The sequence below is a fragment of the Polypterus senegalus genome, chromosome 14 (genome assembly GCF_016835505.1).
Source record: "Polypterus senegalus isolate Bchr_013 chromosome 14, ASM1683550v1, whole genome shotgun sequence".
Taxonomy (NCBI): domain Eukaryota; kingdom Metazoa; phylum Chordata; class Cladistia; order Polypteriformes; family Polypteridae; genus Polypterus; species Polypterus senegalus.
This window is the reverse complement of record NC_053167.1, coordinates 60143011-60215099: the sequence shown is the minus strand read 5'-3', so window position 1 is coordinate 60215099 and position 72089 is coordinate 60143011. Positions and strand designations below refer to the sequence as shown.

General features: G+C 41.1%; 1 long non-coding RNA gene across 1 annotated transcript; it reads left to right on the top strand.

Annotated features, from left to right (window-relative positions):
• The first annotated feature begins 37088 nt into the window (after window positions 1-37088).
• Window positions 37089-65769, top strand: LOC120514830. Its single transcript, XR_005630526.1, has 3 exons — window positions 37089-37195; window positions 63054-63123; window positions 65618-65769. It is a non-coding gene; the product is annotated as an uncharacterized LOC120514830 (long non-coding RNA).
• Window positions 65770-72089: the final 6320 nt, after the last annotated feature.

Here is a 72089-nt window from a genome sequence, read left to right as displayed (position 1 = left end):
AGGGCACAAGGCAGGAACCAATCCTGGGCAGGGTGCCAACCCACCGCAGTACTTGTGACCCATTGATAAAAAAAACAACTCTTATCCAATGTTGGAACTACCAATATAATGTTTTTTGTTTTGTTTTTTTTACCTGTGCTAGTTACTATCAGTTCATGGCAACAAGGGCACTAATTATAGGATTCAGTACAGACGCAAGATGGAGTCAGCAGGAAGAAGGGCGGGCGATAAGTTCCCACAATGTGCATATCAGTCTTTACCATTTTGTAAGAGTGACCCAATCTAAATAGTGTAAATATCCATTTTCAGTATAATTTATTTTCTTAAAATTACACAAGTGAAAGCTAAAATCATGTTGAACCTGCAACAGGCACATATAGCTGTTATAATTTCCTATTGCAATTGTTAACTAAAAAACTTTTATGCAATACGATAGTCATTAAATGTATTTATTTGGTAAACAGAATATCTGAAAGCTGTAGAACTGTAAAATATTAATAAAGTAATAATGTTGCAAGTATTTTCCAGCTTTATGTCTTCAAAAGTTTAATATAACCATTAAAGAGAAAAATGTGTTTATGTGTCGCTTACAGGAGAAGGAGAAAAATGAAGTTTTGAGCCTGTTTGCTTATAGTTTGTAATTCTTTTAGCAAGCAGATTCAATTCTCAAATGAGCAGCCTAAGAGTATACAGTGTTACTTTGCCAAACTCTCCTGAGGGGTACAATGTTGTTGAGGGCTTACTTTGTCTCTTGAAAAGCGTATAATGTGACTTAGTCCAAAATGCATTTTCTCCCTGGAAGGGTATCTTGGATTGGATTTTTCCAATGAAGCACAACATAGAATTTTATGCTAATGTTCATGATCATCTACATTGAGTCCAGATGCATTGTTCATGTTTGGCATTGTGTAATACGTACATTGAATTGAGATGAGTTGAAAGTAACTGTTTGATATGTCTTTTTTTGCTGGAGGACGTGTTTATGCTGAACAAGACAGGACTGATCACTGACAAATTACATGTTGTCTGATGCCAATGTGAAACATTACTTTAGAACCCTATATCTGTGTTACTATAAAATATAGCAAGGAAGCCCGACATTTAGCTTCAGCTTCTCCATGCTCTTAGGTACTTAATCATTTAACAGAAGTTCATTTGGTTTACTTATAAATTAGAGTTCTCTTGAGATATGTTCAAATATGTGAATAGAATGAGAATCTTGCAGGTTGTGAATGTCAGCTTTTACATGGAATTGTACAATAAAATCTTCAGAATGTTTCTGTCTAAAGATTGTTCCTCTGTGGTGGTGGAGACGGATTGGCCTCTAAACTGCACTCTTTTTATCAATTTAGAAAATATGGTGTAGACTGAAAGTCTAGAGGATAGCTGAACATTCACAATGCATAGGAGGAACTTTAATGTCAAAGCATACTGTCATCACATGGCTCAGAACATTCATTATTTAAATATTTTAATGCCAATACTTGTAATACAATTCAAACAAGCATTCCTTGAACGGTATCAGAACCTAATAAAGGCCACTAAAGTACATATTTACAGTATATCTACTTTCTGGAAAAAATGTTTTTTACCATATTTGTATCTGGAATAGTCTGATTATTGTTATTAGCAAGAGTGAAAAAGAAGAAAAAACAGACAATGCTCTCTATTTTCATATAAAAGCACTTGTTACACCATTTGCATTGGTTTTGGAAAGGAGTAGGCACAAGGAATAGCCTGAGTTTTAAGAAAAGGGGTACATTTCACTTAGTTATTTTTGTATTGCTGACTAGTGTTTGATGTCAGTTGGATGATCGTACCGTACACTTGATCACACATTTTAAAGTCATAAAATGAGACAAATACAGCTTTAGAATGCTATTTTATATATCAAAAATATTGTACATCATTTTAATTACCTGGTGTACTAGTAAAATGTAATATGCTGTACAATGAGTCTACTTTATATTAGCTACATTATGGCTGCTTTTACACTGCAGGAGTTAGCCTCCTTTAATAATAATCTGTATCTCCATTATTTTTCACCAATCATTGTTCATTTTAGGCACAAGTTGATATTGACACAGAGGCATAAACATGAAAAAATCTGATTTGCGCATCCACACCCATTTCATATTTAGCATTTTTATGTCACAATATATTTTACAAAATTTTGCATTATGATTGGCTATTTTTTATTATGCTTGGCTATTACACACACATATACATATATACATGTATGTTGAGGGGTGTGTGTGTATGTGTTTGTGTATTCAGATCCTTTCACTTATTTCACATTTTATTATGTTGTAGCCTTATGGTAAAATAATTTACATTTTTTCCATTATCAAACAACATTCAATACCCCAGAATAACAAAGCGAAAGCTGGATTTTAGGAATTTTTGCAAATTTATTAAAAATAAAAAACTGAAATGTCATATTGTCACAAATATTCAGATCCTTTGCTGTGACACTTGTAACTTGCCCTAAGTGTATCCCATTCTACTGATTATCTTTGAAATGTTTCTACATCTTGTTTGAAGTCCACCTGTGGTCAATCAATTGATGGCACATAATTGGGAAAGGCAAACACTTGCCTATATAAGGTATCACAGTTGACAACGTGCATCAGAGCAAAAACCAAACCATGATGTCAAAGGAATTTCCCGGACAGTTTAGAGACAGGATAATGTCAAGGCCTAAAAAAATAAATCTTTCTTCCTCATTGAAGATTCCCAAGAACAGAATCGTTTCCAAAATTCTTAAACAGACTCTGGTCTGATGAAACCAAGATTAAACTGTTTGGCCACAATTCTAAGTGTTATGTCTGGGGGAAACTAGACATAGCTCAACACCTGCGCAATAGATGGATAGATGATACAAAAAACAATATTAAATTAAAGAGTAATAAAAATGCAATAGCATTCCAACAGTGAAGCATGGTGGTGAAAGCATCATGCTTTGGGGTTGTTTTCAGCAGCAGGGACTGAAAGACTAGTATGTTTTGAGGGGAAACTCAATGAAGCAAAGTACAGAGATACAGTTAATGAAAACCTACTCCAGACTGCTCTAGACTTTAGATTGGGTTAAAAGTTCACCTTCCAACAGGACAATGACTTTAAGCACAAAGCAAAGACAACACAGAAATGGGTTAGGGTCAGCTCTGTTAATAATCCAGAGTCCAGAACTAAATTAAACATCTCTGGAGAAACCTGAAGATAGCCATCCACTGATGGCCTCAATCCAACCTGGCAGAGCTTGCAGAAAAGATCAAATCTAGGTGTGTGAAGCTGGTCCCATTATACCCAAGAAGACTGTGCACTATTACATTAGTATACACTATTTTATACACTAGCCACAGTACCTGTCAAAGACAGAATATAGAATCATTTTTAAATGTTTGTTATCAATTGCCATAGGTGTACTTTCAGCATCTTTCCTTTGGGTATGTCTGAACCTTTCTTCACTGATGTTCCCATAAAGCCAGCATCTCAGACTCTTGAAGCAAATTTCTTGCCTCATGTCCGGTTTTATATTTCCCATCTTTGAAGGCGACTCCCTCAGCATGCCTCTTATGTTGTTTCTGCTCTTCTTCATGTTTCTCAAACTGGCACTCCTTATTTCTATCACGTCACCAAAACCAAACTGACTTCAGATTGCACTGAGGGACAGGACACGCACACCTTAGTGTTTTACTATATAGCAGATATATATTTGTATATTGTTGTATATGTATGTTGAATGCTATATACAGTAATCCCTCCTCGATCGCGGGGGTTGCGTTCCAGAAACCCCCGCGATAGGTGAAAATCCGGGAAGTTATAACCATATGTTTGTATGGTTATTTTTATATATTTTAAGCCCCACACTCTCCCACACTGTTAACATTATTAGAGCCCTCTAGACATGAAATACAGTAACACCCTTTAGTCAAAAGTTTAAACTGTGCTCCATGACAAGACAGAGATGGCAGTTCTTTCTCACAATTAAAAGAATGCAAACATATCTTCTCTTCAAAGGAGCGCCGTCAGGAGCAGAGAATGTCAGAGAGAGCGTGACAGAAAAGCAAACAATCAAAAAATCAATACATGCTGTTGGGCTTTTAAATATGCGCACCGCGATAAAGCAGCCGCAAAGAAGGGAGCAATGTGAAGGTAGTCTTTCAGCATTTTTTAGAGTAGCGTCTGTATCTTCTAGGCAAGCAGCCTCTGTGCAAACATAAACATAAAGGTGTCCACTACTGAAATCGTCACCTGTGGACATAAGATGTTTAAGAGGCATTGGCGGTTGTCGAAAGATGTAAAATATCTGGCCATTTCAGTACACCTGAAAGCAACAACCGAACAATTCAGCAGCAGCCATCAACTCACATGCAGAACAATAGGTGAAGGGCTTAAACATTTCACTCTTCTAGTGCTCCTGTGTAGTATAATTATCTCCTGTACCGTCATCAGTCCACACCTTGAACCTGTCCCAGTCATTCAATACAAAAGACACAATGTTCCTCCGAATATCAAGAGTGAGCCTGATATGGCCGTACAATATGTAACAAAGACAATGGAAAAGGCAGGTGCCATCTCTGGGCATGGAAACCACTTGGTAAGTGACAGTTCTCTGATTGATGGTGATCACCTCGACAGACATGTTAATGGGGGTACGGTTGGAATGATAAAGGAAATGGGCACCTGAACAATGTAAAGTAAGTCTAAAATACCTACACAATAACTATAATCGTAATAAACGAACAATAAAACAGCGGAGAAGCCGTGGATTAAATAAAAAGGCTGCAGTTATCAGAGATGTGAATCCGGTGGCGAAGCAAGGAAGGGAATGTAGAGACTGGAGCGACGGACGGCCTTATATAAGCAGGCAGCCAACAAAGTGGGAGGCGTTGGGATGGGGGACCCAACGCCCCCTCACACCGTGACCGAGCTGCAAGCTATGGAAGTATATATGTACGTAAGTAGGATTCAGTTAGCGTTGGGAACCTGCGTACCAAATTTCTTGAAGATGGGCCCATAAGTAACAAAGACCGTTGGAAAGTTCAATATGGCGGCCGACAGTGGTATCATACCACCGAAATAAGTACGTACATTGGTTTCGGTTAGCGCAGGGAAACCGCCTACCAAATTTCGTGAAGATGTGGCCATAAATAAGAAAGTTCAACATGGTGGACGTTGTTGACCGTTATGACCGTTACGCGCAGAATTTCAAAATGAAACCTGCTTAACTTTTGTAAGTAAGCTGTAAGGAATAAGGCTGCCAAATTTAAGCCTTCTACCTACACGGGAAGTTGGAGAATTAGTGATGAGTGAATCAGTGAGGGCTTTGCCTTTTATTAGTATAGATAGATTTATAACAGTATACAAATCAGGAAGTGGTTGGGGGGAGGGGATGATGGTAGATTTTACCTGAAAGGACTTATGAACCTCTTAGTAGATTTAAGTCTGCTGTCTTTTATAAAACATAATTTAAAATGTATGTGGGAGAAAGTAATGCAAGCATACCATATGGTATCATCAGTAGGAAATTCCCTACCAGTCATATGATGCCACAGAACCTCCAACTAGATCCCCTACCCCAGTTTACTGTAAAGGGGGAAGAGCAAAGAGTACATTAAAGGCATTGATACCTTAGTGTATAAGGCTTAAGCAAACAAAATATTTCTTTGGAGCCTGTTTGTGGAGATTGGTTACTTGTGTGGTCTACAAAGACCTAGTAGGTAGATTTTTTTTATTTGTTCATTTTACCCCTGGAACTTTTGTATGTGCATTAATTTTACATTTATTTGAGTCAAAGTGAAGAAGCTTTATATATAGAAAATCTGAAGACTTCAAAACACTTAAAGGAAATGAAATAAAGAAAAATTGTATCTTGCATCCATTATAAATGATTTTACTTAGTTTTCTCATGAACTATGCCACCGATTCCAGAGCTGCTGGTATACTGTCATTTATTATAAGAAGATAAATTAAGTGCATTATTTTTTAACCGTACAAAATATTAAAACATTAATCTGGTTTATTTCATTTTCAATAATGCAGAAAATAGTAAACACGTTGGTATCGCACTTGCTTTTACCTAGAGATGCTGCTCTTTCCACCGAAAGGTTATAGATTCAGAGAAAAGCAAATAATAAAAGTAGTGAAACTGTGGTCTGTTGAGGAAGAGGAAAAAGCACCAATCATTGTAACGGGGCATCTGACATACAAAATAAAATTGCTTTTGCTGGGCAAACAAGATCAAGATAACCTATTGTACTACTTGGCAAAGGTAAAGAGGACCTGTGTCAATTGTGTGCTCTATTTGTTGACTCACGAAGGCCTCAGGTCCTTATACATCTACTAATAAACTGTGGTCAAGGAAGGTTACCATACGAACCTGCTTGTAAAACAAAACTATTATTGGTATATTACTGCTTACAGCAATGTGAGTTATCAGGGACCTAATATGTGTTACTAGAATTAAGAAAAAGTCTGAATGCAATTTCAGTAAATGTTCGAATTGCATAACAGTGCACAAAAGATAATGATTTCTGTTAGATAGCTATGATCCATATCTTTCACAAAGTTCATAGTAAACACTGAAGTAGTATTTCAGTTAATACACAAAATTAGCTTGGCTTGCTTAACTCTTTTCACCAGTTGCCTCCATAAAAATTAGACTGACCTCTGTCCTACTCTCTCTAATGGCTCCTAAGTCTTTTTAAAATTGGTTTAGTATTCTACATGTTTCCCAAACAAATACTTACAAAAGTGAATGCTAAATTAGTTTTACAATGCAAGCAAAAAAAAAGTTTCAAATTTGTATCATATATGTTCTAATTACTATTTATTTCACTTGTTAATGGCATTTTATAATGTTAACCGATAAATCTTAGAAATTGTAAAAATTAAAGGAATAATAAATGCTTTATAGTGGTATAAGTAGGTGCTATAGCCATTTTGAAAAAAGAAAGACCTAAGTTGGGAGCCTTACAGTCAAACCCAAAGGACTTGCTTTGCTCACACTGATTCTATAAAGTCTGATAAGTTCAAGCTACAGCATACAAACAAAATCAGTCTTCAAAACCCAAAAGACAAACCAAAAAGTATGCAGCAAAGTTCCCGAATCTTCTTTTTTTTACCCCTAACTAACATTATTGCTTTTAGAAATCCACCAAATGCACTGCCCCACCATCTTATAAATGTTGGTAATCCCAATATGTCATGTTACTTGCAGCAGATACAGGGACAATAAACAATAATGTTGGCACGAGCAAAAAAAAAACAAAACATCATTGTGATGCCAGTGTCATAAAAATAAAAATAACTCACTCTGCTGTTTATGCTTTCAGAATTAAAAGTAACCAATGCTGGGGCTTCATTTTCTCATTCTTTGTGTGTTTTTTGACTGAATGACAGAATTTGCTTACTACTTGATAAATACTAGTTTACCTATCTATGATGCTTCTGGGAAGCAAAATCGCATCAGACCAGACCTATATCTGTCACCATTTAGGAATGATAATGGTAGGTTTTACAGAGAGACTATGACATAACATTAAAAATATCTCACAAAAAACATAAAGTTAACTTAGCAGAAATAAGTATAATATAGAAGTGAGCACTTATGGTGAAACATTTGATCAAACATATTACACTTTAAAATTAAGCCCCATTTAGGCTTCCTAATTATTGATAAAAGTGATAGCTGTTCACCCCATGATTTAAACCTGTGGATGTTAATTACAGTTGAACTTATTAAAGATTAATAACAGTTGGAATGAAGGAGTTAGTTTTTATCCTAGGAACCCTGAGCCAGTGACTTGATGACAAGAACTGAAATTGAAGATGTAGCGGGTGAGTCCTGTCTGACAAAATACACTCTGCTTTGTATAACTCTTGCTTGTTAAATAAACAGACATTATTTTTTTCTCCATTTTACAATTTGATTTATTCTGTTTTTGCTGCTGTCATTAACATTTCCAAACCAAGCCAGCAGAACATAAGTAAAGACGGACTCAATACAAGATCTATAAAAGACTGAGATAATGGTAAGACTCTCAATAAAAATTACCCCGTTTCCTTAAACAGAAGATGCTCTGCTGTCCCTTTTTGCAGGTGGCTCCTGTATTTTCATTAAAAGTCAGTTTTGAGTCTATGATTGTCCCCAGATACAGTTGTTTAAGTGTACAAAAGACTCATCAAAACAGTTAACAAAATCATCTACCGCTGATCGTGACTGATTTCATTCTCTTTCTGTTGGTTTGCAATTAATTAGTCATCAGCACATTTTAAAATGAACCAGTTTTCAAATGTACAACAACAACCATTATTGCAGAGAATGTACAAAAGATGTGAAAGAACACAGCACTGAGGCGACACTGAGGATGAGGACAACATGTCAGACAGACAACGATTGCCTTTCAATCTTTGAGTCCTGTCTGTTAAAACATCAATCAGCCACCCTACCAATTAGAAGTCCAAATTAAAATCTTCTATAAGTTTCTCTGCAAGAAGGTGGGGCTGGATGGTATTTAAAGCTGATGAGAAGTCTACAAACAGGAGCCTCATTGGATCTCCAAGTGGTTATATAACAGATTTCACACACGTACACATGGGAGGCAGCTAAAGGGCTTGAGTAAGGACAGTTCCGAGACATACCGGGATGTGGCACTGACTCTTTTTCTTTCTTGCCTGCAGACCATTCCCAGGAGATTCCACCTGGTCCTCTTGACGTCACTTCTGGGACTGAGCCAATGGAAGGAGACCTTGCCGGTTCCGGCCCCTGTGATGTCACGTCCGAGCTCGCACCAATAGCAGAAGACCTACAAGAGCCCGACCCCTTTGACTTCACTTCTTGTCTTCCCCTTTAAAAGCCTCCACCTTTTCCCTAATCCCTCAGTTCTGTTTTGGACTCGGTTTTGTGCACATCAGTGCTGTATCTATCAAAAGCTACTTTGCAGCCAGGAAACCAGATTATATGGGTGGCTGCCCCAAAAGTTTATATGACTCTGTCTCGTGTTTGTGACACAGATAAAGCAAAGTGACAATGGTGTCCTCTAGACCTGTATTAGAGTGATAGGCAAACTAAAAGGGATCTAATAAACCCTGAGATCTTTCTGTGAGCTTTCTCTTTTTTTTCAAATGATTTCATAACCAGTGCACATTACAAGCACTCATTTTAAAATTTCAGATATCTGATGCAACTATTTTTGTTTATTATGCACTTCTATCTTATGATGCAAATCATTAAATTTCTTATGAACACTCTGAATTAGAAATTAGGGCTTCTGAATTTTTTCCTCTTTCTTCACTTCCCTTAAAGAACATCATCTTGAAAATTATCACACTACACACAATACCACACTGCACACAGTTCAGAACCATAGTTTGACATTCCAAGAAGAACTGAAGCTGTTGTGAATGCAAAGAGTCATCTAACTCCTAATAGATTCCTTAATATTAATGCATTGTTAGGGGTTTGCATTATTTTGTCCACTCCCTGTATCTACCCAAACACTGTTTTCAATGTTGGAATAACTAAACAAAAATGTAATTGGTAGCAGAAAATAAATATTTAGTGCTCTGATCTTTACAGATGTGTTTAAGTTTGAACAGGCTGCAAGTAAACAGCAGCATGTTGATTGATAGTGATTTGGCATGGATTAAATAAAGACATGGATTAGTGGAAAAGCAGAGATGCATTTCAGGGATGCAATTATAATAGGCTTCAGAGAAATGCCTGTGTGTTCTTCTACAAGAAAGATATCAATCTGCCTTCTTTATAAAAAGTTAATATAAGATTTGAGGCTATAGGTCCATTGCTTTAGCTTACTGTGATAGGTGAATAAGTGCAGCCAATTTTCAAACTTGGAATTCTTTTTTAATGCACAGTGGATAATGATCATAGTGGATAATATATAGACCAACAAACTACTTTATAATAAGTCAAAAATATTTTTGAGTTTGCCCTTCTGAAAATGGGGAGAAAACTGAAAAAGTTAATTTTTCCAATGAGAAAATACACATTTTCTTTTGCAAAAGATTATATAGTTTTGCAGACAATTTTCAAGAGTTCACCAACATTTGACCCATCCTTAATTAATCTTCATAACTCACAAATGTTTAGAAAATAAATGAGGCATGCAATATACTGTATTTAGTTATTCAGGGTCCCAGTGCTTAGCATTATGGATTTTTAAATGTTTGCCATATGTTATGGACACCATGGTAACCGCTAGATAATAGTGGGTGGTGCAAAAGCAACATTCATTACTGAGTAATTGGTGACATTCCATGTTCGTTCTCATATAACTGATGATTAAATGCCATACTCATAAATTGTACAGTACATTTTTACATGAACATCTACATTTTGCAATCAGCATATATAATTTGTAGCTCTAGCTAAAGTAAAAATATACAGCTTTCAATAAACTACATTTTTAGCAGCAGTTAAACATCTTGCATAATAATAAACTCCAATGTGGTACTTTTTTGATTTACCCTTTGTTCCTTAGAAAAAAAATCAGTTCACCTATAGAATTGTGTATATCAATTAGGAAGAGCTTGTCAATGAGTAAGACTGCTGTGTTTATTTATTTATTTGGCTAATAAAAATATATTTGCAAAAGAATGAATGATGTGAAGGAAACCTGGGCATCAGCAAACCCCAAATCTCCAGCACAAACACACACAGAGTTCCGGGTTCAAATAAAGGTGTGTTTATTCAACACAGGACACAATACCTCCACAAATTAACACAAAAGCACAGGTTTCTCTCTGTCCACAATCCAATTCTTCTCCACAATTCTTTTCATCATTGCAGTACCCTCCACCAGTTGAGTGTTGCCCTACATCCTCCCAGCTCTGACTTGCCTAGATAATGGAGTGCAGTCCCTTTTATTATAGACCCAGGAGTACTTCCGGCGCCCAGGCAATTGCCCGGGTCACATGGAAGCCCATTATAACAGCGAGCTTGTCTTCCTGCAGCACCCTCTTACGGCACCCAGTGACCCCAGCAGGGGTGCCTTGCTGGACTACATTTCCCGGCATCCCCTGCTGGCTAACCACTGAGTACGAATATCCAGGGCTGCTGCCATCTAGTGTGCTGAGGGAGAAAAAAGCCACCAGTGGTATCTTTCCTTTTCAGTAGGCTGTCCATCCATCTCTTCCTGTCCTTCCTTCTGGGTCTGATCCCTTTCTTCTTCCTAACCGGGATGCCCATTTGCCTGTTAGAAGGGTCCCGTCCGGGTAAGGGACCATACCCTAATCTGGCTGGGATGGTCATCTAGCCCCTGTAGAATATACAATGGATATATCAAGACAGAACCCCAAAGGAAAAAAAATATATATATATACTGTATATATATATATATATATATATATACTAATAAAAGGCAAAGCCCTCACTCACTCACTCACTCACTCACTGACTCATCACTAATTCTCCAACTTCCCGTGTGGGTGTAAGGCTGAAATTTGGCAGGTTCATTCCTTACAGCTTCCTTACAAAAGTTGGGCAGGTTTTATATCGAAATTCTATGCGTAATGGTCATAACTGGAAGCAGTTTTTCTCTATTTACCGTAATGGAGATGAGCTTCAACGCCGTGGGGGCGGAGTTTCGTGTGACATCATCACGCCTCCCACGTAATCACGCAGTACATAGAAAACCAGGAAGACCTCAAAAAGCGCTTAAGAAAACATGCATTATATAATTGAGAAGGCAGCGAAACAATAAGAAGCGGCGAGTGACATATACAACCATATTCATGAGTTCTGCTACTTGGAAACAAAGCACGATGTAAACCTACACTTTAAATTAAGTTCATAGACAGGCTGCCGCTGGCGTTTGTAATTTAGTGCCCACCCATATAAGGCCGTCCGTCAGCGGCAATCCAATAGCAAACTGCCACGGGTAAATATTCACGGGTGAAGGACTGTGCTTATGGACAGGAAGATGAGATGGTCAGGGTGGTGTTTGACACAAACTCAGCGAAACTGCGAGAGAAAGTTTTAAGTGCCAGGACTAAGGTAACATTAAATACAGCCATGGACATAGCGAGATGGCACCAGCACAGCTGGGAACCTTCGATGCATGTACACCGAGTGGCTCACGTGAACTGGCGCAGTGCACAGATAAAAGCAACAGTTCCAAAGAGCTGAACAAAACCGAATTACACAATTGAAAAGGCAGCAAAAATATGAAGCGTCTGATAAGCATATTCATAAATCCAGCTACTGCGGAAACAAAGCACACGGTGGAAAAGTCAATGTCCCGCTAAAGGAAGACAGTGTAAAAACCCGTGCATGCAGTGTGTCAGGTCTCAGATAAAGAAGAAGACGAGCTGTTTATTGATGCAGTAAGAAACGAATCGATGAATGAAACCTGTCATCTTTACAACGATTGACAAACACGGAATGTAACTTGAACACAACACATCCTACAAATACGAACCTGATTGAAAGAAATAATGATAATCAAATCCTTGATGACAGCAACACTCAGTAACACTCACAAAACAAATACTGTATATTGACAGTCATGTTACGTTATTTTTAAAATGTTCCCTTTTCTTTTTCTACCTTTTTTAACACACTACTTCTCGCTGCGATGCGGGTATATATATATGTATATATATATACCGATCTACATACTTGAATAATGGATACTTTATTAGCCATCAATGATGATACTCAGTGTATTCATTAGATGAGCGGTAAAAAGTAAGAGCGAGGGAGGATGACTCATTGAGGCATGCAGGCTGTAGTCGCGTCAACTCTATCTGAATTGCGATCACATTTGAAAAAATATATCTTTTCAAGTTCTATTTAGTCCATATGTGTCAAACTCAAGGGGCGGGCCACATCCGCCCGGCGTGTGATTATATCCGCCCGAGATCATTTTATATACTGTATTATTGTTATTAATGGCCGGGTATATGAAGCGCTGGTAACACAATAAACTACAGATCCCATAATGCAGCGCTTCAGCTGCCTTGCCAACACTTACGCGTTAATCAAGTCTACCTTATGATGCTGCAAGTTATTGCAAAGCTAGAGTTATTGTGCACTGAGTTTGCACGGCGCTTTGGTGACTTTGAAGAACAAAAAAAGTCTGTCTACATGCGGCTCGAACCTTGTGCATGTTTGGTAGCACATATCTGTGTGAGAAGCTCTTCTCAGTGATAAAGACTAACAAAACAGCACACAGGAGTCGCCTCACTGATGAGCACCTGCAATCCATCCTGAGAATCTCCACAACACAGAACCTCACACCAAACAGAAGCGAACTTGTGGCCAAAAAGATACCAGGCGTCCAGCTCTAAAATGACATATGAGCAAAGACAACTGAATGATTTGATTTGTTATTGCACGTAAGAGCGGAGTCAACGTTTTAACAAACAGCGTATTGCACTGATACGAAATAGCTGTGTGTGTATATATGTAGATATGTATGTATATGTATATATATATGTTTATATATGTGTGTGTATGTATGTATATATATATATGTATTTGTGTGTATATATGTGTGTGTATGTATGTATGTGTGTGTATATATGTAGATATATATATGTATGTATATATGTGTATATGTATAGATATGTATATATATATATGTTTATGTGTGTGTGTAAATATAAATATATATATATATATATATATATATATATATATATGACAACAACACTCATCACTCACAACAGTGACTAAACAATTACATTGACAATCAGGTTACGTTATTTTCAAAATGTTTCCTTTTCTTTTCATTGCTTCTTTAACACACTACTTCTCCGCTGCGAAGCGCGGGTATTTTGCTAGTATATATATATACACAGTGGAACCTTGGTTCACGAACGTCTCGGAACACGTATAAATCGGTTTACGACCAAAAATTCCACCAAACTTTTGCATCTGTTCACAACCACAGACTCGGTATACGAACAAGCCAGTTTTCCTTTCGGTTTGTGCACACCCATGATTTCCGTACGTGTTCAGTCTCTCCCTGTGCATTCCCTGTGCAGCACGAGAGAGAGAGAGAGACACACACACACACACGAGAGACGCACACACACAGACATGTGTGCGCGTGAGAGAGAGAGAGAAAGAGAGAGACACACACACACACACGAGCGCGAGAGAGACGGCTGGATTCATAAGGTTTGTTTTTAAAGAGACAGATCCGAGCATTGTTTTAACCTCGTATTTAATTAAGACTTTTTTATATTGGATTTTAACCTCCACTTCACTTCTGTTTACAGTGATCGATTCGTAGCGTGCATTGTTGCAATGTTACTTTTCTTGGTGGTTTATTAAATTATGGATTTTTCAAATGTTAATTTTTTCCCTGTGCTTAAAACTCATTAAAAAAAGATGTTTTTAGCGAGCAGTTCGTAGCGCTACAGTGCAAACACTTGCAGTGTTAGTTTTCTCTGTTGTTCAAGGTTTTCTCAGTGTTATTCAGTGTTTTTACATTTAGTTTACTATTACATTGTGCATTCTATGGTATAATTAACTATATTTGTGCTTAAAAATCTTTAAAAAATATATTTACATATAGTTTGTGCGGTCTGGAACGGATTAATTGTATTTACATACAATCCTATGGGGGAAATTACTTCGGTTCACGACCAAATCGGTTTACAACCAGAGTTTTGAGTCATGAACCAAGGTTCCACTGTATATATATATACAGTGCATCTGGAAAGTATTTACAACGCATCACTTTTTCCACATTTTGTTATGTTACAGCCTTATTCCAAAATGGATTAAATTCATTTTTTTCCTCAGAATTCTACACACAACACCCCATAATGACAATGTGAAAAAAGTTTACTTGAGGTTTTTGCAAATTTATTATAAACAAAAAAAAAACCAGAGAAATCACATGCACATAAGTATTCACAGCCTTTGCTCAATACTTTGTCGATGCACCTTTGGCAGCAATTACAGCCTCGTCTTTTTGAATATGATGCCACAAGCTTGGCACACCTATCCTTGACCAGTTTTGCCCATTCCTTTTTGCAGCACCTCTTAAGCTCCATCAGGTTGGATGGGAAGCGTCGGTGCACAGCCATTTTAAGATTTCTCCAGAGATGTTCAATTGGATTCAAGTCTGGGCTCTGGCTGGGCCACTCAAGGACATTCACAGAGTTGTCCTGAAGCCACTCCTTTGATATCTTGGCTGTGTGCTTAGGGTTGTTGTCCTGCTGAAAGATGAACCGTCGCCCCAGTCTGAGGTCAAGAGTGCTCTGGAGCAAGTTTTCATCCAGGATGTCTCTGTACATTGCTGCAGTCATCTTTCCCTTTATCCTGACTAGTCTCCCATTTCCTGCTGCTGAAAAACATCCCCACAGCATGATGCTGCCACCACCATGCTTCACTGTAGGAATGGTATTGGCCTGGTGATGAGCGGTGCCTGGTTTCCTCCAAATGTGACGCCTGGCATTCACAGCAAAGAGTTCAATCTTTGTCTCATCAGACCAGAGAATTTTGTTTCTCATGGTCTGAGAGTCCTTCAGGTGCCTTTTGGCAAACTCAAGGTGGGCTGCCATGTGCCTTTTACTAAGGAGTGGCTTGCATCTGGCCACTCTACCATACAGGCCTGATTGCTGCCTCCCCAGCACACCACTGCGTAGAAGAGGGCGCAGGCCACAACCGTCTGATAGAACATGTGCAGCATCTTATTGCAGATGTTGAAAGACGCCAGCCTTCTCAGGAAGTATAGTCGGCTCTGTCCTTTCTTACACAGACCATCAGTATTGGTAGTCCAGTCCAATTTATCATCCAGCTGCACTCCCAGGCATTTATAGGTCTGTACTCTCTGTCACCTCTGATGATCACAGGGTCCATGAGGGGCCTGGTCCTTCTAAAATCCACCACCAACTCCTTGGTTTTGCTGGTGTTCAGTTGTAGGTGGTTTGAGTCGCACCATTTAACAAAGTCCTTGATTAGATTCCTATACTCCTCCTCCTGCCCACTCCTGATGCAGCCCACGATAGCAGTGTCATCAGTGAACTTTTGCACGTGGCAGGACTCCAAGTTGTACTGGAAGTCCGATGTATATAGGCTGAACAGGACCAGAGAAAGTACAGTCACCTGCGGTGCTCCTGTGTTGCTGACCACAATGTCAGACCTGCAGTTCCAGAGATGCACATACTGAGGTCTGTCTGTAAGATAGTCCACGATCCATGCCACCAGGTATGAATCTACTCCCATCTCTGTCAGCTTGTCCCTAAGGAGCACAGGTTGGATGGTGTTGAAGGCGCTAGAGAAGTCCAGAAACATAATTCTTACAACACCACTGTCCAAGTGGGAGAGGGATCGGTGTAGCATATAGATGATGGCATCCTGTGCTCCCACCTTCTCCAGGTATGCGAACTGCAGAGGGTCGAGGCTGTGGCGGACCTGTGGCCTCAGGTGGTGAAGCAGCAGCCGCTCCATGGTCTTCATCACATGTGGTGTCAGAGCGACAGGCCGGAAGTCATTCAGCTCACTAGGACGTGATACCTTTGGGACTGGGGAGATGCAAGATGTTTTCCAAAGCCTCGGGACTCTCCCCTGTTCCAGGCTCAGTGCACCTTTTGTTAATTTAATTAACACCAAAGCAGCTGAAACTGATTAATAACCCCTTTATGCTAATTAACTGACCAGATCAATATCCCATAAGTTTCATTGACTTGATGCTATACTCTGATTAAAATGTATTCCTTTAATTTTTTTGAGCAGTTTATATACTGTACACACACATATATATATATGATGTCCAAGTATCATTTTTCTGTTTTAGGGATGGATGTACTCAATTGATAGGAGATACTATACAAAAAAGTAGGTCTAACATTCTAGATACGTTCTAAATTTCACTGTCTTAGAATAACAGCACCAAGGTTGTTCTAGGAACAATAGAAGCTTGACACTATCGGGTTGTCCTGACACCACCAGCTTTTTGTACATATACTGTATCTAAAATCTGATAAATCTAAATTGGTTGATATTGTCACGCTTGGGTCACAGATTTGTACAGAGACACAGGAGGTCGTAGAAACAAGAAGGATTTTTATTCAAACACTGCAAACACATGAGCTTAAACGTGCTCCATGACATGTCAGAGATGACAGTTCCGCTAGGAGCATAGACAGAGATAAAAGCAAACAATCAATTCCAAATCTGACAGGTGCTGCACACGGCTTTTAAGTCAGCGGAGTACCGTGCAAGGGTTGTATTACGCGTTATAGTGCAAGGATAAGGAGCAATGTGAGGGTAGTCTGTGTTTCAGGCTTTGTGGTTTTCCCAGGGGCGTTTGTCTCTATTTGGGGTGCAATCAGCCCTCCAGCTCACACCCTCCCCGTCAGCTTTATTTACATTTGTGTGAATCAAGCGACTCTCTGTACCAAGTTCATGTTCATGTAGTCGTGATAATACGTCTGCGTTGACGTGTTCAGAACCTGGTCGGTGCTTTACTGTGAAACTATAAGGTTGTAAACCCAGAAACCATCTCATTAGACGAGAGTTTGTATCTTTCTGTCGGTACAAACACTGGAGTGGAGCATGATCAGTTACCAAAGTGAAGTTTCGTCCCCACAAGTAATATCGAAGTGCTTCCACAGTCCACCTGATTGCCAAGCATTCTTTCTCAATTGTAGAATAATTACACTCCCTAGGTAATAATTACCTACTTAAATATGTAATTGGATGTTCTTCTCCATCAAAAACACTGCGCCCACACCAAACGGGCTTGCGTCTGTTTGCAAGATAAAATCTTTTGTGAAATCCGGGTTTCTTAGAACCGGATAAGAAGAATATGCTTTTTTTAAATTGCTGAAAGAACATTTGCAATTTTCTGTCCACAAGATAGGTCAGTTTTTCTTGCCTCTAGTAAGTTCTGTAAGGGGAGCAGCTCTATGTGCAAAATTTGGGATGAATCTTCTGTAGTAACCAGGAAGCCCCAGAAAAGTGCGCACCTGCTTCTGTGTCCCAGGTCTCAGATAAGCAAGCATTTCTTCTATTTTCCTTAAGTGTGGCCTAAGTAAACCCTTGCCCATAGAATAGCCTAAGTAATGTGTCTCGACATGCCCAGTTTACATTTTTTTGGGTTAGCAGTAAGGCCAGCCTGTTTCAAGCTTCCTAGAACGGCTTGAAGCCGCTCTAAGTGTGTTCGCCAATCATTGATGAAAATCATGACATCGTCAAGATATGCCCCAGCATATTCAGAGTGAGGACGCAGGATCTGATCCATCATGCTGAAAAGTTAGAGGTGCCCGTGAAGACCAAACGGGAGTCTTGTAAATTCATAGAGTCCGTCAGGAGTCGCAAATGCCGTTTTCTCACAACTGCTAGCCTCTAAAGGCACCTGCCAATAGATCTAGCGTGGAGATATAGCTCGCCTGACCCAGTTTTACCAACAGTTCATTGACACGGGGCATGGGATAAGCATCGAATTTAGAGACCTTATTCAAGCGTCTGAAATCGTTACAGAACCAAACCGAACCGTCTTGCTTTGGGACTAATACGACTGGGCTGCACCAGTCACTTCTACTTTCACGAATTACACCCAGTGTCAGCATTTTTTTTTACCTCTTCGTGCACAATATTTTGCCACGCTTCCTGTATCCGGAAACGGCCGCATCTGTACGCGAACATCAGGTTCAGTGGTAATTTTATGTTTTGTAATGTTAGTCTTGCCTGGTAAATCTGAAAAGACATCAGTGTTCCGTTCTATCAAAGATAACAGTTCTGTCTTTTGCATGTCAGTAAGATCGTTACCAATGGTAACATCGGTCTGAGAAACAGCAGCCAAGGAAGTGTTAACCCCTTTTGTCGGTCGTGCCATTCCTTCAAGAGGTTAATGTGTAAAATCTGGAATGGTTTGCGCGCCTGGTATTCTAACCTTGTAATTTACGGACTCATACGCTCCTCAATAATGGCGGGCCCTGCCATTTAGCTAAGAATTTGTGTGGATCCGAGGGAACCAGTACCAAAACACGATCGCCAGGTTTGAACTCACGGAGCTTACTGCGCCTATCGTAAAGACGCTTCTGAGTTTCCTGTTCTCGTTGTTGGTGTTCCACAGCAATAGAGGAAAGCATAGAAATTCTGTCTTGCAACGAAATTAGTCGATCTGCAAAGCTTGGACCTTAGCTGCTCTCTCGTTTCCTATCCATTCCTCACGCGTACCACATCCAGGATGCCTCGTGGCCGCCTGCCAAATAACAACTTCGAAGGGACTCAAGCCAGTGGACGCCTGTGGTGATTCTCGCACCGTGTACAAAATAAATGGTAGGACAGTGTTCCATGTTGTGGGATCATTATGAGCAACTCGCCTGATCATCTGTTTCAATGTTTTGTTAAATCGCCGGTTAAACCATTCGTTTGAGGATGGTAAACAGTAGTACTCAGTTTCTTAATAGCAAAGCTGTCACACAATTGTTTCATCACGCGAGAAGTGAAAGGTGTGCCTTGATCAGTTAAGATTTCTCTAGGGATACCAATACGAGTAAAAGTATCACATAGTGCTTTGGCTACAGTCGAAGAGTTGGCCTTTTTCAGCGCAATCATTTCTGGATATCGTGTCGCATAATCAACCAACACCAGCAAATATTGGTACCCATCCTTAGTCTTAGGTAAAGGTCCCACAATATCTAATCCCACACGCTGAAAGGGAACTTCCAATATGGGCATAGGACAAAGGGGAGCCGAGGAGGCTTATAAGCAGAGACGATCTGGCAGTCTGGACATGAAGTACAAAACCGTTCAACATCTTTTCCCATATTAAGCCAATAAAATCGTTTTGATAACCGGTCTCTAGTTTTGTCGGCACCAAGGTGCCCCAAGATGTGTGAATGTGCCAGATGCAAAACAGTTTCCCTATGTGCTTCAGGTACCACCAGTTGTTCAATAAATTCCCCCTCCAAATGATCTGAGATCACTCTGAAAAGGCAACCGTCCTTTTCTATAAAGTGTGGGGTTTTCACACCCTCGGAATTACGCTCTTGGTAATAAGAGTCATTAGCAGGGCGAGCCTGTTTAAATGCATATTCTAATGAGCTATCAGTATGCTGCAAACGCACAAAATCTGATTGTTCGTTAACACTCGGTTTGTGTTCGGGCGTTTGCAATCTGGGAAGATGTAGAAGGACCAGCCCATTCTGGAAGATTGTCGGGGGTGACCTCCTCCGTCTCGCTGGAGAGATCGGGTTCAATATCTAAGTTGGGCTCTAGATTTTCCCCGGGCCTTGCCAGTTCTTCGTCTTGGTTTTCTTCTTCTTCTCCCCCCACACTAAGTTCATTAGTGGACTGGACTACTGGTCCCTTACATTTATTAATCAGTTTCGGAAAAAGGGCATTTCTCCGTCCTATGAGTAATGGCCAAGGACACGAGTCTGAAATGGCAGACCAAACCTTAAAGTGGCGACCCCTATAAGTTAAAGGAAGAAGTAAAGTCTGATAATCTTTAACATCACCATGTACACAGCGTATTTTTACAGTCTCACAGTCTCTAAGGCATTGTTCATTAAGACAGTCTCGTCTCACAATACAAAGGTCACTTACCGAGTCTAACAATGCTGAGATTTCTCTGCCCCCCAATTTCACCGGGATCAACAAGCCATCTTTTCCATCTGAAGGATATGTAATAGTTGAGCAACAAACCTCGGCCAGTCCAATCTCCATTGAATGAGCTGGAGACAAGCGACATTCTCTTGCCAAATGGCCGAGTTGATCACACCGGAAACATCTACGGTCGGCTCTGCTTCCGAAATATCCTCCTATGCGACGCCCACGTCGACGTGCACTGTAGTGTCCACGGTTTCCTCGGCCCGCTGTTGCCGCTGTCTCCCCAGAAACAGGCGTCTCATCTAGGACTGGATTTCCCGGGGTCCTACCTGACCCCATTCGATTTTCAGGTCCTGCAGCTTGTCAATCAAAGCGACGAGAATGTCCTGGACGTTCGTTCACAGGTTGCGAAGCAGCACGAAATCCACCGCTCTTTCTCCAATCGGACTGTGAACCCTCTAATCGTCTGGACATAATCAATGATTTAATATCATGACGTAGAAATTTATCTCGAAGAACTGCAGGTATGCCAGCCAGTAATATATTCACGACAACTGTTTCCATCACGTCTCCTTCAAACCAGCAGTGCACTTTATGTATCAAATCTTGAATTTGAAATAAGTCTTCGGCGGCGTCCATCTGTGCAACCACTTCTGGTACCACTTGTCACACTTGGGTCACAGATTAGCACAGAGACACAGGAAGTTGTAGAAACAAGAAGGATTTTTATTCAAACACTGCAAACACATGAGCTTAAACATGCTCCATGACAAGTCAGAGATGACAGTTCTGCTAGGAGCAGAGAGAGAGATAAAAGCAAACAATCAATTCCAAATCTGACAGGTGCTGCACACGGCTTTTAAGTCAGCGGAGTACCGTGCAAGGGTTGTATTACGCGCTATAGTGCAAGGATAAGGAGCAATGTGAGGGTAGTCTGTGTTTCAGGCTTTGTGGTTTTCCCAGGGGCATTTGTCTCTATTTTGGGTGCGATCAGCCCTCCAGCTCGCAATATGAATACATTTGGACTGACAGTATGGCACAATGAAAGGTGCTGCTGCCTCACATAGTCCTGGGGTAAAATCAAAGCCTGGACTCTGTCTTGTAGAGTGTCAGTGTTCTCCTAAATTCTATGTGCAATATTCACAGATTATTCTGGTTTTCCAAACATTTCCTAATGATGTGCAGGTACCTCTATTTGGTGCTGTTACTGGTATGAATGAGTATGGATTTGTACCTGAGAGTGTCCTGTAAGCAACTAATGTGACATTCAGGGCTGGTTCCTTTCTAGCATCCATCAAGGCTCCTATATTGGATTAACTTGAATGTCTACTTTATTTTGCACTGATATTACAGTGCAAAATGTGTTGTCACATCCTCACAAGCAGTGAGAGTGCTTTGTCTTCATGAGGTTAAGAAAAATATTTGCATCATTCATGTTTCAGTTTGAACATCATTGCATTCCTGTACCACAGTGTGTGGTACTCCTGCTTGTCCCACCAGATTTCAGAAAGACAAATTTTTTATTTATTTATTTTTTGTGATGCAGCACAACACAGGGCAGAACAAACCACTGGCCCTCATATTATTGCCTTAGTTTGTTGCCCTCCTCCATTCAAATGGCTCCCAAAGCAAAAGTAAAAAAGAAGGTTTCTAGTACTATACTACTAGAACAACTGTAACTCTAAATAAATATGGCCAAAATCAATTATTTAAAATAATTTTCTATATAAACAGAAAATTATACACATTTTCTGCATAAGGTCTTGTCAGCAAGCAACATTTTTGCAAAGATGCTACTGAAAAAATAATTTTAGTATGTTGTATGAAGGATCATGTTTCAAAAACATAAAATGCCTGGAATTTCAAACTGTCTTGTGTTATTAAGAAGCCTTGAATCATATTCTTACAGTGATGCATATCAGGTAATGGCAGACTAGTCCCCCTGATATTGTGCAATTGAAAATGTGAACAGCATATAAAGGTTTATCAGGCAGCAATTCCTTTAGATTACCATTACACTTCTTCTTCTTTTGGCTGCTCCCGTTAGTAGTTGCCACAGCGAATCATCTTTTTCCATTCGTTCCTGTTCTCTGCATCTAGCCCTCTTACACCTAACACCTTCATGTCCTCTCTCACCAGGCTTTCCTCTTTTCCTGTTACCTGAAACCTCTATCCTTAACATCCTTCTCCCAATATACCCAGCATCTCCCCTCTGCACTTGCCAAACCAACACAATCTTGCCTCTCTGACTTCCAACTGTCCAGTCTGAGCTGACCCTCTAATATACTAATTTTAATCCTGTCTATCCTTATCACACCCAATGAAATAACTTTAACATCTTTAACTCTGCCACCACCAGCTCTTCTGTTTTTTGGTCAGTGCCACAGTCTCTATTCCATTTAACATGGCTGGTCACACTATCATCTTGTAGACCTTCCCTTTCACTCTTGCTTGTACTCATCTGTCACAAATCACCCCTGACACTCTTCTCCACCCACTCCACCCTCCCTGCACTCTCCTTTTCACAATCCCTGTTACTCTGTACTGTTGATCCCAGGTATTTAAACTCATCCATCTTCACCTACTCTACTCCCTGCATCCTCACCATTCCACTGATCTTCCTCTCATTCACACACATGTATTCTGTCTTGTTCCTACTCACTTTCATTCCTCTCCTCTCTAGAGCATATCTCGACCTCTCCAGGGTTTCCTCGAACTACTCCCTACTCTTGCTACAGTTCACAATTTCATCCGCAAACAGATTACAATACCATTTGTTGATTACCATTACACTGCATCCACTAAAGGAAAGGTGTTTTGTTTTGGGGTGGCATGGTGGCCCAGTGGTAGAGCTGCTGCCTCGCAGTTAGGAGACCCAGGTTCACTACCAGGGTCCTTCCTGCGTGCAGTCTGCATGTTCTCCCCGTGTCTGCGTGGGTTTCCTCTTGTGCTCCAGTTTCCTCCCACAGTCCAAAGACATGCAGGTTAGGTGCATTGGCGATCCTAAATTGTCCTTGGTGTGTGTGTGTGCCCTGTGCTGGGCTGACACCCTGTCCAGGGTTTTGTTCCTGTTTTGCACAATGTGTTGGCTGGGATTGGCTCCAGCAGAGCCCTGTAACCCTGTGTTAGGATATAGCGGGTTGGATAATGAATGGCTGTTTCGTCTTTTTCTCTATTGACAGAGCTAAAGGCATAATTCCATTGAGAAGAACATGTTAGCATTTCCTAAAAGGTTAAATCATGTGCTGAACATAAGGTAATTGTTATTGGGGTGCCTAAAATACAAACTCTGTTCAAACATAAAACTTGCCTTAATGTCATTATTCAAACAGTGTATTGTCTCTTTGGAAAAAGACAATTTGGGATTTCTCCCACATACCAAATTTGTAATTTGATTTTATATTCCATTATTGAATAGGTGACAACACTGTACTTCTGACATGTTCATATGTAATTAATGTCATCTTTGATTATGTAGACTTTCTATAAATGTTTCTATAAATTTTTATTCCACTATTATTACTCATGTGATTCTTGTGAGAGATTTTTCTTATTTGTCCCTACACAAATATCCAAATATCTTACTTACTGCAGCTAGATATAAGAAGCAATTTTCTGTATAGAAGGTCAGAAGGTTTAACAGGTTTATGTAGCAATGACAATAGCAAGAAATATCAAGAAAATCATAGCAGAAATGAAAAATTGTATTGCTGAAGAAATGTAAACTGCTGGAAAATACATAATTATCTAAATCGCTTTCCAAAGATGAACACTGAAATAAGTATTGTTTACTACCACACTACAGATTAAGTCTTTAATGGTGAAACATGTGCCATCGTTACTCTTTCCTGGTCACTACAGGCCCATCTCCAATGCGGCATGCCTTTGATATTCTGAAATACTTGCTACAGTATACTCCTTACTTCTGAGAAAGTGCTGCTTTTCTAGGAAGAATACTTGGATTGTAACAATTACACATTTTATACAGGTACATGCTGTCACACACGTGCGAATTGGAGGCAGTCAAAGAGTCTATACGTTAGTGGAATCTCGTGAGACAAGGGACTATCACGTGGTACTTACCTGAATCTCTTTCTACCTGCAGAAAACTGGAAGAAAAATAAACCTCTTCATTTCTGGCTCCAAAATGGCCGCAATGACGTTGGTTCCATGTTCCCACCTCCAATTGTCACTTCCAGCCAACCATTTCCACTCCCATCATACATTCTGTTATAATAACGCCATCTTGTCTACAGTAAATCATTCATTCTGTATTGAAAAGTCATTTTGAAGCGCTTTCTTTATTTCAATTTATCTGGACGACAATATATGGGAACGATCCCCAAAACTTTTTCTATATTTGAAAACTATTTTCACAATTGACTTACTCAGCAGGATCTTTGTTCAACATGTCAGAAGAACAAGACCTCAACACCATATTGAATATGATCATGGGCAATCTCCAGACCCTCAAGAGCCAGATGGGAGAAACCAGGACCCAACTAGCAGAAGCCGAGACTTGTTCCCGTGCTGGTGTACGAACGGAGGTGTTGCGGTCACAGCCGATTCAGTTGACCATCTTAACTGAATCAGATGATATTGAAACGTACTTTTTGATTTCCGAACGTACCGCAAAGTGGAAGGCTTGGCCGAGGTCGGAATGGGCATACCAACTGGCTCCCTATTTGAAGGGGACAGCACAGAGAGCCTATTACGACTTAACTGAGGAGCAGGCTGCCGATTACGACGCTCTAAAGTTAGAGTTGTTTAAGTGCTACGACGTGTCACCGGAACAACAGGCGAGAGAGTGGAGGGAGTGGCAATTTGATCCCAAAAGGCCATTGAGAACTCAGGACTTTGCAGCCTGGGGAAAGGTGTGTCGCTAGCTACGGCCCGACATCAACACCTCACACAAGATGGCTGAGCTCCTTGCGTGCGAAACATTCATACATGCCCTTCCTGACCACATCGCCCAGCAAGTCCGTAAGCACAACTTCGAGGACATGGACACCATAATTAAAATAGCGGAGCATCATTGGGCGGCCTGTAAATCGGGGCGGTCGGAACATACCTCTCGCCGAACCCAACAGATAGCTGGGGCATTCCCTGAGCCCCCCCGACAAACTCCCGAACCTGCCGTTCGTAGAAGGGACAGACTAGCTGGTCTTCCTCGCTGTTACAAGTGTGGGGAGATTGGACATCTGTCCCTGAACTGTGCTTACAAGTCTATGGATTGCTCAGTAATAAAGGGAGAAAGGTATTGTGCCACAGTGACTAACCCTCTGTCTCTTCCATATACAGGTGCAGTTATTATAAATGGCAGGAAGGTAAGGGCAATGTTTGACTCCGGGAGTAACATTTCCATTGTTGCTACCCGTTACGTATTACCGCAATAGTGGACTAAAATAAAAACTAGTCTAAAATGTATCCATGGGGACATCAGATGTTACAAAACAGCCAGATGTGTGGTATCGGTGAATCATAAAATAACTAGTATGGCCATGGCTGTATTACCCGATCCCCCTTTTCCAGTCATATTAGGAAGAGATTGGAATAAAATTAACAGCGGTAGTAACATAACTGCACCTAATAAGAATTTGGGCTTAGTAATGGAGAATACTGCTCTGACTGCCTCCACGCCATGTCCCACAGTAGCACAGACCCACACGGGTACCCAATGCAAAAATTTCGAAGTCCCATCCTCCTCTGCGGGAGCTGATACAGTTGGCGTAGAAGACGTGGAGACAGTAACCCCTCCTATTGAACTCAAAAGAGATCCTATACAAGACTTAACGGAACAATTTCTATTAACACCATCATCATTCAAAAGAGAACAGTGGAATGATGATTCTTTAAAAAATGCTAGAAATGCGGTTGTATCAACCGAGGGTTATACAACCCTATATCCCATGCCACCGATGCTGTTCTTTGTAATTCAAAATGATTTATTATATAGAGTGGCAGAACACAGGGGTGAAGTGCGAGCTTTGTTGTTGATCCCATGTGCTTTTTGGCGAAAGGTGTGTGAGTTGGCACATGCTCAGCTTCTAGGAGCCCATTTAGGCTCCGACAAAACTTTGGAGAGAATAAAACTCCGATTTTATTGGCCGGGAGTTAATGAGGAGGTCCGGTGATTTTGCACTTCATGTCCTGAGTGTCAACTTTGCCAGATTCCAAGAAGGACTAAAGCTCCTCTCGTTCCCCTTCCCCTTATTGACATTAGCATCTGTTTTAAAGTCTGATTAAAACGGAAGTGGAGTTGGAAATTAGACGAATGCTGGATTTAGGGGTTATTGAAGAAAGCTATAGCCCTTGGTCTAGTCCAATTGTCCTAGTTTCTAAACCCGATGGGTCATGGAGGTTCTGTAATGACTTTCGACGACTCAATCAGGTCTCTAAATTTGATGCGTATCCGATGCCGCGACTAGAAAACACTCAATTCCTAACTACCCTTGACATGACAAACAGGTATTGGCAAATTCCCTTAATGGATTCTGCTAAAGAAAAAAACGCATTTAGTACATATATATATTGTGGTGATCCCATTACACATTATCCCTTGGTGTATGTAAGTCTTGAATCTTGATTTTAGAGTTAGCTGGCTTTTTGAACCAAGAAACATCATGCAATATACACAAAATATATATATAGAGTACAGTATGGTTTTAATTTCTTGGATTATTCTGTAGCCAAATGATAATAGTTTCATTTGTATAGAAATACATATATATGTAATGGTGCATCCAATCCAAGCAGACCAAGTGCTGCCAAATTCACTTAGAAGAGAATAAAAATGCAAAACACATGGTAATACAAAAAAAAACACAAACAAAAAGATTATTGCAGTGTCATGTATCTATTTAACGTAACCAGAAAGGAGTAATGGACCTTAACTGATTTTTTTATTATCAGTCAGAATTTCATCTTGAACGTATGACAAAGCCTTCAGCATTTTTTCTTAAATTAATGTGGCAATGACAGTGATCAATGGCTTTGCACCTCAATTTTTCAGATTCTGTAAATACAGTATTTCACCTACTAGCAACCTAACTGCTTGTAATTAAATCCAGCAACACTAATTAAAATTAAAATTTGAGATCAACTTTGTATCCTCTGCATTTTCCGCTACCCCAGTTCTCCGGTCTTCTTGTATTTATTCAGTTCTTTCATTATACACATTCTCATCTTCCCACTTCACTCTGGTTCAGTTGCTGCTGACCTCAGGTTCACAAAATTGATACATATACTGAACTGCCCTTGAGCAATCCATGCTGTTTAACTTTGTTTCTTTTCAACAAAACTAAATTCTATGTAATAACCATGGGCTCAAGTCCTTGTATTTTCATTTCTGACAATTGCAATGAACCAAATCTCTTGACAATGGGAATGATTCACATCTTAATTCATACTCTGAATAACTACTGTGGCTTGTTTGCTTTTACTGGTGCTTTTGGCACACCTACTCTCCATATCCTGATAAACTAATTTTGTCCTGAAAAAAACCCAGTGCGCATAAATTTGTTTCTGTTTATATCATGAATTTTATATGAAGGAAACCTTTTTGCAAGATCCTATGCTTGCAAAACATGCACAACATATATGTTAACATGAACTTAACTGTGCACCATTTATAAATACCTATCTTATATAAATAACAGTAGCGGTATTAATTACTATAATGCTATTGTCTCACATTTTTGAATTGTATTGAAGTTAAAATATAAAAATGTTATATTTTGGGCAATGAGTAATAAAATCCAGTAGGTTTACATATACGCGTGGTTGTGTTAATTGGTGCAATTCTCAATAATTTATAGTATACATCCACTCATTGTCCTATTTAATCTAAGCCTCAATTATCCAATTAGACTATTTTAAAGTTTCTTGTTATAGGCCTGATCCCATCATTACCATGAACAATGGCTGGAATTAATTAAGTTAATAGTTTGAATAGCGTAATGTGAAAAAATGCGGATTAATCAAATACGTGAACATTGTTTATTTGTACAGTTAAACACAGGCATTAATATTATTCTAAATAATCATATTGTTGAATTTGGATCCAATTCATCTAGAAATCACCTACTTTAAATCACTTACAAATTACCCCCATTGTTTGAATTTGTTTAAAAATGTGAAAGTTGGCAGCACTGTACAATACATTGTAATACTTTTTTTCTTAGTTGCTAATGAATTCAAGGTTTTAGGTCAAAACACTCAACATATTTTAGTAATATAAGAGTTATTTGACAATGTATAATTTTATGTACTAACACATTTAAAGAAATGTGCATCTCCAAGTGATCCTTCAGTGTCAATGTGTTATGGTATGTGTGTTGCACATATTGAAGAAAACGCAAACAAACAAATCCACCTGGCATACCATGCTAATGAGGTGGAATCACAAAAATATTAACATTTGTGTTGTAATAGTTGACATTAAAAAAAATACATGTTTTTTGTATTTCTGAGTTACCAATAAATATATATCTTTTGAATAATGAGTCCTGTATTTTCTGCAGATGTGCTGTATTTTTCCATTTTTTGTGCTGTTTGCTTATTTAAGCTCAATGTGATTCAGACATAGGAAAAAGGTTTCATTTTCTTTTTCTTTTTTTTATAAAATGATCAAATGAGGCAAGATAGACACTTTAATATACTGGAGATAAAAGAATTTGTATAACTGCAGGAATAGATAGCATTTCAGTTGCTTTGTATTCAATCTAGGATTTTCCAAATGAACAAAGACAACAACATTTCAACATCATGAAACCGAGAACTTAGTTTTTGTTCCAATATTTTCTTTGAAGTTAGGACCCTTATTAATGTTAGCGTTCATATGTGAAAATGATTTTTTTCCTCTTTCAAGAGTTTCTCTTTATGAAAGGATACAAACTTAAAGGAATGCTTTAACCTTAGTTGTACCTCTCCTTGTGTTCTAAGTGGAGCAGGTAGACTGTGAGATCTGTGTCATAGGGCTTTATGCTGTCTGTACCTATTTCTTGAATCAGTTGTTCAAAGCAGGGAGTCTAATTATCTGCAACAGATGGGAAACATAAAGGGAAAGGAGTCCTTTCAAGCATATAGTATATATCTTACACAACATTTTTCGACAAGAAATAAATCACATTTTAAGAAATGTGTAATAATCTGTGCCTTAAAGGTGAAGTCTGTCTGTAGAAAATAACTACAAAGATGAAGGTGTTTCCTGAAACCATTAAGTACTTTGGAAAAAGAAAAGCGACTTTGTGCACTAATAAGAACCAGAGGAGTCAAGGACAAATGAGTATTACTGCTCTAGAGAAGACAAGATTATTATGCTGCCTTGATTGAGGAATCATGCCTAAATATTTTCATAGAACAATCCGAGCTCTATAAAGCCTTGAAATATTCCTTGCAATGGACTGGTGCTGTGATATTAAGCTAAAAAAACACATTTGACTGCCAGAAGCATATTTTAGACCCTGTAACAAGTTATTAAATTTAAATAAAAGGCAACAAACATTGGAGGATGATAAGAAAGAAAAATCTGACCATGTTGGAAGAAGAGATTTTTAATATTGCAGAAAAATCTGTAATCTTTCTATGGTGAGTTAATTTATTTTTTTAAACTATACAACTTTCATTGTTATTAATACAAATGTTCATTAGTTTGGGAGCATCTGCTGAAAGTGAAAAAGAGGGCATAATCTAATTTTCTGAGTAAAACAGACACAGCAGACAGTTATCTATTAGGAATAATTAATTTTGCTCCGTTAACATGTTAACATTCTGCAAATACTTTTGGGTAAGACAACTTTAAATGCTATGTTGTCTGCTTTTAAGAGACAAAAATAATTCTAGAGCCTTTCTATATTACTGGTTTATTTTAAAATTTTATAGAATGGGTTCTATTGGACTACTAATACTATGAAAATGGTCTTGCAAATGAATATTTATTTATTTTTAAAATGAAAGTTATTTTAAATAATGTCAAAAATTCTATGCATTAAATCTGAATTTTCCTTTATACTGTAAATATACAGTATATATATGGGGGACGGAGTCAAACCTTTGACTTCTGAGTTTTTAACAGAGTTACACGTTTTAAACATTTCTAAACATTTCCAAACAAAGTGGCAATTGTGTGGCTGCATCAGAATGAGAGTGTGAGTATGATAAAGTTAAACCACTCAAAACAAGTGAAACTTGACATGTTTAAAATGCTTGGAGCCTTTTAATTTTGATCAGCTTCATTTCAGTAGATTTTGCTTTACACAGATAACTGCATATACAGTACTGTAGATGTATATAGGAAAAGTATTGTGATGGGTGTAAAATGTCATTATCTGAAAATTCCCCAAATATCAAGCTGATGAATTCCAATTTTTATGTTTAACCCCCGTCTGTAAACTATTTAGATGCTCTTTCTTCAAAGCAAAGAACAATTACAGCGTCTAAGGTGAACCAGAGAACATTGATATTTTAAATGACATTATGCACAGATCCTTTAAGTGTAAACATCTAAGCAAGGAAGAGGGTCTTTTCTTTATACACAGTGACAATGGTCATCAAATTAAAAAAAAAACAGAACACATTAGTGACAGCAGGTCATTTTAAAGCATGGTACATTTAAAACATTTCCTACTTATATAAAAGAAAAAGCATGTCATGAAAGATCTATATGCTCAGAAGTTTTTTTTTCTTCTTCCTTTTTAATTAACCTAGCTGAGCCTTAATAGACACCCTTTTTATACTCCATGGGTGCATTCGTGGATAGAACCTCCTGTAATTGATTTTAACAGCTTGACACTCACATGTCAGCGGTCTGAATAACTTGCTTTTATTCATTCTCTTCCATCCTTTGTTTTGAATGACTAGAGGACATGGCCACCGAGGAAAGCAGTCCTTATTATCTATATTTACAGAAAATAAAAGCTAGCTAAAGCAGTGGGAGGTCAAAGTGCAGCAGCCATTATGTCTCCCAATCTCATCGACTGCATTTCGCTCAAAGCATCTAATCTTATGTGCAATCTCAAAATATCTTTCTCTGTTGGTTATAGAGAAGTGTTTAGTAAAGAGGAAATGCATGTGTTCAAATATCAGGTCTAAATATATCTATTTGTGGCTAGCCGTTCAGCATGAACATTATGTAATTGTTACATGATGATGCGCAGTTTAGTTTTGGATTGGTGCCTTTGACTAAACTGTTGTTTGGTGTGATAATGGGCTTATTTTTAATATTGCATCTGCTTTGTTAATGTCTCAGTTTTAAAATATATGTACACTGAATTGGGGTTACATGAGGTTTGCACATAAAATCAAATGGTGTCTCTTTTACAGGAAAGGGTATAAAAATCTCTGTACTGTAATATGAGGTACTGATATTCATAATGAAAAATAATATATAGCAAAAGAATACAATGTATTTTTTTTTTTTTTTTATCTTTTTTAATTGCTGAAAGGATATTATTTCAGGTAGAAAAGAACAAACATTCAACTGCAAACATCCATCTCTTGGACTATATATTGTACTGTACATTTCTGTTTCTGAAATATTTGTATGTATGTCAGTTTTATCTTTTGGTTTATATATGTTGCATATGTACATTTTTCTCTCACTAAATAATTAGTAACTGTAATAGTTCTCTGCTGTTAACCTAGACCTTATCTAGCACAAATCTTTAAAACTTCACAGATCATTGGAGTATCCTGAAGCCACCTGAAATGGCATGCAAAATAAAATTCTAAGAATTAATAAGTACTGGGGAACACTAATGGTTTGATTTAGATCAATTTCAATTAATCAGTGAAGAAAATTTGGGGAAAAAGCACAGTATTTAAAAAGAAAAACTTCAAGACAATCTACAGGGTAATTTCCAGAAATGTTAGTAACTGAGCAGGTGCTGAAGAATTCCGATTGCTGTAAATAGCACAGAGTGTTGATGTTCATATTAGTTCCTTTTAAAAGTCCCTGCAGCTCACTCTGAAAGGGTTGCGATCATATTTTCTTATAAATGTCTGCTCAGTTGATTTGTGTGTAGTAATTTTTGGTGATCAATTTCAGAGAGAGTGATGTGAGTGGTTGCCAATAGTATTATATGTGTGTAATAACCTATTGCACAGCAACTGTTAAAGCTACTTTTTCTTTTTTTCCAAGTACTATGCTCTTATGGCAGCAGTAATGATGAATAAAACATGTTAATAGTCAATATCTGACTATTCCCTTCTATAGGAGTTGTAGCTGGACTTAAAGGTATTAGCCAACACTAATCTGCCATAATATAAAGAGTAGAATATTGAAAAATACATCTGTGCCACACCTAATGTGATCATTTATAAATATAGTTCTTTAATAGTATAATAGTATAAATATAGTTCTTAGGTTTCTGGCATATCTTTCATGATTAAAAAAAAATCATAAAAATTCTAGTTAGAAATTTATTTTTAAACGCAGTTAAATCATTTTTACACACAACATAGTCAAAAATGGCGATATACAATGCATATTTATTTTGTGTAACAAAATATGGAAGGAAAGCTAAAATGCACTTTTGGTTAGATCCTGGGAGCCCATTATCCTGAATTGACAGGGCAGATACAGTAAATAAGTGGTCGGGTCTTTGGATGAATGACGGAACTTGTTCACTAACATATTCATTGATTTTATTCTTACCTTTGTAATTAAGGTTTATGATCTTATTAGATGTAACAGTATATGTCGATTTGAGGCTTCCCATCAAAGGTTCAATGGTATGTCATTTTTTATTATATTTTTCAGCTACTTTTCCAGCAGAGTCCATCTGGGAGTTGAAGTACGTAATTTTTGGAAGAACACATAAATATCTGAAAGTGCAGCAATGTATTTCTGTTATGATCAGAAAGAGAGTGCCAGAATACAGACATGGGAAAGTGTGATAAAAGCAGAATAGGCAATAGGCATAGCCAAAAGAATAAATATGGGGTCTATTACAGTGAGAACTGATTAAGAGCAATTCAGCTAAACCAGAAATGATAATCAAACATAAATTTAAAAGAACATTGCGAAACAATCTTCGCACTGCCTTTTTTGCCCAAATAGGCCTAAAGAAAGTTTTCTGTGAAGTGAAATTGATATGTGAATATTCATTATTACCACTCCTTCTTCTTAAAGGTCAAATCAAGTTGGGGAGCATGCACTGGTACAATGCATTGCCGCACCAACTACATGACAAAACAACCCAGGATCCCGGTTTGCAACCCCCCAGGCGCAGTCCAGACACACCCTCCGGAAATGATCTTCTATCTGCCGCTGCCAGGTGTTACATGGGCGACCCCTTGGCCTGGTCCAGCCATTTGGGTCCCCAACAATGAGGATCTTATGAGCCGGATCACCCTCAGGGGAACACTCACATGGCTGTAGTGCCAGAACTGACGCTCCCTCACAATGCAGGTAATATCCATCATTCAGGACTCCATGAGCAACCGCTCATTCGATACAAAGTCAAACCAACAGTACCCAAGGATTTTTCAGAGAGACACAGTACCAAAGGAGTCCAGTCTTCGTCTCAGGTCACTGGATAGCGTCCATGTCTCGCAACCATATAGCAAGACAAGAAGCACCAGGACTCTAAGGATTTGGACATTCGTCCTTTTGCATAGATATCGGGAGCGCCACACACCCCTTTCCAGTGACCTCATGACCCCCCCATGCTCTCCCAATTCGTCTACTGACTTCATAGGAAAAGTCACCAGAGCCATGAATGTCATTGCCAAGGTAAGTAAACATCTCAACAAGGTTGACACTCTCTCCGCAGACAGACACACTGCTGATGGCTGTGTCGAAGAGGCATTAAAGGCCTGGATCTTGGTTTTTATCCAGGACACTCACAAGCCCAGACACTCAGACTCCTCACGCCCCGATCAGAGCCTCTGTTGACTCCACGAAGATCACAGCATTGTCAGCAAAGTCAAGATCTGTGAATCTTTCTTCACCAACAGATGCCCCACAGCCGCTGGACCCCATGACTTTACCCAACACCCAGTCCATACAAGCATTGAACAGAGTAGGAGCAAGAACACACCCTGATTAACCCCAGAATCAACTGGAAAAAACGCAGAGCTTCTGCCTTCACTCTGCACAGCACTCACAGTACCAGTGTACAGGCTGGCCATGATATCCAGCAACCTCAAGGGGATCCTGCAAACCCACAGGATGTCCCAAATGGCAGCTCAAACAACTGAGTTGAACGCTTTATGAAAATCGACAAAGGCTGCAAAGAAACACTGCCGATATTCGCATTTGTGCTCCATGAGCAACCCTCAGTGCCAGGATGCAGTCGATGGTAGACATCTTAGGCATTAAACCAGACTGTTCCGGTCGCTGGTAGGTGAGCAAGTGATCATGGATCCTATTGAGGATGACCCTAGCAAGGACTCAATAGGATCCGTCCTTCTTAAAGGGATTCCACGAAAATTTAATATTTTGAGGTGTTTGTGTACCTTCTGCATGATTTTTCATATGTTTAATTATGTTTATGATATGTTATTTTTTTCTAGTGATTCAGGAAAAGACAAATGACATACAAAATTTTGGCTCTAATTTTTGCTTCAACATTATGGTTTTAAAAGTAAATTTATAGTCTACTTGGTTTCTGAACCTGCCTGTCTTTTGACTACTTTTTTCTTATTTTCCTAAATGATCTTTATTTTCAAGTTTAATTTCATTGAAAAAATATCCTTTGCCTTAATCTTGTCAGAAATAAAAGTATCATTGGCATAAACAAAATGGCAGCACCTTTGAATAGTAAAGATCCTAAAATGGCCCGGAAATTATGTCACCCTCATCACAATAGATTATTCCATAATAAGTCAAAGCTGTTTATATCAAGATGTATAAAATGGGTCAGACTGTGTCCCAAAGCCTAAGTTTAAAACATCTGTGAAGGGTAGCACTAGAGCTGGTAATATCTACTAGTTAAATTAGATTAGTTTTAAAATACAAATACAATCGGTAATGCAATAACAGATAACTTGAAGGCATATAGAAGATATTATGACCTTCCTAAATTGGCATGTGGTTAAATTTTTGTAGAACTCATTTGGGATAAATTAAATTTACTGCATATGAACATTGTAATCAGTCAAAAGGACATCATATAAATCATTTCCAATCAAGCAGATCTTGTGGGCTATCTTTCTATATTATTTTGTTTAAACTGTAACACTGGCTTCTCTTTAATGTAACTGTTACTAAGTTAGAGTGGGGGCAATGGTAATTAATTTATTTAATGTATCATTTCATTGAGTCTGATCGGACAGGTACATAACTTTTAATAAAAAGTATACTAATGCTCCACATACAGTTTCTGTTTTTATGGTGGACAATCTGTCAAGGAATATTCTGAAGCTGCCATTGAATTAATACATATACAGTGTGATTTGGCATAAAAAGATTGAAGATATATGTTTAGCCAGGTATAACTTTTGCACCTTTTTACCTAACACTTCAAGAGAGTAATAATGTGCGATATATAGCACAGTTCTTGTATCTATGTAGTGAACAGTGAGTGCCACTTGGGTATATCAAAAGGTACCTGTTGCCCTGCAAATTATAAAAAGGACAACCACTGGGAAGGATTTATTTATTAATGCATAAAATATGTTAAAGGATCAAACACCTTACTAAGTTAATATGGTAAAAATGACCACCAATGGGACTTTGACCATAGCTGGTAGAGCACAGTCCATGTAAAAAAAGAAGATTAAATCTATTGAGCCCACTTAGAGTTCACTGATTTTTATCATCATCATGCTTTGGTTTGTGAAGCTGCACTGTAGAATTAACTCATGACCATCATGGTGACTTGTGCTACCTGGAACAGTTAAAGTAGGCTTAAACACTGAAATGATTTTTCAGGCTAGGTTTGGTTTAAGATGATGAACTATGACACAAAGTAATTTAATGATAGCGATGCACAGGATTTTAAAACGTTTTTATCCATTTCTTTCTAAAATCAACATGTTCTTTTTGTCAAACACCAAAATTGTATCTGAGCTCATTAATCCTAAATAGAAAAGGTCCCTCGCCATCATATATGATGTAACCAAACTCCTGAATGGTTTTATTTTACAGCTGCAGGGCAAAGAGGAACTAATCTGTGACATGTATTCCCAAGTCACAGCTTTCAAAAGCCAAATTACAGCTTCTCCTTGACACAAGTGAGAGAGAAAGACTTTGTTCATCTCACTATTACACAGAAGTTGTCAACTGAAACTCTCACAGCCCCATTCCCAACAGAACAGAGTGAGGAAAGACTGGAAATTTTGTAGAAGTAGTTTTTGGCAAGGGTACGTGAACTATATGTACACATGAAAAACATCAGCATTTTTTCCAGCCCCATTGGCAGCTAACTTCAATGAAGCAGCTTGAATTGGGTGTGATACAAGACTGCAAGGCGCTGAAAGCCACATTCAAGACAAACAGCTTCACTAACATCTGTGTTGCCCTTCCCAAACAGCACATACAATACAAAAAATGTTCTCAATGTGTCCATATGAAGTCAAGCAAATAAAACTGATACACTGATGAGCACTTGTGTCAGCAAATGAGACTGTCGACCACCAAATGAAGCCTGCTGTAGAGTTTCTCAAACTTCAGATGGGGGCACACATTTCCCACTGACAGCTGCTATGGTAAACTACTTTTTCTTGTTCAAATGTCAATATTCAATTTAAAAATATAAATTTTTGCTATAGTAATGCTTTTTAAAACTTATTAAATATGAATCTATCCAGTAATGATAATTCTGGTTGCCAAGACCAGATTAAGAACATATTCAAAGAAGAAAGAGACTGAAAAAATGGCTCAGTATATTTAATTAGTACATGGAAATGATGTTCTAAGAAGGGACATACAAGCAGTTCCATCTTAGATAGATCCCATATCATATGAGACTTAAATTGTTCCTTGATTTACTTTACTGTTATAACCTGTTCTTTCCTATAGGCGAGGTAGCCCTTTCCATAGACTTTTGAAGACCCCTGTCTGTGGTTGGACTATGAGCAAGATTTAGAGTGACTTTGTATGTAAATTCAATACACCTGTGCTTAATTTAGAGTGCTGAATTATATATGAAAAAAAATCACCATTTTCATTCCACTTTCATATTATACAGTAATTTATGCAGACAAATGAAAATATTCAAACAGCCCATCAGGGAGAACTTAGTACCATCCTTTCCCTCATTGCTTACAAAATTAAGGGAAAAGCTGATGACTAAGATAACATGCTTTTCTATCCCGTATGATGGGTTAAAGCAGTGTTAACCACTCAGTTTGCAATATATAAAAAAGTTTACGTCTGTATGAGCTTTACGCAGCTTAACTAGAGGAAGTAGAAGGACTGTAGATTTGGGCTTTATTGATAAATGTAAAAAGCATTTCAGCTTGGATTGGGACCTTAAATTAAATTCAATTTACAGGGGCAACATGGGTATGGAGTGGGAAACACTGTGACCTCATATATTCACACCCAGCCATTGTTTGTGTGGTGTTTCTGTATTCTCCCCGTGTCTGCATGAGGTTTCCTCTGGGTACTCCTACACTCACAAAGACAGACTGATGTGTGTGTGAGTGGGTCCTGTGATGGAATGGCACCCTGTCCCGGTGCTGCTGAGATTCTGAATTGGATTAAGTAGTGTCACACACATATTAATGGGAGGTAGCTAAAGGGCCTGAACGAGAGTAATTCCATGCCAGACCAGGGGGTGGCAGAGTACACCGACTCTTTATCTCACTTTTCTGTAGACCATTTACGGGAAAATCCACCTGGCCCTGATAACGTCACTTCTGTTTCCGGTCCTGTTGACACCACTTCTGGTTCTTAGTCCATTGATCACATCATTTCCTCTGCTGGCCTTTTAAGCAACCATCTTTTTGCTTTTCAATCAGTTTTGTTTTGGACTCTGATCCATACACATTAGTACAGTTATTCCTATGTTGTAGACAGGAAATAATAGACGGGTGGCTGCCCCAAACCTTCCTGTGGCTTTTTGTCGATTTTTGTGACAGTAGGCTGTGGTGTAGTAGGGTATGTTAAATATATTGTTTAAAGATTAGGAGTAAAGAACACTGCATTAAGGGGTCTACTTTACATCACAAATTACTTTTTCTCATTAGAAAGGATGAGTAAATATTTTTATTAGCCATTTCCACTCTTTATGTTTGTGAAAAGTGATCTACCATAGTTTTTCAGAGCCATTAGGAAATAATTTCAAATTCTGCCAAAGGAAATATTTTACATACCATACATGTCAGATTAACTCTTCTTGTCAAGTACTAAATTCATTTTACTAAATGTATTTGCTTTAATGAATATTTTGTCAAATAGTATAAAATACCAAGAACATTTTAATTCAGAATATTATTTTAATTATTTAATCCAATTGTAACACTTATTTCCATAGTATTTAGATGAGAATTAGCAAAAGAGCTGACCATTTAGTCCCATGGTTATTTCTCATATCTGGCTCACAACCATGACAATGCAACCATGACAAAGTGAAAAAGGTCATATCCTAAACCTCACACATAAATCTTTGCATTTTTATGATTGTGAAAATTAGGGGCAGAATGCAAGATTTTATTTTTTAAATTACAATTAAATCTGAAAGTTAGGAAGATATAGCAGTTGATCTGGTTGAGTTGGTCAGGTTTTGCAACAGGATCACTACAGCATATGTCGGTTTATTTATTCAATTTATTTTATATCCACCAGAACTAAGTGAATGTCTGACCAAATTATATTGTATACTAGCAAAATACCCACGCTTCGCAGCGGAGAAGTAGTGTGTTAAAGAAATAATGAAAAAGAAAAGGAAACATTTTAAAAATAATGTAACATGATTGTCAATGTAATTGTTTTGTCACTGTTATGAGTGTTGCTGTCATATATATATATATATATATATATATATATATATATACAAATACACACACACACATAAACATATATATATACATATACACATATACATATATACTGTAATAAGTAGAGACTTGAGGCGTGAAAAGGTTTGGGGCAGCCACCCGTTTAATTCGGTTTCCTGGCTGCAAAGTCTTGAGGACATCATAGTCAAGTTTACACAACAGAGTCCAAAACAGAACTGCCTGCCTAAGAAAGGCAGTGAGCTTTATAGCTCAGAGGGCGGAAATGATGTCGTCCTCTGGGCGGAACTGGAAGTGACATCACCCTTGGGGCGGAACCGAAGTGACCTCATTCTTGGGGCGGAACCGGAGGTGGTGTGTCCTTCCTGGAAATGGCGGCTCCTGGTGGGATTTCCCGGGTAAGACCTGCAGAGAACTCAGAAAGAGCGTCAGCGTACCCGCCCTGGGCAGATGTATAAACAGTATTGTCTAAGCCCTTCAGCTGCTTCCCATGCACACGTGTGTGACAAGACTCCCCCCTCAGCCCAGACCCGTCGGGTCGGGCGACCTGCACCGAGAGGTCGTGGGCCGGAGAGGGCATCGGCGTTGGCATGAAGGGACCCCTGTCGATGAGCGAGCGTATATTTGTACTGCTGCAGGTCAAGAAACCACCTCGTGACCGCTGGATTCGACTCCCTGTGAAGGGCCCATCCACTTTAAAGGCGCATGATCCGTCACCAGAGTGAACACGCGACCCAAGAGGTAGTACCGCAGCTGCGTCACCGCCCATTTGATCGCCAGAGCCTCCTTCTCCACCGCCCCGTACCTGGTCTCCCGTCCAACAGTTTCCGGCTCAGGTACATAACGGGTGTTCAACACCGTCGACGCTTTGGCTCAACACGGCTCCCAAGCCTGTGTCCGGCGTCCGCCTGGAGGACAAAAGGGAGAGAGAAGTTAGGGGAGATTAAGATAGGTGCTGAAGTCAGAGCCCTTTTAAGTCACTGAATGCAGCCCCGCTTTATCAGACCATACCACCGTATTAGGAGCTCTTTTCTTTGTCAAGTCGGTCAAGGCGCCGCTCTCGGAGAAGCGAGGCACAAACCGGCGGTAGTACCCGCCAAACCGAGAAAGGATTGGACTTGCCGCTTGGTTTTGGACGGGCCAGGCCATTATGGCTTGCAACTTGGAACACTGTGGCCTCACAGTACCCGCCCACTAGGTAGCCCAAATATTTGGCTTCCTCAACCCAAGTAACATTTCTTGGGGTTGATGCGAGCCCGCCTCTCCCAATGTCCGTAATACTGCTGTGACCTGCTGTATGTGCTCCTTCCAGGTGCTGGAATAGATGACAACGCCATCCAGATAGGCAGCACAGAACGAGTTATGGGGCCGGAGCACTTTGTCCACCAGACGCTGAAAAGTCGCAGGCGCCCCGTGTAACCCGAATGGAAGGACACGATACTGCCAGTGTCCGCTAGGAGTGCTAAACGCGGTTTTTCCTTCGGACTCCGTTAAAGGAACCTGCCAGTACCCCTTTGTCATGTCAAGTGTAGTCAAGAATTTGGCTGGTCCCAGTCTCGAGGAGGTCGCCCACGCGAGGCATGGGATAAGCATCAAATCGGAAACTTGGTTGAGCCGACGGAAGTCATTGCAAAACCTCCAACTGCCGTCAGGCTTAGCAATCAAGACGATGGGGCTGGACCAGGGACTACTACTTTCCTCGATCACTCCTAGTGCCAGCATTCGCTTGATTTCCAGTTCCACTTCTACTTTCTTTGCCTCCGGGAGTCTGTAGGGTCGCCACGGACGATCACCCCGGTCAGTCACTATGTCGTGCGCAATCAGAGAGGTCCGACCTGGTTGTTCACTTACCACCTCTGGGACCGGCGGATAGCTGCTTGAGCTCCTGTCTCTGTCTGGGAGATAGCTGTTCGCGAAATTAAGGGCACTTACTTCCGCAAGAGAGAGCAGGGCTGTCGGAGGAGGGATCGGGATCCCTCTCCTTCCACGGTTTCAGCAGGTTTACATGATATATTCGCTCAGCTGGTCGGCGATTGGGCTGTTTCACCAAATAGTCGACCAATCCCTTCCTCTCCTTAATTTCGTAGGGGCCTAGCCAATGTGCGAGCAGTTTAGAGTGTGAAGTAGGAACCAATACCATGACGCGATCCCCCGGTTGGAACTCCGGAGAGTCGTACACGGTCATACAGGCGGGCCTGTGCTGATTGTGCCTCCTCGATATGACTTTTAGTATAGGTCTTATTACATCAAATCTATCGCAACTGGGCGATATACTCCAAAATGTTAGTGGAGGGCTGTGCCTCCCCTTCCCAGCCCTCTTTTAAAATATCTAATAAGCCCCGGGGCTGTCTTCCGTATAGTAATTCAAAGGGAGAGAACCCCTAGAGGCTTGAGGACTTCCCGTAGGCAAAGAGGACAAGGGGGAGGAGTTGGTCCCAATTCCTCCCATCCTTGCTGACTACCTTACGTAGCATTTGCTTGAGAGTTTGATTGAATCTCTCCACTAGCCCATCGGTTTGAGGATGATACACCGAGGTTTTTAAATGCTTTATTTTCAGTAACTTGGCAGTCTCCTTGAGCGTTTCCGAGGTGAAAGGCGTTCCTTGGTCCGTCAGGACTTCTCTAGGAATGCCCACGCGTGAAAAGACTCCTACTAGTTCCGTGCAATATTTTTAGTGGTAGCCGGCGCAATGGAACGGCTTCAGGGAATCGGGTTGCATAATCCACGAGGACGAGTATATATTTATATCCTCGGCTGAGGGCTCCAGGGTCCTACTATATCCACCCCAATCCTGTCAAAGGAACGCCAATAAGGGGAAGGGGAATCAGAGGAGCACGGTCCTTCCTAGGAATTTGCCGCAGTTGACACTCCGGCAGGAAATGCAAAAGCGGCGAACCTCCTCATTAATCCCCGGCCAAAAAAAACGGAGCTTAATGCGCTCTAATGTTTTATCGGAGCCGAGATGGCCTCCAAGAAGGTGAGAGTGGGCTAACTCGCAAACCTGCCGCCGGTAGGTCCGCGGGACTAGCAACAACTTCCGGACCTTCCCCTCATGTTCAGCAACCCGATACAATAATTCATTATCCATGACAAAGTGAGGTCCCTGTGGCATGGGCAAATGCGTGGCTGGCGTTAACGAGAACCACTGCATTCTTTATGTGCTTCAGAGAGTCGTCATTCCACTGTTCTCTCTTGAAAGAAGCGGAGTCGCTCTAAACTGAAAGTGCAACTCAGAGAGCGGGTCGGTCTGACCTCAAGGGGCGGAGAATCCTCCCTCGCTGCCGGGGCGCTAGTGGATGACGTAGTAGCCCGCGACGGTCCGGGAGTATCTTCGTCACTCTCTTGGCCTACCGCCCACTCCCTGTCGGCTGATTACACGGTGTGGAAGCAGCTTGAGATGAGTCTTTATCATCTATAACGAGGCCAAAAGCTTTTCGGGGAATGCTTTCTAAACTACCGCGGTTACTGTCAGACCAGTCCCGCCCGAGGATTACGGGAAACGGAGGATCCGGTGTACCGCACGTAAGCCGCCAAGGGTTCCTCCGAGACATACGTAACACCGGGCGGTATTGTACGGCGGATATCTCCGTGTATACATTTTAGACTGGTCTTTTCTTAATCCATTGTTGCGGTAGAACAAAGCGGCGAGCAACGACAGACACGTTACTGCGGAATCAAACAGCGCTGTTACCTATGTCCATTAATAATAAGCTCTCCCGTATGTTTATCCGCCAGGGATTGCTAAGGGCACACAAACAACCCCGCCATTGTCCCCTACGGTCCGCCTTGTTCCCGACAGGTCGCAAGCCAGGCGGCCCGGCGACTTCGGAACAGGCTCTGGATTGCGTGGAGGGGACTGCTTCAGTGGGACATAACTCCCGGGTAGTCCACAAAGCAGCTGTTCTGCCCTCCCAGGTTTCACAGCCGGCCTCTGGGTTTTAGGAGCTGTAGCAGCTCGTCCATGAATGGAATTCCCCAGGCCGGCTGGGCAAATTCCTGGGGTAGTGTTGTAGCAGCAAAAACAGGCCACTTGCTGCACTATTTGTAAGGGGCAATCAAATGGCCGTAGCCACTCACCCACCTGTTGCCAGAGAGCCATAGCCTGCTCTGACAGCCCTTTACTGGGTTAAACTCCCAGTTTATATTTCTTTACCTGCTGGCCTGGGGATAACCCATCATTAACAGGGACCTTGGTCCCGATGGGCTCGGCTTTCCTGCCCAGAAAGCATACTGAGCCACGTGTGTGTTCCCCAGAGGCCAGCCCACGCCTGTGGGTCCCCTCTACTTTCTCCACGAGATGGGTTGTTAGCCCCGGGTTATGCTCGTGGAGCAGAGCCTGCACCGTCCTTCCTGACCCTCCGCGCACTCCCTGCCCGAAACTCGGCCCGGTACTCACCCACCTGGTTCCTTGTAAGGTCGTGTCCCGGGTTCTTCAGGGACACCATCCTGCCGACTACGCCACTGTAATAAGTGGAGACCAGAGGCGTGAAAGGTTTGGGGCAGCCACCCGCTTAATCGGTTTCCTGGCTGCAAAGTATTTGAGACATCAAGTCAAGTTTACACAACAGAGTCCAAAACAGAACTGCCTGCCTAAGCAAGGCAGTGAGCTTTATAGCTCAGAGGGCGGAAATGATGTCGTCCTCTGGGCCGGAACTGGAAGTGACATCACCCTTGGGGCGGAACCGAAGTGACCTCATTCTTGGGGCCGGAACCGAGGTGGTGTGTCCTTCCTGGAAATGGCGGCTCCTGGTGGGATTTCCCGGGTAAGACCTGCAGAGAACTCAGAAAGAGCGTCAGCGTACCCCGCCCCCCCCTGGGCAGATGTATAAACAGTATTGTCTAAGCCCTTCAGCTGCTTCCCATGCACACGTGTGTGACAATACATATACATACATATCTACATATATAAATGTACACGAATATATATATATACACATACATCCACAAGTATATACATATATATAAACATACACACACACATATATAAACATATCTATATATATACATATACATATATATATACACATCCATATATACATATATATACACATACATCCGCATATATACATATATATAAATATCTACACACATACATATACACACATATATATATATGTGTGTGTGTGTGTGCATCTATACTAATAAAAGGCAAAGCCATCACTGACTGACTGACTGACTGACTCACTCATCACTAATTCTCCAACTTCCTGTGTAGGTAGAAGGCTGAAATTTGGCAGGCTTATTCCTTACAGCTTACTTACAACAGTTAAGCAGGTTTCATTTTGAAATTCTACACGTAACAGTCATAACGGTCGACAACGTCCGCCAAGTTGAACCTTCTTATTTATGGCCCCATCTTCACGAATTTGGTAGGCGGCTTCCCTGCGCTTGACTTGAAGCGATGTAAGTACTTATTTTAGTGGTATGATGCCACTGTCGGCCGCCATATTGAACTTTCCAACGTCACTAATTCTCCAACTTCCCATGTAGATAGAAGGCTGAAATTTGGCAGGCTTCCTTACAGCTTACTTACAACAGTTAAGCAGGTTTCATTTTGAAATTCTACACGTAACGGTCATAACGGTCGACAACGTCCGCCAAGTTGAACCTTCTTATTTATGGCCCCATCTTCACGAAATTTGGTAGGCGGCTTCCCTGCGCTAACCGAAACCGATGTAAGTACTTATTTTGGTGGTATAATGCCACTGTCGGCCGCCATATTGAACTTTCCAACGTCACTAATTCTCCAATTTCCCATGTAGATAGAAGGCTGAAATTTGGCAGGCTTCCTTACAGCTTACTTACAACAGTTAAGCAGGTTCCATTTTGAAATTCTACTTGTAACGGTCATAACGGTCGACAACGTCCGCCATGTTGAACTTTCTTATTTATGGCCCCATCTTTGCCACTGTCGGCCGCCATATTGAAATTTCCAACGTCACTAATTCTCTAACTTCCCGTGTAGGTAGAAGGCTGTAATTTGGCAGGGTCATTCCTTACAGCTTACTTACAACAGTTACAGGTTCTATGGCATCATATGACTGACCATATGGCAGGGGTCATCAACTATATTTGTCAGAGGGCCAGAGTTTTACCAGACAGTCTCCTTGGGGGCCGGACCCCCAAGAAGAAAATCTAATAAATATCTAAATTTGGTTTAACATTATGTTTAATGTTTATACTTTTTCCATTGCATTACAAAACTCAAGGCTCCCATCACCTATACCACAGTCAACCACTAGGAGTGATAGATATTTTGCATCATTTCCATTAGGCCAAGTCAACTTTATAATAGAGCACTTGAAAAACAAACACGGAGGAAGTGACAGGAAAGGGTCTCCAAAAAGAGGTAAAATGGCACTCTCAAAGACCATGAAACGCAAAGTTGATGTAGAAAACAGGTCCTTCAATGATGACTGGACTGAAAAGTACGCATTTATCATGCCAACCTTCCAAATCGTCACCAGTATGCCTAATTTGCAGCGAAACTGTTGCTGTTGCAAAAGAATACAATCTGCGCCGTCACCACAACACAAAACATTCTAATTTCAAGGTTTCATATCCTGAACAGTCAGAGGCTCGTCAGAGAAAAATCGCCACATTGAAATCTGCCTACTCCCGCAAGTGGCATTATTACTCAAACTTTAACTGATCAAGAGAGAGCGACGTGTGCATCCCTGCAGGCTGCTTGGGTGCTTTGCAGACATAACCGGCTTCGGAAAGTGATGTTTTAAAGGAGTGCATGATCACCGTTTGGAGGAACTTGCCCCGACAAATCAATAGACAGAATTATTGCATCTGTCAAACAGTACCTCTATCTGCCTCAACGAATGCACGCCGTGTGCACGCGTTTTGGCAGAGCAAGTGCAGAAAGCTGTCATTGACGGGGTTAAGGAAGCCAAATACTTTTCGCTAGCTATTGATGAGTCCACTGACAACACCGATATTTCACAGTTGTGCGTTTTTGTCAGATACTTTGATGGCAAAGATTTCCGAGAAGAGCTGCTGGCATTGCTTCCACTGGAGGACAACACCACTGCTGACATCATCTTTGGAAAACTGGAGGATTTTTTTAAAAGCCATGGATTGCCCCTGGATAAAATCAACCTGACAGTGACAGATGGTGCACCTGCCATGATTGGAAAAAACAAGGGTCTGGTGAGCAGAATAAAGACTGTTGCTCCTAAAACTAACGCAACTCCACTGTATCATCCATCAGAGCGCTGTGCGCAAAGCTAAGTGGGGAGCTCAAAGAGGTGATGGAGAAAACGATGAAAATTATCAACCACATCAGAGGAACTTCAAGCCGCAGCACCGCCTGTTCCGCAAATTTGTGCTTGAATCCCAGGCTTCTCATGATGACCTGTTACTCCACAATGACGCGCTGGCTTAGTAAGGGCAAAGCACTGGAGCGCTTTGTTGAACTCCGTGCGCAAGTAGTGGATTTTTTAAAACAAAGTAAATCCAAAGCGGCAGCTGACCATCTCCGCATCATGCAAGACACATTATACATGTGCAACGCGTTGCTTTTAACAGACATCTTCTCCCATTTGAATACACTTAATCTCCAGCTGCAAGGAAAAGGAAAATCAGTGGTGGATTTGGTGGAAAAACTTGATGCCTTTGGGAACAAACTCGATCTTTTCCACGCAGATTTGTTGTCAGGGAGGCTGCTGCACTTTAACACACTGAAGACGGTGGGAGAAGGCAACGTAACAGACAAGATGAAGACATTCATCACACAATTAAAAGACAACTTTTCTGCTAGATTTGATGACTTTTTCATTTCCAGGGATGTCATTGGATTTGTGCGTGACCCATTCACCATCAGCCCAAGCGGAGAATTCTCCACAAACGCGGTGAAAATGTTGCCATTAGGCGAAGTCGGCCATTCAGAGCCAGCTGGCTGAAATTCAGGCCGCAGGCGACATGAAGTCGGCTCTCCGTGGTGCTGAAAGCCTGAGCGCATTTTGGGTATCTTGTCCCGAGACCTATGACACATTGAAAACGCTGGCTATGTATGTGCTCACCATGTTCGGTTCAACCTACACCTGCTTGAGGCTGCATTCTCTAAGATGAATTCGATAAAAACACAAGAGAGGAACCGACTGTCAACCCAGTCTTTGGAGGACTGTTTGCGCATAAGTCTGACAGCGCCAAGCCTGATGTGAAAAAGTTGGTGTCAGAGGGAAATGTAACTTTAGCCATTGATTAAGCACTGTGAGTAGCCCGTTTCAGCATTGTGATTTGAATTCAAGCCCACTTAACGCGTTTCATTTGATGTGCGAACATTATTTGTGACCTGTTTTGTTCTGGTACCAGGTTATTTATTTACAATGCTATTTTAAGTTTTTATACCTGAGGATTCTGCTAGTTTCAAGCATGTTGTTGAGACTTAGTAATAAAAAAAAACATATGTTATGTAAGGGCACGAGGAAAAGTTACGCGTTCGTTGTTTTGTTTTTTTAAACCTGTTTGAAACAATAAATGCTTAACGCCGCAGTCTGTCTGAGTCTGTCCTCATTTTGGAGTGTAGCCTCAATATAGTCATAAATGGTGGTTAGTCTGACAAGAGACTCAGTTGTTGTTATTTTTTGTTGCTTTAATAGTGGGGACAACCATTTTCTTTTGATCCTCACAATTTTGGAATCCGTCGCGGCCAGATTGAATGGCTCAGCGGGCCGGATTCGTCCCGCGGGCCGCCAGTTGATGATCAGTGCCATATGGTATGCTTGCATTACTTTCTCCCACATACATTTTAAATTAGGTTTTATAAAAGACAGCAGACTTAAATCTACTAAGTGGTTCATAAGTCCTTTCTTTTAAAATCTACCATCATCCCCTCCCCCCAACCACTTCCTGATTTGTATACTGTTATAAATCTATCTATACTAATAAAAGGCAAAGCCCTCACTGACTCACTCATCACTAATTCTCCAGGTAGAAGGCTTAAATTTGGCAGCCTTATTCCTTACAGCTTACTTACAAAAGTTAAGCAGGTTTCATTTCGAAATTCTAGGCTTAATGGTCATAACGGTCGACAACGTGCGCCATGTTGAACCTTCTTATTTATGGCCCCATCTTCACAAAATTTGGTAGGCAGCTTCCCTGCACTAACCGAAAGCAATGTACATATTTGTTTCGATGGTATGATGCCACTGTCGGCCGCCATATCGAACATTTCAACTGTCTTTGTTACTTATGGGCCCATCTTCAAGAAATTTGGTACGTGGGTTCCCAACGCTAACTGAATCTTACCTAGGTACATATATACATCCATAGCCTGCAGCTCGGTCACCGTGTGAGGCGGCGTTGGGTCCCCCATCCCAGCACCTCCCACATTGTTGGCTGCCTGCCTATATAAGACCGTCCGTCGCTCCAGTCTCTACATTCCCTTCCTTGCTTCGCCACGGGATTCACGTCTCCCTGCTGATAACTACATCCTTTTTATTTAATCCACGGCTTTTCCACTGTTTTATTGTTCGTTTATTACGATTATAGTTATTGTGTAAGTATTTTAACCTTACTTTACATTGTTCAGGTACCCATTTCCTTTATCTTTCCAATCATACCCTCACTAACATGTCTATCAAGGTGATCACCATCGATCAAAGAACTGTCACTTACCAAGTGGTTTCCATGCCCGGAGATGGCACCTGCCTTTTCCATTCTCTGTGTTACATATTGCACGGCCATATCAGGCTCACTCTTGAAATCCGGAGGAACATTGTGTCTTATGTATTGAATGACTGGGACAGGTTCAAGGTGTGGACTGATGACGGTACAGGAGATATAATTATACTACACAAGAGCACTATAAGAGTGAAATGCTTAAGTCCTTCACCTATGGTTCTCCATGTGAGTTGATGGCTGCCACTGAATTGTTCGGTTGTTGCTTTCAAGTGTACCGAATTGGCCAAATATTTTACACCTTTCGACAACTGCCAATGCCTCTTAAACATCTTAGATTCACAGGTGACGATTTCATTAGGGGACACTTTGATGTTTATAAATGTTTAAACTCTCAAAAGCTGGATGTGAAGTTATCAATGAAACTGGTTGTATGCTTACAACGCTTGACAGATGCTGAATGTCACTTCAACAGAAATCCTGCAAATACTGTCATAATTGAAACAAACCATGAAATTCAAACTGATTATGACAGCAGCAATCCAAGCTGTGAGATTTGAGACAAGATTACTTTTCACATGGCCAACTGTACGTTGCATGCTCAAGAGTAAGCTCAGCTCACAGTTTGGTCATATTACAACCGGAGGGCCGAACTGACAATGTGGTACACAAATAGATCCTTAACAAATAATTATTGGTATATTTTCCCTCAGTTTAAAAAGGTTTAATTTTCTTCTTAATAAAAATTTTAAGGCAGTACTTCGCCTCTGCAAAGTGCTGGGTATTTTGCTAGTATATATATATATATATATATATATATATATATATATATATATATATATATATATATATATATATATATATATATTGTCACACATGTGCGATTAGGAGGCAGTCAAAGAGCCTAAAGGTGAGTGAAACATCGCGAGATACAGGGTTATCACGTGGTACTTACCCAAATCTCTTTTGGTCAACAGAACACCTGAAGAAAAATAGTTCCTCCACTTCCAGGTTCCAAAATGGCTGTGACGACGTCACTTCCGGCCAACCATGATGATGTCACTTCCGGCTCCATCAATCCACCTCACTTCCGTCCAATCATGATGACGTTGTTTCCGGTTCCTGTTTCCAATGTCACTTCCTGCCAACCATTTCCTGTACCATAATCCTGTTCTGTATAAAGCCGCCATTTTGTCAAAGAAAGTTGTTCACTGTTTTACTTTTGGAAACTCTGAATCATTTACATTCTTTATTGTCTGGATGACAATATATGGGGACGGTCCCCAAAACTTTGTTTTTGTTTGTGCTGTCTTCTTTGGGGAAGAATAAACACCACAATTGGCGTAGTCGGCAGGATTGTTTTTTGTCTGCTTCAAGATGTCGGAGGAACAGAACCTGAATACCGTTCTCAACACCATCATGGGCGATCTTCAAACCCTGAAATTACAGATGGGCGAAACAAGGACCCAAGTAGCAGAAGCCAAGCGCTCATGCTGCTGCTGCAGGAGTACAGGGACGGAGGTCGCCGCCACCTCCTATTGCCATAACTACACTCACGGAGTCGGACGATATAGAAACATATTTTTGATCTTGAGCGTACGCTAAGCGAACGCATGGCCGAGGTCGGAATGAAGTACCTACTGGCTCCCTACCTGAAGGGAGCAGGCGCAGAGAGCCTATTATGATCTAACTGAGGAGCAGGCTGCTGATTATGACGCTCTAAAGAAGGAGGTGTTCAAGCGCTACGGCGTATCTGCGGAACAGCAGGCGAGAGAATGGAGGGAGTGGCAGTTCGATCCGGAGAGACCGATAAGAACCCAGGGCTTTGAGGCCTGGGGAAAGTATGTAAGCTGGCTACGGCCCGACATTAATAATTCGCACAAGATGGCCGAGCTTATAGCGTGTGAAACCTTTGTGCATGCCCTCCCTGACCATATCGCCCAGCAAGTCCGCAAACAAAACTTCGAGGACATGGACACCTTAATACAAATCACAGAGCGCCACTGGGCGGCTTGCAAATCAGGGGAAATCAGAGCGGTTCTCACGCCGAACCCAACAGGCGTGGGGCAGCTCCTGAGCCCACCCGACAAGCTCCCGAGCCTGCCGTCCGTAAACGGGACAGAGGTGCTAATCTTCCCCGCTGTTTCAAGTGTGGGAGATTGGACATCTGTCCCCAACTGTTCCTTTGAGCCCATGGATTGCTCATTAGTTAAGGGAGAAGGGTATTGTGCCACTGTGACTAATCCTTTATCTCTTCCATATACAGGTGCAGTTATTATAAATGGCAGGAAGGTAAGAGAAATGTTTGATTCCGGGAGTAACATTTCCATTGTTGCTACCCGTTTCGTTTTACCGCAACAGTGGACTAGAATAAAAACTAGTCTAAAATGTATTCATGGGGATATCCGGTATTATAAAACTGCCAGATGTGTGGTATCGGTAAATCATCACCTTACGAGCATGGCCATGGCTGTATTACCGGATCCCCCTTTTCCAGTTATACTGGGTAGAGACTGGAATAAAATTACCAGCGGTAATAACGTAACTGTACCTAAAAAACATTTAGGCTTAGTAATGGAGAATACTGCTCCGACTGCCTCCACGCCATGTCCCACAGTAGCACGGACCCATACGGTACCCAATGCGAAGGAATTGATGTCCCATCGACCTCTGCGGGAACTAGTACAGTTAACGTAGAGGACGTGTTGACTGAAACCACACCCCTTGAGGTCGCACAAGACCCAATACAAGACTTAACTGCCCAATTTCTATTAACACCATCGTCTTTTAAAAGAGAACAATGGAACGATGATTCCTTAAAAAATATTAGGAATGCAATAGTATCTACCGAGGGTTATACAACCCTGGATCCCATGCCACCGATGCCGTTCTTTGTACTTAAAAACGAATTATTATATAGAGTGGCAGAACATGAGGGAGAAGTGCGAGCGCTGTTGTTGATTCCACGCACCTTTCGCTAAAGGTGTGTGAATTAGCACACTCACCTTCTAGGAGCCCACTTAGGCTCCGAAAAAACATTAGAGAGAATAAAACTCCGATTCTATTGGCCGGGAATTAACGAGGAGGTCCGGCGATTTTGCACTTCATGTCCGGAGTGTCAACTTCGCCAGATTCCAAGAAGGACGCCAGCTCCTCTCGTCCCCTTCCCTTATTGATATCCCTTTGAAGCAGTCGGTGTCGATCTCGTAGGACCATTGGAACCCTCGTTAAAAGGTTTTAAATATATTTTGGTGCTGGTAGATTATGCCACTCGTTTTCCGGAAGCTGTTCCGTTGCGCTCAGCTAATACGAAAAACATCGCGGGAATTAGTAGGGATATTCGCCGTGTTGGGATCCCCAAAGAGATTTTAACGGACCAAGGGACTCCTTTCACTTCGGAGACGTTCAGGGAAGTAGCCAAATTACTCCAAATAAAACATCTGAAAACGTCTGTCTATCATCCCCAAACTGACGGGTTGGTGGAGCGTTTTAATCAAACTTTAAAACAGATGTTACGCAAGGTAGTTAACGAGGATGGAAGAAACTGGGATCAGTTGCTTCCTCTCGTTTGTTTGCTTATCGGGAAGTCCCTCAGACCTCCACTGGTTTCTCTCCTTTTGAATTATTATATGGAAGACAACCCAGGGGGCTTTTGGATATGTTAAAAGAAGGATGGGAAGAGGAGGTCCTCCCTACTTCAAATATTCTTGAATATATCGCAATTACGCGATAGATTAGAGAAAATCAGACCTATTCTAAAAGAAAATTTGGAAAAGGCACAAGCAGCGCAGTCCCGTTATTATAACCGAAACACCACCATTCGAGAATTTGTCCCGGGTGATCGTGTAATGGTGCTTGTCCCAACTTCTCATTCAAAGTTGTTAACACATTGGCAAGGCCCTTATGAAATTAAAGCTTAAAAAAAAAAACTTTGTTTTTGTTTGTGCTGTCTTCTTTGGGGAAGAATAAACACCACAATATATATATATATATATATATATATACTGTATATATATATACTGTATATATATATATATATATATATATATATATATATATATGGGAATGTGTGCATGTGTATATATATATATATATATATATATATATACAGTAATCCCTCCTTGATCACGGGGGTTGCGTTCCAGAACCCCCCGCGATAGATGAAAATCCGCTTCTCATTCAAAGTTGTTAACACATTGGCAAGGCCCTTATGAAATTAAAGCTTAAAAAAAAAAACTTTGTTTTTGTTTGTGCTGTCTTCTTTGGGGAAGAATAAACACCACAATATATATATATATATTGTGGCCCCGCCGGGCTGGAGCCCCTTGGGGCGCTAGGAGGACATGAGGAGGGCTTGTGCCTCCTCCAGACCGCAGGGGCGCCCGTCCTGGTTCTATTGGGAGCCACGGGTCGAGGGCATGGAAGCCCTACCCTGTAGGGGCCGTGGTTGCCGCCAGCGGCGCCGATGCCGGTTGATCCCATGCAGTCGCCGGCGGAGCTGGAGCCGCCGGCGGCGCTGGAGGACGAGGAGGGCTTGTGCCTCCTCCACACCGCAGGCGTCCGTCCTGGTTCTGTTGGGGGCCACGGGTTGAGGCATGGAAGCCCTTCCCTGTAGGGGCCCGTGGTCACCGCCAGGCGGCGCCCGATGCCGGTTTATCCCGCGACGGTCCGCGGCTGGGGCTGGAGCCCGGCCGGGGCGCCTTGGAGGACAAGAGGAGGGCGAGTGCCTCCTCCAGACAGAGTGGGGGCGTCCGTCCTGGTTACGCAGGGGGCCTCGGGTACAGGGCATGGCGGCGCCCCTGTGCCTAATTATCCCGGGAGCCCGCACTTCCGCCACACCAGGAAGTGCCGGGGGGAAGACTTTATGTGGCGCCCGGAGAGCTGCCAGGAAGGCAGCCAGCACTTCCGCCACGCTGGGGCGTGGCCAAGGAACAGGTGCCGGAAACACCTGGGGCTCATCCGGGAGCCTTATTTAAGGGGCCGCCTCCCTCCAGTCGGTGGTGGAAGTCGGGAGGCAGAAGGACTGAGCTGGAGAGCGGACAGGAGGCGCCAGGAAGAAAGGCACAGAGACTGTGGGCCCTGGACTTTGGGGGATTCGTGCAAGAGGCACTGGGGTTCGTGAGTGCACGTGACTTTGTATATTTGATAATATTGTAAATAAACGGTGTGTGGGGAGCAAAATATGATGTCCGTCTGTCTGTGCCGGGGCCAGCGTTCACAGTGGCGTAGTCGTGCGGATGATCCGTCTGGTACAAGACGGGGACCTGCTTTGTTAATAACAAATATGTCTGTGAACGGCCCGGCGCAGCAGCGGACCCCACACACTGGCCGCAGGAGCGGCCCGTGCACAGCCCCGCGGGAGCGTTTTACCCCGGAGACCGCCGCCGGACCGCATATGGCCGAAGCTTCCCAGGTGCGGAGGAAGGACCATGGGCATTGCTGGAGTGCAGCGGCTCCCCAAGCACGTCGTGGCAGAAGCGCCGGGGACGGCAGGGCCTATCGAGGCCATGCCGGGGACGTTTCCCCGGACAGACAGGACCCGGGAGGGAAGTTTCCTGCTCGCAGGGGAAGGGCCAGCGTCTGTTTTTCTTTAACAGGCAGGGGCCGCCCGGATCCTTGTCGGTGGCAGGGGCCTGTCGAACCGCGGTGCCTCGTTAGCGCCGCAGCAGCCGGGAGAGCTGCTGAAAGGGAGACGCTGCAACCTGAAGAGCCAGCATGTCGCCGCACTAGGGAGGAAAGAGCCAAAATGGCCGCTGGGCGGATGTCCCGCCGCTGACAGAACGCGGGGTTGGCTGGTGTGTCTAGTGTGCCCGCCGAGGATTGGATGGAGGCGGGACCTAGGAACGCCAATCTCGTGCCAAAAGCGAGACCGATGGGGCCAGAGGGAGTGGCCCAGAGGAGGCAGGCGTCGCGTGGAGCCGATCGACAGGTAAGCTCACCGACGTCTGTCTCTCTCTCTCCACCAGCGGCTCGGCGTGTGTCGGAGGAGTCCCTTCGGCCCGCCAAGCCGTCCTTAGAGGAGCTGCTACGTGTTCTCGCCGCTCAGTGTGAGCAGCTGACGGAAAGGCGTCGCGCCGGGAGAGACGCCGCGTGGAGACGGAGGATCGGGCGGCGCTGGAACCGGAGGCAGGCAGAACACGGCGGGGTGGTGAGTATTACCGTCCCGTAAAGCAAGCGGGAGGTTTGCGAACATGGCTGTGACCGTTTGCAGGGGCGATCAGCTCAAGTAAGCAACCTCCCGACAGCAGACGCGGTGCAGACAGCTAGCGAGGAGGAGCTCAATATGCAGGGGCTGGTAGGATCGGGGCTGCTGAGTGCCCTGGGTCTAGCGCCCTGCGCTCAAGCCTGCAGCTGTCTCCTGTCGCTCTGCCTGGGCGCAGAGCGGGGCTGGATTTGAGCTTTTGCTGTGCTCAGACCCAGACCGTCAGCACGTCCAAGAAAAAAAGGAGGAACCGAAGGGTGAATGCCGGTTCCTCCGATGGGAAGCGGCGCTGGGTGCGCGCGTCCGAGAAGGGCCGTCCTCTGTGCGGGCAGAGGAGATCCCCTGGGCGGCTGGGCGAGCCGCCTGCGGAGCGTGCCGGACAACAGGCGGACGGGCATGGAACCTGCGACGGAGGACTTCAGCAGGCAAGTCAGGGGCTGCCGGAGGGCAGGAGCACTGCGGGTACGGAGACCGGCAGGGCGCTCGGGGTGAGTGTCCTGGCAGTGCTTCTGGCCCTCTTTTTCCTTTTTCCACAGGCCCGAAGCCCCGACGAAGCGCTGAGGACGACGCCGTCAGGGACCTGCCCTCCTGGAGCGGGCGCCCGCTGGAGGGCTCCACGCCGAGGCCAATAGTGTCCCAACTGCGGGGAACAGCGGGGGCGGAGCGGCGCAGACCACAGGGCACGTTTGCGCCGGAGCGGGGGGCCGAAGACGGATGTCCCAGGGGGCCGCGTTGGACCCTGGGGCATAGTAGGACCCTCGCCGGGGGCGTGCTGCCCTTTCGGGTTGTGCCGTTCGACCCGTGTCCTCGCTAGCGGTGGGCACTGTGGCCCCGGCCGGGCTGGAGCCCGGACGCCAGGAGGACATGAGGAGGGCTTGTGCCTCCTCCAGACCCTGAGGCGTCCGTCCTGGTTCTATTGGGAGCCACGGGTCGAGGGCATGGAAGCCCTACCCTGTAGGCCCGTGGTTGCCGCCAGGCGGCGCCCGATGCCGGTTGATCCCATGCAGTCGCCGGCGAGCTGGAGCCCGGCGGGACGCTTTGGAGGACGAGAGGAGGGCTTGTGCCTCCTCCACACCGCAGGGCGTCCGTCCTGGTTCTGTTGGGGCCACGGGTTGAGGGCATGGAAGCCCTTCCCTGTAGGGGCCCGTGGTCACCGCCAGGCGGCGCCCCATGCCGGTTTATCCCTCGCGCGGTCGCTGGCTGGGGCTGGAGCCCGGCGGGGCTTGGAGGACAAGAGGAGGGCGAGTGCCTCCTCCACACCTTGAGGGGGCGTCCGTCCTGGTTCTGTTGGGGGCCACGGGTTGAGGGCATGGAAGCCCTTCCCTGTAGGGGCCCGTGGTCACCGCCAGGCGGCGCTCCGATGCCGGTTTATCCCGCGACGGTCGCGGCTGGGGCTGGAGCCCGGCCGGGGCGCTGAAGGACAAAGGAGGGCGAGTGCCTCCTCCAGACAGAGTGAGGGCGTCCGTCCTGGTTACGCAGGGGCCTCGGTACAGGGCATGGAAGCCCAGCCCTGTAGGGACCCGTGGCCACCGCCAGCGGCGCCCTGTGCCTAATTATCCGGGAGCCCGGCACTTCCGCCACACCAGGAAGTGCCGGGGAAGACTTTATGTGGCGCCGGAGAGCTGCCAGGAAGGCAGCCAGCACTTCCAACAGCTGGGCGTGGCCAGGAACAGGTGCGGAAACACCTGGGGCTCATCCGGGAGCCTTATTTAGGGCCGCCTCCCTCCAGTCGGTGGTGGAAGTCGGGAGGCAGAAGGACTGAGCTGGAGAGCGGACAGGAGGCGGCCAGGAAGAAAGGCACAGAGACTGTGGGCCCTGGACTTTGGGGGATTCGGTGCAAGAGGCACTGGGGTTCGTGAGTGCACGTGACTTTGTATATTTGATAATATTGTAAATAAACGGTGTGTGGGGAGCAAAATATGATGTCCGTCTGTCTGTGCCGGGGCCAGCGTTCACAATATATATATATATATATATATATTTATATATATATATATATATATACTGTATATATATATATATATACTGTATATATATATACTGTATATATATATATATATATATATGGGAATGTGTGCATGTGTATATATATATATATATATATATACAGTAATCCTCCTTGATCACGGGGTTATGTTCCAGAACCCCCGATAGATGAAAATCCGCAAAGTAGAAACCATATGTTTGTATGGTTATTTTTATATTTTTTAAGCCCTTATAAACTCTTCCACACTGTTAACATTATTAGAGCCCTCTAGACATGAAATAACACCCTTTAGTCAAAGGTTTAAACTGTGCTCCATGACAAGACAGAGATCTTCTTTCTTCTTTCTCACAATTAAAAGAATGCAAATATATCTTCTCTTCAAAGGAGTGCCCGCATCAGGAGCAGAGAATTTCAGAGTGAGAGAGAGAGAGAGAGAGCGCTCGCAAAGAAAAGCAAACAATCAAAAAATCAATATGTGTGCTTTTAAGTTTTCCGAAGCACCGCAATAAAGCGGCATTTTTTAGAGGAGCGTCAGTATCTTCTAAGCAAACAGCCTCTGTGCAAACAGCCCCTCTGCTCACATCTCCTCCGTCAGGCGCAGAGAACGTCAGAGAGATAGAGAGAGAGAGAGAGCACGAGATTAAAGCAAACAATCAAAAAATCAATATGTGTGCTTTTGTGCTTTTAAATATGCTGAAGCACCGCGATAAAGCGGCATTTCTTAGAGGAGCATCCGTATCCACTAGGCAAACAGCCTCTGTGCAAACAGCCCCTCTGCTCACACCCACTCCGTCAGGCACAGAGAATGTCTGAGATGGAGAGATAGAGGCAGAGACAAGCAAACAATCAAGCACCACGCGGGATGCATATCTTATATCATTGAGGAGTTTTAGTTAATATGTAATACATGCTCTGATTGGGTAGCTTCTAAGCCATCCGCCAATAGCGTCCCTTGTATGAAATCAACAGGGAAAACAAACTGAGGAAGCATGTACCATAAATTAAAAGACCCATTGTCCGCAGAAATACGCGAACCAGCTGAAAAATCTATGATATATATTTAGAAATGCTTACATTTAAAATCCACGATAGAGTGAATCCATGAAAGTCGAGCCGATATAGTAAGGATTACTGTGTATATATATATATATATATATATATATATATATATACTGTATATATATATATACTGTACATATATATATATATATATATATATATATATATATATATATATATAAATAGTTTTACTGTCAAATAATGCAAAGAGTATGCGACACGTGTTTCGCCTCTAATTCTGGGCTCATCAGCGGTACACACTCACTGCACCTCCTCTTGGGAATCGAACCTCGACATCAGCGCTTAGAGCGAAGCATCTTGCGTTGCACTACAGCGTGTGGTTCGTTTATTTGACAGTATGTAGATCGGGGTAATTACATTCAAGGCATTCATAGTCTGAATCATAATCTGACTGTATGGGTGGTTACCTACCAGGTAACGCTTGTGGTTGGTCAGCAAGTCAGCTAACATCCACCACGGTGCCCTCTTTCAGTTGCGAGAATTAGATCATAGAATGGTTGAAATAGTTTACTGTCAAATAATGCAAAGAGTATGCAACACATGTTTCACCCTGATTCTGGGCTCATCATGTGTACACGCTCACCGCACCCCGTTTCGTTTATTTGACAGTATGTAGATCAGGGTGTGTATATATATATATAAGTCGTGTGTTAAAGAAGTTATAAAAAAGAAAAGGGAACATTTTAAAAATAATGTAACATTATTGTCAATGTAATTGTTTTGTGACTGTTATGAATGTTGGAGTGTTGCTGTCATCAAGGATTTGATTATCATTATTTCTTTCAATCAGGTTTGTATTTGGAGGATGTGTTGTGTTCAAGTTACATTCCGTATTTGTCAGCCATTGTAAAGATAACAGGTTTCATTCATCGATTCCTTTCTTACTGCATCAATAAACAGCTCGTCTTCCTCTTTATTTGAGATCACACACTGCATGCATGGGTTTTTTTTACACTGTCTTCCTTGAGCTGGACATTGACTTTTTCCACCGTGTGCTTTGTTTCCGCAGTAGCTGCACTTATGAATATGCTTGTATGCGTCACTCGCTTCATATTCTTTTGCTGCCTTCTCAATTGAGTAATGCATTTTTTGTTCAGCGCTCTTTGGAGCTGTTGCTTTTTGTCTGTGTACTGCATTCACAGTCAGTTCACGTGAGCCGCTCAGAGTACATGCATCGAAGGTTCTCAGCTGTGCTTGTGCTATCTCATGCGATGTTGCGATGTTAGCTCAGACCCAGCAATGCGTCTTCTCATTAAACTTGTATCTCGCTAATATCGATTTGTATGCATGACAAATGCCAGCGGCAGCGTGTCTATGAACTTAATTTAAACTTAAGGTTTACACCGTGCTTTGTTTCTGCAGTAGCTGCACTTATGAATATGCTTGTATTCGTCACTCGCTTCATATTCTTTTGCTGCCTTCTCAATTGTGTAATGCATTTTTTGTTCAGCGCTCTTTGGAGCTGTTGCTTTTTGTCTGCGTACTGCGTTCACAGTCAGTTCAAGTGAGCCGCTCGGAGTACATGCATCGAAGGTTCTCAGCTGTGCTTGTGCTATCTCGTGCAATGTCCACGGCTTTATTTAATGTTAGCTAAGACCCGGCACTTAAAAGTTTCTCGCAGTTTCGCTAAGTTTATGCCAAACACCACCTTTACCATCTCATCTTCATTTGCATAAGCACAGTCCTTCACCCGCGAATATTTAGCAGCAGAGTGTTTCTATTGGATTGCCGCTGATGGGCGACCTTATATGGGAGGCGGACGATGATGGACGTGACTCCGCCTCACACGGCGCATCGAGCTGCAGGCTATGGCCAGTATATATGTACATAAGTAGGTTCCAGTTATGACCGCTACGTGAATTTCTAAATGAAACCTGCCTAACTTTTGTAAGTAAGTTGTAAGGAATGAGCCTGCTAAATTTCAGCCTTCTACCTACATGGGAAGTTGGAGAATTAGTGATGAGTGAGTGAGTGAGTGAGTGAGTGAGTGAGGTGTTTTTGGTTGTATAGGTTATTACTATTACTATGATGTGTAACTCTTTAGCTAATGGTGTTTATTTCCTAAACATTTTCACAGAAACATGTATTACAAAAGTTAAAAAAGAAAATTGTTGGTAACTTTAATGAAAGTATACAGTTATAAGAAACATTTAGTAATTTATTTCAAACCCACCAGGAATGTTAAAATAAAATGCTGCTAAACAAAATACACATTTTTTTCATTAATTCCCTTTTCCAGATAATAGTTACGGTATGTTTCAATCATTTTTGTTTACAGTACATAACTGTTTTAATTACAATCCTGTGAATCTTGACTTTTTCTCCCTGTATATTGTTTTTTCTCCATTATACATGCTTTCCTTGACGTACTGTATATTTGATGGAGTGATGTGTGCTGTGTTTCCTCCGGGCGCTCCGGTTTCCTCCCACAGTCCAAAGACATGCAGGTTAGGTAGATTGACGATTCTAAATTGGCCCTTGTGTGTGCCTGGTGTGTGGGTGTGTTTGTGTGTGTCCTGCAGTGGGTTGGCAACCTGCCTCGGTTTGGTTCCTGCCTTGTGTCATGTGTTGGCTGGGATTGGCTCCAGCAGACCCCCGTGACCCTGTGTTCGGATTCAGCGGGTTGGATAATGGATGGATGGATGTGTGCTGTGGTTGTGGGTTGTCTATTATATAAATCTAATAAGCAGCAGTGAGTAAGTGTGATTTTCTATGTGCAATATAAATGTGTTGATTCATTTAAGGAATAATTTTATATAGAGAAATTCATTAAACATAACAATATGCTATTATTTTCTTGTATTTTGTTGTGGAAGTAATTGAATATAATATGCTGTATTCTGTAGTTATTGTATATTTGTATTTTTTGTATAACTAAAATAGTGAAGTTATGTAATTCATTATATACAATTTTATGATTTTTTTTTTATTTTGGATTTCTGTTTTGTTTATTTCCAGTTATGTGAAAGATGGTTTTCTTACATTTTGTCATATTTTAACCTTGTTTCCCTTAATATTATGTTTTTGAATTGCATTTTAAAATACAGCTGTGCATGTGTAATGTGGTTACATAGGAGCAGGCTAGAATACATAGTATGTACTGCACAACATTATAAACAGATTCTTACCAACCCACAGCATCACACCAGACATAAAAACAGCTTACTATGTGAGTGTTAGTGTTTTTCCTGTCAATCACATTTTAAGTAGCTCAGTGTGATGTAGCTGTTAGGTTTTCATGTACAGTAAATTCTGGATTTAAATTGCACATGTTAGACACCTTAAAGAATTATAACTATATGATAATACCATTGATTGATAGCACAACTAACAAATATACATAGCCCCCCAACCAAGGCACAAACCCAAATATAATAATTCATAAAAAGAATATGCCATGATGGGTGAATGGACTTTTTATCTAGACTGCTATATTCCTTTTTCATCCAATATGTTATATTTTGATTAACATTGGTAAAGTGATATCTAAAAAATTAACTCACAAGTGCAAAAAGAAATAAAAAGTCTATAGCAAATCAGTATTATCACTAAGACAACCATTGACTCTGATGGACCTCTGGGATTCTTTCTGGCATTGCTATTTTCCTCACATGTACATGCTAAAAATAATACATTAAGTTAATTGGTGACTGATAATTGTCTCGCCACAATTGTGCTCTTTGATAGACTGATGTCCCATGTCAGGCTGGTTCCTGCCTTCTGCTCACTTTTCCATTAGTATGATGAGTGTTCAGTTAAATTGTCATCATAATTCCTAATTTTTATTTGTGTAATGCTCATATAATAGTTGTAGTATAAAAAATTGTAAATATCAGATTGATTTATGTTTAAATAATTAAAATCAGTAGCTTTAGTAAAAAAGAAAGGTGCTTTACTTCACAAGACAGATTAGCTTACAATGCAAAGAAATCTAGAAGCCTTCACAGCAGGTGGAAAAATATTAAGGACTCATTACAATTATGTAACACATAAATAAAAAGTTGCAATGTTGAAATATATTATATCTTTAAATACCAAACTAAATAAAATTTTGAACTTTTTAAAGCTTTTTTTAACAATGATGAAGAGTCTAGTGAAACAATTTGATTTCCCATTGTTGTAAACAGTTTTTAGGGCCATTGTCAACCTTCCCATGGCAACGAAAATGATACTTGAGTTCTTTAAGCCTTTAAAAATTAATCAGAACAGAGATGAAATAGAAATGGTCTCTCATTCCAATCATTTGAAGGATGACAAAAAGAACCTATAAAGACATATGGTGTCTCCTTTCCACACCATTTTTCGATGGTATTCTGTGTCCTGAGTCTGTTGAACAAGAAATCCATTATGACGTATTTGATAGTCTTCCTTTGTTTTTTATACCATGGGCATGTAAACAGAAAGGTGACAGCATGGACATTATAATTTTTACAGTTGAACAGTTTACAAGAATGTAACATTTTCACAAGGTTAGAATTTCCCTTACTACACCTGGCAGGCTTTAATGAAAATGGAAAAAAAGGTGATATCCAAGTGTGGAGAAGACTCCTCCAACCTTTGTGGACATACAGTACTTTACGTGCCTTATAGAATATATTCCCCTCTATTCATCCCAGCCCAGAGTGCCAGGCAATGTAATAGTAAGTATTTTAATAGTATAAGTCAAACAGCTGTATTATTTTTAAATAATTTCTTTGTATGACAGGTATACTGTGATGGAGCTGTAGGGGATGAAGCCAAGAGGGAGGCAAATGAAGACTTGGTTGAAAGTGAAGGTATATGACAATAGAAGAAAGGGTCTCACCCCAAAGAATGTACAAAGCCACAGAGACTAGAGGAAAAATATTTGTAGGTAAACCCAGGAAATGGCAGTTATACTGATGATGATGGGGATAAAGATATGAAGTTGCATAAAACAAAGATTTTGGGAAGCAGTCTGAATCCATTTTTATCAGTACTGTATTTGTACTTGGAGCATTTCCATATTATCAAATATTGCTAGAGTACAGCACTGTGACCCTTGTTAGCCAGTACCTCCAACACCTCTTTCTCTCTCTCTGACTCATATTGAAGGCAGTATTCAATCCACTTACAATGTCTTCTGAGTACCATTGTTTGGCTATCAGTCTCCATAATAATGATATGGAGGTATACTGGTGTATGTAACATCCTATTTTGTTTTCTGAATGTAAGTGACCAAATAGTCGACCCATCAAAGTCTATCAGACTCTGTATTGAGATGGGAACAAATGCAGTGTTTATCTGTGTTAAAATGCCAGAATCATGACATTCAGGTAGCATAAAAGACACTCTGTAAGAGTGCCACAGGCCCTAAGAAAATGTAAGGAGTGAGCCAGAATGTTTTGATTTTATTCTTGTATAAATGTTATTGTTTTTTTTGTTTTCGCTGTTGTGCCATGTACATCTCCATTTTGCCCCTCCCAAAAACAGTGTTACCATGTTTTGGCATGATTAATGTTGTTGCATTGTCATGCATTGATGTCATCATGGATATGTTATAAAGGATGGTGGCCCCAGTGAACATGTCTTATTAATATGACCAAAGAACATCAAAACCTTTGTGAAGATTGTCCTTTTTGTTCATTTTTAAAATAATTTTCTCAATCGTAAGGTGCAGCAGTATCATAGAAGTTTTTGGTCCATGTATTTTGAATGAGTTTATGAGTCTTTTTATAATATTGAAACATTTAAAGGCTTGACTTTATAGTTGTTATTAGTTTTGTTCTTTTGTTTGAATCTCGACCATTAATATTTTTAAAATCTTCCTAACTGAAAACTAATAATGGGGGGGAATTAACAGAGGCTCTGTGAAATGGATTTAATGTGATTATCACAGAAAACCTAAACGTTGAAGGGTGAATGTCCACAAAATTTAAATATTTATGGGTATTACAAGGCCCAATCCCAAAACCCTAAGATTTACCCTTAGTCTTCCACAGCGGTGATTCCAAGTCGCTGGTTTTCTTCTAATTTGAAGAAGGGAGATAAAGCAGAATGATTGCCTCCATGCCGCAGCTCCTATCTCATGTACTTGAGTAGATGAAGTAACAGCTCCTATTTGAATGAAGTCTTGAGACAGCACCTGCCTTCACTATACAGTAATAAAGTACCTGTTGCAAGAAAAGATGCTATATAGCGCCCGACCTGACACAGATTCACACGGGAGGCACGGGTAAATTTTATTTATGTTTTATTTGTTTATGTTTATTTTTCTTCAGCTAGAGGGCACGTCTTCCCCGTAATCCCTCCAGCCACAACACAGTCCCAAACACAGTATAACAATAACACCAAGCACATTCTCTTCCTCCACCACTCCTCCCTGGCTACCTCTTCCTCCCGATTCTGGCTCCTGAGTGGTGATCGCTGGCTCCTTTTTATTGGGTACCTTGAATTGCTCCAGGTGCTTGATTGGCTGACAACCAGCTGCACTGCTGGGTAAGGTGAAACCAGTGCCCAAAAGGGGTCAGCAGCTCCTGCTGCAGCACCTGCGGAATCCCACAGAGTTCCACAGAACTCCAACCACCGTGAAGCCCTGGGGGAATCCGAGTCACCGCTGCAACCCAGGGTGGCTGCCATCTAGCGTTCAGGGGGAGATACTGGGCTTCCCACCCTTGTCCCCCTGACAGATGTGGTGAAGGGGTGTCACGGCCAGGGATGGGCACTAGCCATCCATCACACTGTATATTCCTTGGAAACCTGGACTCACCTTCCTATCTTCCACCCAAGCTTGACAATACCTGTTTAAAAATCAGTGCTTCTTAAACTGCAAAAAATGTTTTATTTAAAAATAAGATGTTAGGTGTTTTAGGTAATGTTAGGTAACTTTTTTTTTATAGAAATACAGGTATAATAATAAGAATTCATTACATTTATATAGGTATGAATACAGAATGAAAATGAGAAACTAGATGTAACTTTTTTTTAGTGTAAACTTACACAGTTTCTCACTTTTTTTGTTCATTGAAAAGAAACCTTTGTGAAGCGCTAAACAGTTCAGTATTTGCACAGGACACAGCTATCCATGTGGATGCTCGGTGGAGCACTGACTACAAATTTGGCTATGTCTTTATAATGTTGAGCCTACACTCTCGATATGCCTCGAAGAGATTACCTAAGACCATAAAAAGTATTTGTTATTCTGAAATGTCACACACGTGTGCATGGGAGACGGCTTACAAGCTTGAAAACTTCTATTTCCATGTCACCAGGGTTGGCGCTGTCCTCTAACTTTTCTCCTTTTCCCTGCAGACCTACCAAAGAACCACCACCCTAAGCCCTCTTCAAAGTCTCCAGCAAGCAATTCTTCATTCGTGGCACCAGATTCAACCTCTTCATGATGTCACTTCAGTTCCAAGACTACAGCCATCTCTGACTTGATTTCCTGTCAGTCACATATTTATAGCAGCCATTTTGTAACCAACTTCAGTTCTGTTTGGAACTCATGTCTGAATGACCTCAAATTCTAACCTACCTTCTAATTTACAAATATACAGGATAGATCCCCAAAACTTTTTCTTTGTCATTGTGCTTATTTTACAAAAAATGTTGTTATTTTACTTTGAAAAACACATATTAAGGAAAGATCAGAGGCATGAAACATAATAAGAAATAAATGAATTTTATCTCAGGGTTTAGACAGTGGTCACCCATTAAATAATGAGCTACTAGGAAAAAGAGTGTGACCTAAGGTAATATAGTAGATTACAAGTTAGGTATAGTAACAAGTAAATTGATAAAACTGAAAATTGTATCAAAAATAAATTCTTTGTCCAGGAAAAGGTAAACTGACAAGACTTCTCATTGATGGGGTAGATACAGAAGTTGGGCGGACAAATGAAAACCTCAGGGGGCATCTGAATGACAGAATTGAGTAGAGTACTAGCATAGATGCAATATACTGTACAAGAAAGATCAAAGTCACCCCTATTTTCTGAGGTTGAGATTGTTTGATATACGCAAGCCACTCTTACACATTTTCTACCAGGCTGTAGTTGCCAATGTAATTTTCTATATGGTAATTTGCTGGGGAAATGGCACTAGTGCAGACGATGCCAATAAATTGATTGAAAGGGCTAGTTCAATCTTGAGAGTCAGCCTGGAGTCATTGGAGGAAGTGGTAGAAGAGAGATCATTCAGGAAGCTGCTAACTATTCTCAACAGTGACTCTAACCCCCTGCCTGAAGTTTTGTCTAAACAAAGGAGCACATTTAGCAACAGACTAGGACAACTGCATTGCTCTAAAGAGCACCATGTAAGATCGTTTCTACCCTTGGGTATCAGACTCTATAATGAGCCACTCCTTGGCCGTAGTGGTATTGTTCCTTTTATTTTGAATGCTGGTCTAGCAGACATCTTAAAAGACAATGATGCTATGTGCAATATGCTGTGCCAATTACTGACATCCTGTTCTATAAAAGAGTAACTGATAAGTATTTTCAATTCAAATCACTTTACGCTTAGTAAATCCCTGAACTTTGTCAATTTATTTATCGATAATTCTTGTTATATGTGTATTTGTACCTTATTAGCACACAGAAGATTATTATAATTGTTATATATATATATATATATATATATATATATATATATATATATATATATATATATATATATATATATATATATATACTAGCTGGTTACCCAGTGGCTTCGCTCACTGAGTGCAAGGGAAAAAAGTAAAATGTAGTATATAAATTATTAAACAGTAAAAAATTTACATGTAAGAAGTAAAGATACATTGAGCAGTACTGGAGTGCTTTCGGGTAAAGTACATTTTAAAGGCGCTATAACACAACAGATAAGTAGCACTAACAGCAGCTTAAATGTATTTGGATCATCTCTCAGTAGCAGATCCCTTGTAAAAGGCTCTACATGACCGCTGTGGTATAGAAATTACATTTTCTATGCGACCCTGCAAATTTCTGCCTGACAACCTTGCGCTACGTGCCTGTGATTTAAGAGAAAAATTATTCTGAGAAATGTGGACGCTGCCCTTCCGTGCTTAACAGGCAGAAGGTCCAAACAATTCCCAAGTCCAAAACTTAACATGAAGAGGTCGGTACATCTTCTTAGATATAAACACTCCATCTTCTTAAAAGAATTCATCACAAAAGCAACCTTGAATGTTGCAAGGTTTTAGTGACCTGAACTCACCTTAAGGGACAGTAAGTAGTCGTGCAGCACAATTTACAAAGAGACTTTTGCTTCGATGGCGCCGATCACACTCATTCGCAAAGATTTCTACTCTCCCAGGAGCCGACAAGGCACTCAAAGTGTCACAAACAGTGCGAGAAGAGAGGACGCCGCCCAAAACTACGAAGCTCTCAACCTGGCGGAGCAGCCTGACATTCCACGCCTCCGAGCGTCCAGTTTATTCTCATGACCCCTTGCCACTGAAGGCTGTGTAATCTTCACATTGTTTACAGCTCGACACAGTTAAAAAGTAGAAAGACGCAAAGCTCTTTTCCTCATCTCTTCTACTATCAAGTACTGCCAATTAAAAAAAAGTTATAATGTGGCAATTTCCGCGACAGTCATGCGGACGAATAAATAAAACCTCTCTGTCAGAACGTGCCTGGAGGTGGACGGCTGAGCACTGGAGTCCAGAGAGGAGGGCTGGGAGAGGGCGACGCGGGGCGCACTTCTATGGGATAGATCGGTGTGTTTGTGTTAACTTCTTTTCAATATCAGTAAAATAACTCTCCCACAAATAATAACAATTCATAAAGACGACATAAAAATGCCGTCTACAAACCAAGTGATTAGATCCTGTATTATAATATGTTCTGTGGTCATACGTAATTTCCGTATCGCGTGTTCATACATAATTTCCATTTCAAACGCAAAAAGAATTTTATATATATAGATATAGTCTGCTACTGTAACCATGCCATTTCCTTTTGGAGTAATAAATCTATCTATCTATCTATCTATCTATCTATCTATCTATCTATCTATCTATCTATCTATCTATCTATCCTAAAAGGTGAGAGGGAGTCAAGCAAAGAAGAGAATGATAGGAGGCTGGGCATCTCTTGATGAATTCTGATTGATCACTGCAGTATTTAAGTCCATCATGAACTGCCAACAAACCTATGCAGCTTTGTAGAGTTAAATCAGAGCATAATGACAGCTGTTTCTAAACAAGGGGATACTTCATACCTGAAAAAGGACATCCAGCCTGAACTGTTTGGAAGATTATTATGGTTTAGATGTGTCTGAGGACACAAATTTTATGTGTTGCTCCAAATACAGAGAAAGTAGCACTTTCTCTTCTCAGTGACAGTACATTAATTGTGAATGCTCATTTATGGTTTGTTTTTCACCCAAACTTTAAGATGTTTGGAAAGAAGGACAATGGAGGAGAGATGCTGGCAATGTTAAGAAAGACAGAATGAGTGTTACTCTATGTGGTTTTCAGAAAGGAGGTGCGCAAAAAATATTCATATGTTAAGGACACTTTGAAGCAGGGAGTGCCCTGAGAAACAGTAAGAAGCTGAAAGTTCAGCAGGGGGTAAAGCAAAAATGTGAAAACAAGGAAGGAAAATATGAAACAAGTGACTAAACAAAAGCAAAAAACAAGAATCGAAGGCCAGCAAGTAAAGGAAAGGTCCTAATGGGTTAAAGTACCATTTAACTTCCCTTAACGTTACACAAACAATAAAAGAGATTTGTAGCAAAATGACCTGAATGTGCATGTTCCAATCTAAAATAGGTGAGGCATAATCACCTAATATGTCAGCAACTTCTTCATTTTAAGATTAGCATTGGACATAGTAACTGAAAACAGTAAAGCAGTAGACATGAATAAAACAGCACAAAATCGTGTCTCCAGCACCAAACAAAATGGTGCTGAATTGATGTCATTAATTAAACATTAAAAAACTTTTTATTTATAGTTATTAATTAAGTAGCCAATATTCCCTGGTGGGGTAATTAAAGGTTGATTTATAACACCAAATTTGGAATGTTTAGAATAAGAACATGGGTGACAAAACATCTGTTAATAGTAGTGGGAAAGATAGATTTTAGACTTTGAAAATGAATTATGACCTAATTTATATTATTTTACCTCATCAAAACCCCTTCTAGTATTCTTGTTTTCTCATATTTATTATTTTTATGTTATTTTTGTGATGTCTTCATGGTGCTAGTTTTTTTTTTTATGGCTGTGGCCATATTGTTTATAGTGATGACACTCTTTGCTGCCCATCTACTGTGCAGATAATGCCATATGAAATATCATATCGTAATCATTTAACAGAACAGCACGGTAACCCTAATTCCAAGCTTTACACTCAAAAACTTATAAAATATCTCTCATGTGTTCAGTAATTTGCAGTTATTGACTTGTTCTCTTCCTTGCAGTATTCTGACCTAAGCCTGTCTTTATTTCTCCTTCATCTCCCAGTAGTCTGACATTTATTTTTCACCCTCTGCGTGCATTATGCCATCTTAATTCATCAACAGTGATTTGGGGCAAAGGGTCAGCAGGCAGGGAGGCAGTGCATCTAGAGATTCAGTGGGAGACAGAGAGTGGGAAAGCTAGATCAGAAGGTTGGTCACTGTTTTGGACTGTAAAAATGACTGGAAAGCTAGCAGTCACCAAATCAGTTACAACCACATTTTGAAATCCTGCTTATGTGTTTTTGTATCAGAAACATGTGTTTAACGAAAGGATCTCTGCAGCCACTAAATTTGACTCTTCTGCATTATGCCCTTCCAAGGTCAGTCCAGGTGCCCAGCAGATGAATAATATGTTTTGGTAGTGTGGTCAGGTTCCCTCCTTCCCTGATTTAGTGTTGTCTGCTATGCATACATTTCACTTGTGATACACACAGAAGTTAAAACTTTCATGAATTGTTCCAACATGACAGTTTCTTAAGGCACAAGAATTGGTGATGTGGTCTGGTGTTAATTTTGATACTTAATGTGTTCCTTGTAAATGTAAAAACATTATCTTCATTCTGTTGGTGAACAGAAAGGTAATTAGCTCACAGTTATTATTCCTCGCTCATGCAAAGAATAAACATGTTATTTGCTGCAGTATCCAATTCTGCAATATGTCAGAAATGTTTATATCTAGAATCAATTCTCAAGAGTAGTTAAAGTATGTATTGTTCATCTAGCTCTTCACTAAAAGAAATGTTTCTCTGTTTGTGTTGTGAGAAATATAAATTTGCTTACTTACATTGCCTGTAGCCAGGTTCTGCTTATAACACAATGAAATGTTGTTTGTTCTTTTTTTGTCTATTAAAAAAATACATACAAATCTTTAGGTTATTAGTAACATATCTTCTTTTTTGGAAACATTCAGTACTACAACAGCTGTCACCATAAGTAATTTTCCATTTAATTCTATCTAAACTACTTAACACAGCTAACTCTACAGTGTGCCGACTGAAGAATACTGAAGAAAGAAGACATAAAAATCAGTGGCCTGTTAATAATTTTGACACCTAGTATACATTAAAATTCTGCATGCTACAACGAAAGTAATTGGTGTTAAAAAAAGAAAACTAACGATCCCTGAGGTATTTTAATTTTCATACTCATCAACTACTGCATTCACCATGCTCTAAACACACTGTGCAGGAGGCAAGACATCTCACAAACATGTCATGTTTATCTAATTTTGTGTGAAGCAGACTTTTCCTAGCTTTATTTGTAGCAAGCCTAATTTAAATCATAAAAATGTCTTTTTTATTCATCATGCGACATGCTGTTCAAGAAACACTTGTGAACATTATTTTAAAACACATTGACTCATGAGATTTGTTTACCTTTGAGTTTCGTGCCCTCAGTACAAAAGGTCATCTAATTAGTTGTGAGGCATTACCACCCCACTACTTTACAATGCCATTACTTTATTTTTGCAAAGGAGGTTAGAACTGAATTTCTTTAACCTTGATGTAGGACATGAGTTTGACTCAAGATTGCTTCTGAGGGTGGGTTAACATATCAGATATGTCCTTTATTGTTCTACACCGTAATATAAAGACTCAGTGAACATGAAGGATTTCAAGGAAATACATAGGTTGATATCACATCATTTAAATTATCTCATTTTGTAAACTAGACAATATTACCACCACTCCTGGGCCCATTCGACTCCTTTTGTGACTCTTCTTGTCTTTTTTTATTTCAGTTCTAATTTAAGCTTAACTATTAAAATTCTGCATACAGTAAGCCGCTTAGCTACCTTCTGTAATTAAACATTCTGAAAACTGCCTTTTTTAAGTTTGTTTATCTGCTAGATGTATTCCCATGATTACAAAGGTTATCTAATTAGGTGTGAAGTATTTCTACAACCTTGGCTAAATGTTTGCCTGAGTTGCAAAGTAAACATATCTTTTATCGTTTAATGGTAACACTATAGCATTATGTCACATTTAACTGTAAATCTAATCCATCAAGATTATCCATCATGGTCTGGTGTAGTATGGCTCCATAGTTGCAATACTGTAGTTCCCAATTATTCAGTTGAATATGAGCAGGGACTTGACTTCTTACCCGTTAAACCACTCATTACAAATTAGATGAGTGGACTCTATTAAAAAATACATGTTTTTATCTTCAAGTAGTGTGGTCCCAAGACACGGTGAAGCAGGGTGAGTTTACCATGGGGGAGTCAGAAGGTGTACACAGAACACACACCATAAGGAAAAGGTTGTAACAGTTTAAGACTTCACAATTCTTACCACCACAGTCTTCACTTTAC